At 42.0% G+C, this 71,244-nt stretch overlaps 2 protein-coding genes across 3 annotated transcripts; both read left to right on the top strand.

Moving 5' to 3' along the window:
* The first annotated feature begins 8,248 nt into the window (after nucleotides 1–8,248).
* Nucleotides 8,249–26,453, top strand: LRRC8B (leucine rich repeat containing 8 VRAC subunit B). Its single transcript, XM_054637935.2, has 5 exons — nucleotides 8,249–8,383; nucleotides 20,272–20,326; nucleotides 21,152–21,251; nucleotides 21,924–24,082; nucleotides 25,043–26,453. Exons 4-5 carry the CDS (start codon nucleotides 21,950–21,952, stop codon nucleotides 25,313–25,315), a joined length of 2,406 nt encoding a protein of 801 aa, XP_054493910.1. The 5' UTR covers nucleotides 8,249–8,383; nucleotides 20,272–20,326; nucleotides 21,152–21,251; nucleotides 21,924–21,949; the 3' UTR covers nucleotides 25,316–26,453.
* A 17,922-nt stretch (nucleotides 26,454–44,375) lies between these two features.
* On the top strand, nucleotides 44,376–68,237 carry LRRC8C (leucine rich repeat containing 8 VRAC subunit C). Of its 2 annotated transcripts, none has more exons than XM_054638652.2 (3): nucleotides 44,376–44,782; nucleotides 59,567–59,708; nucleotides 62,144–68,237. In XM_054638652.2, exons 2-3 carry the CDS (start codon nucleotides 59,571–59,573, stop codon nucleotides 64,412–64,414), a joined length of 2,409 nt encoding a protein of 802 aa, XP_054494627.1. In that variant the 5' UTR covers nucleotides 44,376–44,782; nucleotides 59,567–59,570; the 3' UTR covers nucleotides 64,415–68,237. The 2 variants fall into 2 exon arrangements, with proteins under 2 accessions (XP_054494627.1, XP_077038386.1); XM_077182271.1 differs by lacking the exon at nucleotides 44,376–44,782 and adding an exon at nucleotides 48,617–48,706.
* Nucleotides 68,238–71,244: the final 3,007 nt, after the last annotated feature.

Below are 71,244 nucleotides of genomic sequence, written 5' to 3'. Positions count from 1 at the left end.
TTTTAATGTGGATACTAGAAAGTTCTCTGATGTGTCAGTAAGTATCACAAAGATAACAATTACAGGCAGAATGCAGATATAAAATGGGATATATACACTATTTCCATATCATTACCATATGTATTGTGTTATGTATATAATCATTGTGTATATTCATAGAAAGTGAAAGAGTAAGAGCTGATTGAAGAGAACCAATTTCACAGAACAAACTAGAACACTCTACTTGGATGTAGAAATACTCTGACAAGGCCAGAACAATACAGCAAAATTAAGAAACAAGTCCTAGCAATTATTTTAGGTCCTAAATAAGACACACAAAAAATTTAACACTTTTTTTTTTGTTTGTAATGCTTCTTGAGAATTCTCGTGGTCTCTAAAGAGGACATCTGCAAGCATGCACTGGAGGGCAGCAGATCCCAACCTCTGCTATGTCATGAGGAGCTTCAAAAAGGGAAAAAAGAAACTTAGCCTACCATTGGCCTTTAGTTCCATTGATGCACGTATTTTTCAGAGATTTGTGTACAAAGCAGATGTCAAGGGGTAATCCATGAACTGTGATTCTCTCCAGGCCTGTGCATCATCCTGTCCACTCTAGGCCCATGACACAGACAGCTGAAGGGATGTTGGTAAAAGTCTCCTGATTCATGCTCAGATGATGAAACAAGCACTGCTTGAGTTCTTACCCCCCGTGCTGCCCAGTGTTTACCAGATCAGCAGAGATAGTCTGCTGGAGTACAGGAGCCTTTGAGTCTTGTCTGCTCCAACTGGCACCGACATTTCCTCTCTTACAAGACTGTGACTCTTGTAGGTGTGACAGAATCTTTTCAGCATGTGAGTTAATGGCATCCACTGCAGTTTAACTAACGTGGCAAAGACAGCAGTGTCTGTTCATTTAGTTACAATTCTGTAGCCTCTGGTGCAACAGTTTTGGTTTAAATTTCAATGGAAGTAATATGAAAACCAGATAAGAGGTCCAACTTCTGCAACAATCAATGTCTGCTGTAGCTGTGGACAGCTATGAAAATTGTTGTTGCTACCCATGTGCAGCAGCAATTTTTCAAAGGATGCCTGTCTCATCAGTGTTAGAGAAACTGAGTAAGCAGTCCAGCCTTCCTACACTTTGAGCAATGTGAGGGTCCAAAATTTCATCTTCAAAGATCACTAACTTAAGAGAATTTTACCAGTTCTGGCACAGCAGGAAAACAGGAGCACTGACCCTAATGATTAAATACATCATCTGATGAGTACAGCATTTAACAGTTTTCATAAAATTAAATCAGTCCTGAAACCCAGGGCTCAGCTAAAGTAATAAATTTAGGTGTGGTGAGGCATTTGCTTTTTTAGATTTATCTTTCATACATAAAACAGTATCTATTTCTATATTTTAAAAGTAACTTTGCCATCACCCAAATTTAACTTTCCTGACCTTTTTTAAGGACCCCAAGTATCTTGTACTGAGGTTCAGTTTGGAAGCATCTCACTCATTTTGTAACTGCTTAATAATGCCTCCTCAATTTTTGAAAGAAGTCTACCATGGCAGCTTAAGATATTCTCATTGGAAGTAAGAATTAATGCATTTTTAGTCTAATTTCTTTTTATATAATCAAGCTCCATTTTTTTTTTTTAAGAGGAAAGGAGGTCAGGAGTTTCTACACTTCAAAACTGATTAGTGAGGCAGTTCAATTGAAGAGGACAAAATTACTTGGCAGAATTTGGGTGCCCAAGCACACTATTAACAGTCCATAAAAAATCAGCTGACTTCAGCTGTGTTTTGTCAGAGTTTTCTGCCCTAGCTGCAGTAGATAGGACTCTAATAAATCTGTATCTTGTCAAATCAAAATAGAAATGAAACACATAAAATTTAAATCAGCTTTCCCTTGGCATATAGCCAACACTTTCCACAGTGGTTTTACACAAGTCATAAAAATAAAACCTTGTATGTGGCAGTTCCAAAAGGCAGGTATATGTGGTAATTTCTTTTTCATATGAATTTAAGGCCCTAAAGATTTTTTTCATCAACAAGAAAAAGCATTTAATTACTGATGGTACATACAAGGCTTTGTCACGCACTTGTTTACTAACAAGAAATGGACAAAAGCCTATTTTTCTCATTACAAAATCAACTGGACAGCAGATGAGAGAATCTCTTTTCTCACAATTCCTCTTCTTAGTGTCTTCCTCTATAGCCTGGCTCCCTCAGAATTGCACAGCTATGCTTTTCAAGCAAAAGCACAGAAAGGCAGGCTGGTGTCTGCAGCAGCTCAGTGTCCTATACCCATGCCTGTGCAGTGGGTGAGGCAGGACACCCACACTCCTCTCAGCCATGGATAATTTGGAGTCTCTTGGGTGGGAGGGACCATCCTTACCCCCAGCCCATGGTCCTGCTGCCACTTCACAGTCTGCCATGTTGTGGCTGCAAACCCTGCTCCAGAAAGAACGTGAATCTTGTCTTTTGCAAATCCTTATTTGAGGAGATGAGGAATTAGTGTGCCATCTTGGAAAGAATGCAGGATAATACAGATGAAGAAGTACAGCCCACATATCTCTCAAGCCCAGCTTTATTCCTAAAGGCTGAGTCCTGCCAGCATCTGGATTGGAGAAGAGGATGTGACTCTGCTCCCACACTGTGTGACTAACAGTGGATTGCATAAGGGAATTCTAGGAAGCTGGAAATACTTCAGTGAGAATTTCCCGTATTACTCAGAGTATGGAATATTAAACAAATGCATAGGTTTTCTCAGTCATTTGGGGTGAGCTGTATGACACATATCTGACTACATTGTTTTGTGATTAAACATTCCAAATATATGCCAAGGAACTCCCCATAACAGGTTGTGCTGTAAGCATTTATTTTGATTCTCATTAAAAAATGAGTTTTTCTTTTCTTTCCTGGTAGGCTGCACTGTTACAATTTGCTTATCAGATAGTAGTTACTATATAAGCTTGGCATTGTTTTAAAAAAGGCATAATGGCAATTAATGTGATCCTGGAATTCAGATTATACTTGCTTTATTGCCTCTAAAGATCTAATCTTAGAAGGTGCTGAGAGGAGTCCAATTTTAAATGACCTCATACATTTATAATGAAAGTATGAGAAAGAAAATGGAATGCAACTGCAGAGTGAAGCAGGTGTTGGAAAGATCTAGCATTTCTTAGCAGTATCCACAAACAATTAATTTATTATTTGGATATTTTTCATACTGCCAATACTGATCATATATTGTGTCTATGTACATTTGACTTCATTATAAAATTAAATATTTTTATATTGTAAGGGTTTGCGGACAAAATTAGCTTTTCCCCCCTGTAGAATAATGCCATTAATAAAAATGAAAGAAGGTATCACAATGGAAGTACTTCCTGACAAATTCCAGAGGTACCTTCCTTGTATTTGAATTGAGGTGAAGATACTTTGGTGTAACAGACCTTCTTGTCTTATTTTTCCCATGCTCTCTAGAAAACTTAAAGCAAGTTTCTGTTGAGATGTAGCAGAGACATTTTTTTCTTATGGGTTCCTCAAGTCAAGCTTTTTTTCTGGCATGGGCTTCAAATAGTAGAGAACTGATGTGTACACTCTCTGGAGGGATATTTGGGATAATTTTTCCAGATAAATCACTGAACAACCTCAAAATACACATTCAGAAAGAAGACTGAAGGGAACAAGGAGATGATCCAGATTAAATGTGTGCTGAAAGACAAATAATTTGTCTTTGGTTGGTCTTTTGATCTGACAGATTCCCTGAGGATCCGAGACTACAAGGTGAGGAGGAGATTCTGGGTTTTTGTAAGGGCAAGTTAAATGGGAAAGAGCCTATGCTGGTAGATCCCAAACTGAGTGTTTCAAAATGATGCAAAGTGAAACCTTGTACATAAAAGTGTTTAACTGATCCACTTAGTTTGGATAACCCCAAAGTGGGGAGCGACATCACACCGAAATCAGGCTGCAGATCTGAGGCAGCAGCAACTTCTGATGAAAAATTAGCTGGGGACTATAATCAGCAACAATAGAAAACTTGAAGGGAGTGACCTTCTTGGGCTGTCCCAGTTGAAATCAGGGCTGCATGTCTGAGGCCTAACAAGTACAGGAACAGTGATGACATTAAATAACATAGTAAATTTCACTAACAGGGAATTTTGTTTTAGAATTACATCTGTATTTTCTACTCCTTCTAACTTCAGCTTACTCATCTTCTTCCTATGTTTTGAAGTCCACTAAAAGCCTTCATTCAGCAGAGTATGTGAACAGAATCTTTGTTCAGTAAAATGCTTAATTATGTTTTTCAGTGGTGTTCTTACAAATGAGTTAAGAGCATGTGTCGTACTTCACTGGGACCAGTTCCTGTCCTTGTGAAGGGCAAGAATTAAGCACAATCTTACTCATGTATCTCTGCAGTTTTTCTCCCCTTCCTTCTAACACATCATCAGCTGAGGACAATATTCCAACCCATTAATGACTTGAAGGCAAGACAGCTGTATCTGAATATAGTAGCTTCCATCAACCCCCTGTAAAATGTCATACTCTGGGCATTGCAAGCAGTTTGGAATAGATGGCCAGGTAGGAAGTGTGGCATTTAATTAAAATTCACTGTAGCACCATCTTAGTTTTCATAGAATCACAAGAGATGCAGGCAATTCTTAACTGTCCTTTTAAAGTTTTTTTTCTTTGCATGGCCCTATAAAGAAATAAATACCTGATGATTTGGGTAAAAGGTATTTTTAAATATTGTTCTAATTTCATCTGGCATAAAGCTGTCAGGGTTTTGGAGGGAATATGAAATATCAGACCCTGAGACTCCCAGTTTTCACGTTATCTATGGCTTTGAGATACTCCTGTCTTGAGAAGAAAGTATATTGATATTTCTGTCCAGTTGATAGTCGATGAAATTTTTATGATTATCCTATTCATCTGATGAATTATTTTGAGCTTTGCTAGTTTCGCACTGTCCCGCGCAGTCCGGGAGGAGCAGGGCTCTTGTCGGAGCGAGAGGCAGAGGAAGGCGCGCAGGTCCCCCCGGGCAGGCAGAGCTGTGGCTGCCCACAGGTCCGGCAGAGGGAAGCGTTGTTCTGAAATACCCGCCCTGCAGGAGAGCCTTTGTTGGTCACTGCGAGCCACGTTAGTGCACCAGGAATCAATGATCTGGAGCGCATGGAACATGTGATTTATAAATTGTCAGTAGAGGACAAAGAAGCTTTAGCAAATGCCAGAAGGAGCAAGTGAGATAATAATCAGGATGTGCCAGGAAATTAAATTAAATTATATCTATAACTATGAAGCTTACATGTATTTTTATTCTCTTAAGGAGAATAAATGGTAGTATGGAGTTTTAGGAGTTAAAGAGTTGTGGTCCGATAATTCATGCTTCAGCTAAACATGCAGCTGTAGTCTTTCATATGGAAAGACAAGATTCTGAGAATCAGATAGGCAGAAACTCACTTGGTGATCACAAGGCAAGTTGTCACAGGGTGCCTTATTTACAGAGAAGGCTCAGCTTCAGATACTGCTGCCAGCATGATCACTGATCAAGATGCTGCTGCTGCTGCAACCCCAAGCACTGCTGGAGGGTTAAAAGACAATCTCTGTAATATTAAAAAGAATTTTCAATAGAAGATATTTAAAAGTGAAATTTTTACTGTATTGCCTTTTAAAATATACAGCACTTTCCTATATAGCTTTCCCTTTCTTATTATATGGAATTTCCCAAAATTGTACAAGTGAAGGGGTTGAGGCAGATGCTCTGGATACCCAATACTCACACTGAGCACATTTTAAAATGTTATTTTTTTAATATATATATCCAAAGTTGTGTTTGTGACATTTAAATAGCAGTTAAAAAAGATCAGGGGATGGCAGGATGTGTGAAAGGAAGCTCAACTTTCACAGTATTATCAAGCTGTTGTTTTTCAGTATCTTATATATGGCTGTCAAAAACAAATAGAATGGGTGTTGGAACTTGAAGAACATTTTCCAGATAATGTTGCTTGAAAAAGACTGGAAGAAATTCATCCTGAAATAAGTGTCTCTAAGCTAACTTCAAAGATGAGCTTGATTGGCTGGGTGTACAGTGAGTAGCTGCATGGATAAAACAGGGCTGGTTTTGAGTAAGATGTTAACAAAATATTTCCTTTGCTCAGAGATTGGTGTGGTGTGACTGACGGGCTGAGTCCTCCCCTTGTGCTTCCCTATGAACTACTCAGTATCAGAGTAAAGAACTAAATCTAGATAATTGTGCTGCAATCTTCTGCTCAAGCAATGATGAACCTTATGAACGTTAACTTCCTTGTTCTGACTTAATACTTTGATTCTTAGTGCAAATAGTCCTTGGTTTTATAATTTAATTAAACATGAATTTGTCTTCCTAGTATATTGCTGACAAAAAGAAAATATGCCAGATCCTTGAGAAAGACTTTTCATTTTTGTGTTAGTAGAAAGCAAGATTATAAAACAAGATGTACTTTTATTTATTTTGCTCGCGCATGGGGGAAATAGTCCCTGTAAAATGGATTAAATAATTCCTCAGGGAAACCCTAATAGAGCAGAAAATTTGTCTCGCTGATACAGCCAGCTAAGGAGGAGGCAGATCATAAGACAAAAGGGAATTGGTCTCCTGGGAAGAGACTGGCCTGCTCTCTGCTGTTTACCAAACCTCACCAAGGACTCTTGGAGCGGTAATTGCAGACAATGCCACGATGTTGACATCTTTGTGGTGACAGGAGCTGTTTCTCTGAGGTTAGATTACTATCAGCATACATAGCCTAAGTAGAAACTGTCAGCCTAAAACAAATACATTCCCTGCTAGGCTACCAATGGGACTGCAAACTAGAAAAATGAACGGTCTTTTTTTTCAACACACCTCTGCATTGGTATTTCTACAAGTTTGGATTAAAAAGCGAGGCTCCCTTTTGTTTTAATTAGTTTCACTTTTGGCTCCATTGCAATGCTTGTGCTTCCTCAAAAGTATGATGTCTCTTTTAAATTGAAACTAACACTACTAGCTAAATGTGTACTGAATACATATTTGAAAACTGTGAATACAATTTGGAAATTGTTGGCTTTTGTAAAATTTAGTGTCTTTGCTATTTAAGATGAAGGTGGTTTTGTACAGCTGCAGGGAAAAGGATTTTTGTGCTTCACGGAGGAAAAGCATTTTGAAAATAGTCCCTTTTCCCTCGAAATTGATGACTGGACAGAGAATAAACATTACCATAACAGAGCCAGTGTAAGGAGTGTAATTATACTGTAAATGGAGTTTAGACTAAGTCCTTGCAAAGGCGTTACTAATAATGAAAATATGTCAGGACAATTACTTGAATAGAGTGAGCTGTTTGCATGAGTAAGAGGAGGGAGACAGAGCCCATTTGTCCCAGTTTTTGTAGAAATCTAGGTAGGAATCAAAATTTTCCTTCAGACTTTCATGCCTTTGCCCAGCAGAACTGGCCTCTTCAGACATCCGGAGAAGGGAGCTTCACTGCCTATTGGAGGAGGTGCAGGAAAGTGAAATGAATTATGACTTTTAGAAAACGTTGGGTTTATTTGTGAACTTTATAATATCGGTATCAGAGTTTTAGTGGAACTAAGAGCCATAGAAGAGTCTGGCCGCACAGATTTTTGACTGTTCCTGTCAGAAAGGGCTGCCGGCGCTGGGTGTCCCTGGCCCCGGAAGGAGACCCCCGGTGCAAGCAGGACATTCGCAGCGGCGGTGCCGCGGCTGGGCCAGGAGCTCATCCCGAACGCACCCGCGCCGTACCGCTCCCCAGCATCCCCGGTACCGCTCCCCAGCATCCCCGGTACCGCTCCCCAGCATCCCCGGCATCCCCGGGCCCGCTCCTTCCGCCCGCCCCCAGCGGGGGTCGGGGCCGCTCCGGAATCCGCACCCCAGCCCAGCCGAAGCCTGCGGTGGGATTAAATTGTATTTCGCGAGTGTCACCGCGTCTATTTTTATTTGCTAACGGCCGGCGACAATGGCTTTCTCACTTCCTCCACCTCTTCCAACGGCTCGGGTTATTTAAACGCCGGCACGCAGAGGAGGGGCTGCTGCCTGCGGGCCGGCACGGCCGCAGTGCCGCACCGAGGGGCTCCAAGGCGGCCGGGAGCTCCCCGCTCCGCCGGCAGGGGCGGTCAGGCGGCTCCGCAGGTGAGCGGCGGGGCCGGGCCAGGGCCGAGCGCGATGCTTTTGTCCGCCGCAGCTCCCCCGCCCCGGCCCGTCAGCGGCGCCGCCGGCTGCGCCCCATTGGCTGCGCGGGCGGTAACGTGACAGCGGCGGGGCCCGCCCCAGACGCGCCGGTTGGAGCCGGTGCCTCGCGCTGCGCCGCCGGCTGCCGCGCGGACGGAGCGCGCGGACCCAGCGCCGCTGCGCGGGCGGGCCGGAGGCGGCGGCGGCGGCAGGTAAGGGAGGGGCGGCTGCCGCTGACAGGTGCGCCGCGGGCCCGGCCTGCGAGGAGGCACGGGCGGAAGGAGGGGGAGCGGCGCGGAGCGGGGCTTTCTGAGGGCAGCTCTCGCAGTCCCCGCTTTTCCCGGGGTTGCCCCTCCGCCAGCTGACCGGGAGGGCGCTGCCATCCCGCGGGGTGCCCGGCGCCGCTCGTCGGATCACCCGTGAGTCTGCGCGGCGGCCGCCCCGTCCCTCGGCGGCACCCGGTGCGGGGCCGCTCACCTGCCGTGGCCCCGCGGGCCGGCCGAAGCAGAGAGGGACCGGGCTCGGGGAGCCGAGCGGGTCTGTGGCCGCCCCGGGGGCCGCGGGCGGAGCCGGGCGAAAACCGCTCTGTGGTTTGCGTAACCGATATCTGCGTGTCCTCGAGTGACCCGGGCGCTACAGGTCGCCTGGGGCCGCTCTCCTCCGCCCCGGGCTCGCCCGGCCGGGCGGCAGCTGCCACCCTTCGGCCCCTGCGGCACCTGCCCTCGGGCAAGGGGCAGGCGGGAGCCAAGTCCCAGCCTCCCCGCAAGGGAGAAAAGTGTTAACTCAGTGTTGAGGCCTGACAGTTCTGCGTGTCGAACAAGAACCGTCCTATTTGTCGTTGCCTTCGTTTCTCCTGCCTGGCCAATTTTCTCCTGCCAGCGTTTCTCATCCCAGCTAGTCAGGGATCTTGTAGCAGCCCCTTGCGTGGCAGCCTCGCTTTGCGCCCTGGCTGAGCTGTGCAAGTGGCGCCAGGCTGACTTTGTGCCCGTTTTCTCAGGGAAACTGGGGCAGCTTCCTGGCTTTGGGTCAGAATTTGGCCGTAGTGAATGCTGCAGTTGACTAGTTATGTAGGAATGGTTAAAGCAGACTTCCCTAAAACTTAATTTTATATTAAGTATGTAATTAATTATGCTGATAAGGTAAACTGTGTTTGACTTGGCCCCTTGTGTGGTCATTTAAAACTATACCTGTGAGGTAGTCATTGAACAAGCTAGGTTTATTATGGTTTAAAGTATTCGTGCTGTCAGCTTCTGCTGACACTCTCAGCTTTCTTTGTCTGATGAAAGGGTAAGGTGAGACATCAATTGTTTCAGGTGTCTTGGAATTTTTTCTTAAGTACCTTCCTAGCAGGGAGGGCAGCAGATTAGGCCTTACTGATCTGTCTTGTTTAACTTAAAGAGAGTGATGAAGGAAAGCCCATGAAGCTTCAGTAGTGAAATCTTACAGTACTTGTAGAGTTTATTAAGTATTGTCCATCTGTATCGTACATGCTTTCTTCAGAATCCATGTAGCTCAGATGACAGTGTGAGGGATAGAAGAGGTAACTTTCCCTCAATATCTGTGGCCCTGAGCAGTGCAAAGGACATGAAATGAAAAGAGAGTGGAAATGAGAATGATTATGGCAGAGAACCAGTAGTTGATATATGATATAGGGGGATTTTTAAGACTTTTCTTGAGTGTTTGAAGCATTCTGTTGTAGCCAGATAACAAATGTTTATTGGAGAGTTTTACACTAACATATATTTTTGCATTCACATAATACAATTGACTTCTAATTTCAGTAGGATTCATGTAACTTTTAGAAATTGTGCAATATTAACTTGCTAGTTCCCTTACACTTTTGAGAGAAGGGAGTTACTGGTCTGGCTTGTATTTGTTTCCTCTTTCGGGAAAACATGGTTTTTATGGGGAGAAAATTGCCTTTTGTTTATTGCAAGTTACCAATACAGCTGTTGTTTGAAATTAATGAAATAATGTAGAATAATTTTTAGAAAGGGACCAATAGTGCTAAAGAAACATCCATCTGTATTCCAGCATTGCAAAATGAACCTTGTAGACAATATGAGCAGTATGTTACTGTCAAAGAAATATTTTTCTAAGGGGGATTGAGGGGGAAATCTTGTCTGTCTTTAGCTGCTGCTGTGCCTGCTCTGCCTGATGTGCTACAGGTAGCAAAAGAGGCTGTGGCACCAGTAACACTACTTCAGCTAACTGCCTACTGCTAAAGCCATAAAGCTTTACTCAGCTAGGATTAGAAATGGATGTTTCATGTGACTAAGGGGATAAGGTGTGGTCTTTATGGGTCTCTGTGCTGCCTATCTAAATGTTTCACGCTGCTCTCTGTATTCTTAGCACTAACCTGTGGGCTGTATTTATCCTTAGGCATCCTTATAACAGCTGTTCAGCTGTTGTCTTGTAAATAGTGTTATTCTGCCAGTTGCTTTTGCAGTTATTCTTTTTAAAGATAAGTTAGCAGTCTGTGCTGTGGTCGTGAAGCTATTTGGTTCAGATATCATGGGTCGCCATGTAGAAGGTTGAGAGATGTAAAGTGGAATTAATATTCTAAAGTTTACATATGATGTCTTTAATGTTTAAGTGATATAGGTTATATAATTCCAGTTAGAGTTTTACCAGACTTGGTGAGTAGGCTTCAGTTTATTGTACTTCTGCTTGGGTTTGGGGATTATTTGCCCCAAGAGTTGTTAGTCTGCTACAAATGAGTTCTGGATTTAATTTTTAGCTTGTTGAAATCAAATTGTAATTCACTATTGAGCTAAAGGGTCATAATACTTAATAGTTTCCCCAGCTATTTGATTTAAATTTACCCATATGAAAAGGCTGTGCTTTGTAGTGGTGCAGTACCTTGGAAGGAAGGCAGATGATGCAGCTCTCAGTAAAGCTGTTACAAATGCAGAGTTCAAGGGACAGTGCTGACACAGACTTCTGATGTACACCCACAAGGATTCTAGGGTCTTTCAACAATCAGAAGGGAACTGTGGAGAACTTGTAATTGACTTGTTCAATTTAATTCTCACTGGTGTTGCTGTGTTTCAAAATAACATATTTGCACACACTGAAATAAAAGACTGCATTTCCATTGTAAGGGCTCAGCCTCCAAGTACGTTTGGATGCTGTAAGCTGGAATGCAACTTCTTATTCTGAAATTGAGAATTTAGTTGACTCTGAGAAACTAAAAGGATTGAAATGCTGGTAAGGGGTCCAGTGATACCAATAAGAATATGGTAGTAACATAATCTGGTTGCTACTAATTGTGAGTAGAATTTAGATATTGTTACAAACACTTTGTTTCTTTGTGAGATAGTAGTTTGAATTGTGATTTTGGTTAGCAAAGTTTCAGTTTTGTGACGCAACAGCTACAAAACCACGGTCATGTAGTTTGCTCAGGCTTAATTAAAGTGACATTGATTTTTAGAGCTCTTATTTCAGTTGCAGAAAATTTAACCCCTTATTTCCCAGACATTATTGCCTTGGCTTTCTGGGGAAAATACCAGTATTCTGTGACTAGTTCAGGTTGTGAAATGTTTATTTAGCTACTTTCTGGTAGCTAAAAAAAATTATCTGCATCCAAATATGAGGATCTGCTGCGCTGAAATTTAATGGTAGCACATTGTGATTTTAATGCTGAATTATTAGTCCTTTGAACTAATTTCTCTTCCTGAATGAAAGCAAAATCTTAGTGTGCATTTGTTGTGTAACCCAAAATATTTGAGGAAGAGAGGGAATTTGAAAATTTTTAACTAAAAACTGTTTGTGTCTAGCCTGTGTTTAAATTATTCACAAGATAAACTTTAATTTCCAACCTATGCCAATGCAAGTGTGAAACAGATTGTTGCTTTTCCAGTGCCTTTGCCAAGTAAACACATTTTTTTAAACATTAACATTGTTTAAATGCTAACTTCGCAGTGACACTGACTACAAAGTTGGGAAAATTATTGCTTAATTGAAGTGAGATGGGATATGTCAATACTCAAGTTCTTTACCAAAGAGGAGTTAAAAGCAGTGTCTGCTTTGCTTCAAATTATTATTTCGTTTAATACAAATATGGAGCTAGAGGTTTTTTACTTTAAAGTTCTTAATTGATTCAGGTGATGATAAAACCTTGACTCTTGTTTTTGTAGTTCTTAAACTTGGCTTCCTACCAAAGTGTGTTTCTGATTAATACTGCTATCTGAAAAACCTTACCAGCTGTTGGGTCTCTTCAGACAGCCTGCTCAAAAAAGGAAATTTTGCACAGTTGGAGACTTGCACAGCATACTTGGGTTTGATGGAAGTACAACGCGTGAACACAGGTCCTGAACTAGCTTTGTGTTTGTTCAGGAAACAAAGCAGGATTACTGTGGATTTACTGTAGAATTCAAGTCTGATCACTTGTTTGTGGTTCTGAAACTTATCATTGTTCTGGGAGATGTTTCTGATAGGTACAATGGGCTTTCAGCTCTCCTGATCCCATGCACATGTGCAGCTCTGAACTGTACAGTTATGTTTAGGCATGCAATTTGTACAGACACTACCACATAGGGTGTGCTGTGGGAAATCTGTCTTTCAGTCCACTCATTTTATTAAAAGAAGAGAAGATGTAGCTGGTTGCTTTGTCCAATTAGTATATACATAATACAGAGTAATATGAATAGGAGGATACTTAAGAGGCTGAGGGGGTTGTGCAGCCACATTGCTCACTGCTGGAAGATTGGTAAAGCCTGCTTCAATTTCCATTTCAAGCAGGCTTGTATTAGACTGCAGTCCCAAGTTTTTCTTTTTCTTACTTTGGGGCGGGGATATTCTTTAAAAAGATAATAAGATGGGTTTCAGGAGAGCTGGCATACAGAAAGAATGTCTGAGTTTCCATCAGATATCAATTGGAAATTTATCTGTTCTCATTATTCTATTTTAGCTGTTTAGACCAAACATCTAGAATAGAGTGTTTCAGTGTGTCAGGCTCGCATTCATGAGTAACTGTCTTTCCAGTTAAACAAGATGAAAACCTGCTGCTTCTAAAAGGAGATATGAGCCACTACTGAAAATCCAAATCAGCTTTCTGATGTCAGAACTAATAGAGTGAAATGTGTTTCTGTATTGCTGCCCTGATAATTATATTTTCCTAGATGCAATTAAGTTCTTGTCTGTGGAAGTAATAATATTCCCTTCTAGAAAGTTCTCTTAATCTTATACAGCATCAGGAAAAATTAAAACTAAAAGACTAATTTTTGACTATTCTTAAATCTTGTGGCTATATTTGTACCTGGTAATAATTATCTTGCAGAGACAGAATACATTTGGTATCTATATTTGTGACCTCGGTTGCTGTTTCCATTCTCAACATCTGCTATCCTGAGAGAATGCTGCTTGGTCTTAGCAGTCTATAAGTGTTGAAAAAACTTTGGTATCCTTTTTTCAGCCAAATGTTGAAATTCTAAGTTATTGTACTAGATAACTGTTTATATTTTAGAAACATCAGAATTATTCTAGGTAGAATGAGGACTACAAATACAAATTAATATTTCTGAGATCAGACAAAGGTGATAACTGTTTGACCACTATTAGGAAAGGGAATAGCATGTATTTCCAGCTCTCAGAACCAAACAGAAGCTTAGTACAATCCAAAACAGCTAAATAGCTAGTAAGAAATTATTAGTGTATAATATTCCTCATTTAAATAATTTTCTGAGAATAGCAGAAATGTTACCATAATTTTGCAGTTGAGACGTTTGAGTTGGAAAGAAATGAAATTACTTGCATGAAGCAATTCAGCTGTCAGAAGTAAATTATTAACTAGGTTAGGTATGGGTATTGTATTGGAAAGCAATGTTTGAGCTAGGAAATTCATATAGAATGGAGGTTCTGAATAACAATAACCACTGGATTTCAGTGTTCTGCTCTCTGCAGAAGTGGTGTGAAAAATGTTGGCACCTTCCATCATTGTCTAAATGCAGAGTGGTTGAATTCCTTATTCCTTTATTTAGAAGAAGCAAATGAGAATATGAACCTGCTTTAGTGAATACCTGAGTACACCTGGTATTACATTGCCATGTAACAAATGATGTTGATAGCCTAGTTATAGCAACATGTTATCTTGTGGATGACAAAATTGACTCAAATGCTTTCCTGACTTGTTAAGCAGGATTTGTAGTCAGTGTACTTTATTCTGCTGTGACAGCAGCACTCTTGATGGTGCTTGAGAAATTAATTCAGAGCTGGTTCAGGTTTGTGGATATATTCCTAAGTTCTTCCTTCTGAGAATATTCTCTTATTTCAGACTGGTTTCCAGTAAGGTTACTGAAGTTGTCTTGGCTATTTCAAATGTCTTTGGCCATTAATGATTTTATTGAGAAGGACGCTGAAAATGGAAAGAGGGTGTATGTGCAATTCCTTGCCTTTTCCCAAGGAAAGAGGGTCTCTTGTTATGTAATTCTAACTGTATTATGCTGCTGGGTCCTTTGTATTGTTACTGGTCTTGAAGACTGAGGATAATAAGCTATACTATAAATAAAGAATCTGCTTGTAGAAAAATCTACTAGTATTTAAGTTGTGAATATTCTCTAGTGTTCTCTCTGCTTTGCTTTCTGATGTCCTGAGCATGGCAGCACAATGAATTGACATCATATCTCTGACTTACAGAAAGTGATGGGATAAAAATTAATTTTCTATTGTAATACTTATCTTGGTATGCAAAATAAAATAGATACCATTGATGCCCATTCAGAATGCTGGAGGGATGCTGCTGATACCATTGTCTTATGGTTATGTAGTCATATTTGCCAGCATGAGAAAGACCCAAAAACATGGTTACAAGAATAAAAAGGTACAATAAGCTAGCTTGAAAGTCTTATTTCATGCAGTTGGAAGGTGTCTGATTCTGTGTTAGCTGTGTTAGTACTGGGATGAAGGGCTTGATGTACTGTTGTGTAAGATGGCTTCTGGGAGAGCTACCAAAGGTGCAGTTAAAAGACCTAGGCTGGGACTAATGAGGTTGCTTTTGGTGTCATCATGTTTGTTTAGGAAAGAACAGGTGAAGCACCAAGGAGACTTTTAATGTTTAATGTTCCAAACTTGCTCCAGGATTTCTTTGGAACTTGGAAGTAAAGACTGTAGTATCTTTACAACTGAGTTACTGACTTTAAAACCTAACTGGGAGATGGGGGAAGGACAAAGGAGGCCTGTTCTTCTAGATATCACTTGAGAGTGTGATCTGTGCCAATTTCCTGGTATCTTCCTTGACACATTTGGGCTGGAATGCTTGACAGCATGGCATGCCTGGAGAGAGCTGTCTCCTGTGGTTTAAATTAGCATTAGCTGAGCACTTATGGACTATGTGCTTCTGGCCTAAGAAGGCAGATACATTTCCAATACAATTCTCTCCCCTTCTTTCCATCCCCACTATATTCTCATTCTTCTTTCCCTTATGCTAGAAAGCCCCTTCCTTTAGTCTGATTTCTTAAGTCACCATTCCTTTGAGCATTCTTAGTCTTGCAGTTCTGATTCTGGTTTTGTTGCCTTTTTCTGAGATGATAAAGCTCTTTAGACATCCAGATTAGATTTGTATGGGGATGGTGCCCCTTGTTGCTGCAAATATTTTCTTGGGTATTAGTGAAGGACAGCCTTTGCTGCTCTGAGAGCTACATCATTGCTACCACATTTATCCAATAATTTCCTTTTCAAAGTGGAGTATGTGCAATATACAGCTGCTTGGAGAAATGTAAATTAATGAAGCAAAAAAGAGTGCTAGAGTTTCCAATGAACACAAATTATATAAGTTATTAATTAAATATTGGGATGTAACTAGGTAAGTATCTATTGTATGATCAATATAAAGCACTCTTCTGAACAGATGCTTGCATTGATATTTATTGTAGTCAGTATTTTAGAGTCTGATATGTCTCAAGTTTTAAGTTATAACCTTAATTTGTATATTTTAAAAATGCATTTCTGAGTTTAAAAATAGTACTGAGACAGTAAAGCTGTAAAAAACATTGCTCACTAGAAATGCTCAGATTTGGAGTCCAGATTCTGCTTGGTTCATTAGGGATCTCAGAAAGCACCATGGCTACAAATGGAGTTATAGGCTCTGGACAAGCAGACAGCTTGTTCTCAAAGAGACTGGTAATGTTGATGCAATTACATGAAAGCAAAGCTGGTCCACCTTTCATTTTACTGTGTTTTTTTACCATTAGAAGTCTTATCTGTCTAACTCTGTAACACACTTTTTCTGAATCTTAGGTTTGTACCTACTTACCAATTTTTCTACGTTTTATTTTGTAGGGTTTTTGTGTAAACTGATTGTCTCACCTATCTCTGGTTCTAAACTTGGGTTTAAACTGAATCTTTTTCTCACTTTCTAGGAGCATAGGTTGTGACTTATTTCAGATAGAACACAATCTTTAATTTGAGGAGAGGGCTGGAGAAACTGCTTTTACTAGTAAAAATATTTATATCTGAATGTGAATTTGTGTTTGAAATTGCTCTATGGGCTAGACTTGAATGAAATAAAAAGCACACTTAACATAACTTTTAAATGTAAATCTTATAATGCAGCTTCATTATGGAGTTTAATCTTCAAAATAGTGGACTTGTTTTTACCCTCCCATCTTCTTGTGAGAATTAAGCTCCAGTACCTTCATGCACTTGGGCAGAGCTAACTGATGTGGTCCATGATCTGTGAAAGCCCACAGGTTTGTCATTTTAGGCAACTGGAATGTTTGAATGTGGTCCTTCTCCCTAGTGAGGGTTTGAACAGTGACAGATTTTACAACCAAAGTTTGTAAAATCTTAACAAGGAAGCTGAGATATACTTGCCATGTTCTACTCTTGGTTTTTTCAGCTTCATGAAGGTATGATAGTAGTACAGTGAGGTAGTAGTTGCTTGATCTTAAGATTTTTGTATCAACTTATGGGCTGTGCAATGAACTTTGAAGCTGTAGCAGAGAAGGGCAAATCTTGTAAAGTAAAAATGTTAGTGTGGCCTAACTCACTAAATTTTAAACCATGTTTACAATTCTTTTCCTGAGAAATTACTTGGCTATAAAGTTTCATGTAAGCCTTCCCCAGAGAGCAAAGACTGATTTTTAAGCAGTGTAAAATTTTGCTGTTAGTGTTTTTCACCTTATGTTCAGCTGTCTTGAGAGCAGGAGTGTTTAAGAAAGGCAAGGGCCTCTAGCCAGTCCAGGTACACATGGTTGAGACTGTCTGTAGCTTAATTTCTGAGTATTTGGAAGGACTTTAGGTCTTTGATTATTTAAGAGGTTGATATGACAAACTTGGAATAATGTTAATGTAGTGCTGAAGATCCAGTGCTTGAGGAACATACTGTTTATTGTAGAGTGTGGGAATGTCTTTGAATTTGTTTTAAATACAAAAGGATAATCACTTATACATGTTTAATTGTCACCTGTGATCCTCTTCAGAGGGAGCTGAAAGAAGCTTTCTCTAATCTTGTTTGTGTTGTTCAGCATTCAGTGGAATACAGATTCAAAACCACAATCCCTATCAAAAAGGTCCTGCAACTGAATCTGTGTAGGCACAGAGGTGACCAAAGTACAGATTCTGAAAGAATCACAGCTTAAAAAAGGCAGAGGCAGTCATGTAAATGCTTCTGCTAAGAGTAAATATGGCAGCATCATTCTTTATGGAGTCACTTGCACCAGAACTCTTGCAGTACCTCGCCATTTGCTGTTTACAGAATACTCGAGAAAGGGAGCAGTAACATGCCAATAAAAGGAGAAGGTTTTGCCAGGAAAGATCTGGTGTGGGTGATGAGTGTGTGTATGGGTAAAGTTCGTTTATTTTTGTTCTTTTGGGAATTTTCATGAGGGTTTATTTGCAAGGCTCAGGCTGTGCATATGAAACCATAAACAGGTGCTGGGAATCTCATAGGGGAGTCTCAAAACTGCCTGTGAAGCAAAACCGATGATGTGTTTAGTTCATTGTCGAACTTAATTTTCCATCCAAAACTTGAGAAGAAAAAGTGATCTATTTAAACTAGCTAGAAGCTAAGTTGGTTCTGTAGTTCAAGAATGATTTTTGATAGAAAATTGATTAAACAGATACATTACTTAGTATGTCAGCATCTCCCTATCTAGGCTGAGAAGCAGCTACAAGAGTCTAAAGAGACTGCCTGAAAACTTGGTGGCTGTGTTTCTTTGAGAGGGAGGGGAAAAAAAGCAAGACAGAGGGGCCATGGGAGTACCTGTCAAGTAGTTGCATAAAGCTTTAGTTGTATAAATCTATTTTGATTAAATTAGTATGTCAGAAACACCAGTTGAATACCCTTTAGGGAGGACAGGCAAGGTAATTGCCTTGCTGCAAAGACATCACTGACTAAATGTGCCTAAAATTCTGTGAGCAGTGACCAAATGACAGAGTAATGCAATACTAAGTACCCTTTTGGCAGCTGGGGGTGGTGGTGGGTGTCTGATGCTTACAGATAATATTTTTCAAAACGAGAGCCTTTTATTCACATTCTGGATATGTTTCTGTTGTTCTGATTTAATAAGTCTTGAAGTAACTAAAAATTACCTCAATATTAGTGATCTTTATTACTTTATTTTTCTGGTCTGTGTCTCTGTTTTGGTCTGGAGTAACTCTCCTGAAGTCATCATTTTGCCTGGGGCTAAGCTTCATTCTCTCTTCTTGTAAGAAAGATTGCCAATTGAGTTAGGCCATCTTTGAAAAGCTTTTATGGCTTTGATATGGGTTGAAAGCTGCTGGAGATGAGGTTTATCAAATCCATTACAGTTCAGCATTATTCCATTTGATTAGCCACTCTTGGCATACAGATAGGATTTGAAAGAAAAATGTCTTCAGCAAAATTATCATCAATAATTCACATGTTTATGTTACAATTGTATATACTGTGTAATCTCTGCAAGGCAGAGAGGTGGCAAAGCACTTTATAAAAACAAACCTTACGAAGTTACCTGGCTCAGCCTTAGATTGAGTTCTCAGTCTGTACAAAAACAAAGCACTTTTTTTTTTTAGCATTATGTCATTGGTTGAAAAAGGTGTATTGAGTGATGCATACTCTTAAGTGTAGCAATATGATTTTCACAGAATTTTTCTCTGTTTTGTAAGTTTTAGGGAAAATGCTTTATCAAAGAGTGTTAACTGTTTTACTGTACTCTGATTTTTGTCCTTTGTATTGAGCAGGTATGCCTTATTCCCCAAGAATACTCCAGTAAGCATTTAGTTATATGAATCATCTTAAAACATTAGTATCTCTGCAAGTCCCTGATGAGGTTTACATGTTTGTCAGGAAAAGAATTGCTGCCATCCTCATGCTCATTAGACCTTTCACACTGTTAAACTCTCAGCCAATTTAGTGAAAATTTTGACTTTTCAAGTGATTTTCTTTTTTAAAAGTTTGCTACTTTTACCTTTTGATCTTACTTTGTTGCATCATTCAATATATTAATCTCTTAGTGTGTTCTTTACAACTTTAACAGAGGTCCCAAGTCTTCCATTTTTATAACAAATTTCAAGAAAGAAGAATTGACTGGTTTAAGTTTTAGGCTGGAAGGGAAAAATGTTTTTGATTTTCTTCTGTTTACATTCAAATCAAGCATGTTTGGCTTGAGTCAAGATGTGATCCAGGTATTCTTTGCAGAATGAAAGCCTTAGTTTGAATGGGTTTAGTATGTCTTTATGCTTTTATACCAACAAATTTATATTCAAACCACAAGAATTATGTCAAAAGAAATAATTTTAAAGGCATTTGAGATGTGCTTTTGGAAGTTGAAGTGGAGTGATTAAAGAAATTGCTATTTTTCAGCTGTGTAGCATCTCAGCTGCAGAACTTGTAACTTTACGTAAATGGAAAAAATGTTGAGCTTAAATGGCTTTTAGTGCTTAGAAAGGGGACAATGAGAGAAGCCATCACTTTATTTCTACTTTAGGAAAAGCAACTTTCAGATAGTGAACACGTAGATAATTTGAAGGGAGTGGCATCTTGTAGATCCTTAGATCTTTTACTCATAGATGCTGGCTCTTTGAAATGCTGTTGTGGAAGCAGTAATGAGCTGCTGTTCTAATACTCACAGTTTTTGGAGTCCAAACATTTCAGTCTTATGACAGTTTATTTTCCTTATAGGAGTGTACTGTAACCATCCAGTCCTTCTTCAGCTGCTTTCCCTTGGGTGGGCCTGGTAAGTTTTTGTATTCTATTATAAATAGCTTTGTCATTGCAAGAAGGGTTAATTTATTTTCAGTCATTTTTTCCACTTGAATGTGGAGTAAGAATCAGGTTCAGCTATTGTTTGACATTTTATAACAGTTTGTCAGCTCTGTTTAAAATTGAAATGTACAGTACCAATATATTATAAACAAGAGCCAATGTGTGCTAGGTGGCCAAGAAGGCCAATGGCATCCTGGTCTGTATCAAAAACAGTGTAGCCAGGGGGACCAGGGCCCTTCCCTGTGCTCAGCACTGGAGAGGTCCCACCTCGAGTGCTGTGTCCAGTTCTGGGGCCCTGACTACAAGAAAGGGATTCAGGGGCTGGAGTGAGCCCAGAGAAGGTCAGTGGAGCTGGTGAAGGGTCTGGAGCACAGGTTCTTCTGTGAGGAGCAGCTGGGGGAGCTCATCCAGGAGAAAAGGGGAAATTTATCAGTCAGGGGAACTTCCCAGTCTCTACAGCTGCCTGAAAGGAGAGTGTAGCCAGGTGGGGGTCAGTTTCCTGAGTAACAGGTTCATAGTTATTTGGGGGAAAAAAATAAATTCCTTGTTGAAATAGGGCTTAGCTGTAGACAGTTCTCCTGGGTGTTTGGGGAGTTTTCTGGCGATGTGACTGCAAAACTTTGACTTTGCATGCTGCGTGATCACATACATACATCCTGTTCCGTTTCATGTAGCTGTAGCAATGCAGAGCTTAATGGAGGCATAATGAGGCAGCAGTTGTAATGAAAGCTGAAATGTTTGCTCTTTATTTACATTAAGCCATTAAATAAGTATATTCAATGTTTTCTTCATCCAGAATGAAGACAAATGTAAAGATGGCATGTCCAAGGAATTTTAAAAGGTGTAGACCTCCTGACTGAGCAGTGCTGTGTTTTTTATTCTCTTTAATTGGTAAAGTAAGTATGAGTCAAACCTATGCTTCTGGGAGTTAAATGTGTCATTTTTATATATAGATAACAATATTGAACAATAATACATTGTGACACCTTAATTTTAATTCTGCCAATACGCTTAATTCTCTTGATAGGAAGAGATGAGGAATTATGTATAAGAATATGTAATACACAAGGGCTTTTTGGAATTTGTGTATTTTTAATTGGGTAGAATTATTTAATCTGGTAGAAAATTCTAAATTACAAGAGCCATCATGTGAATGTACCACTCTGATTTTGGAATTCTTCATAAATAAAAAATCACTTATGTAAGTTTATAATGGTAGTGATGGACTGCTAATAGTACATCAGCCACTTCTTTGACTTATACCTGTTTGTGGCTTCTACTGCAGCAGTACCCGAATGGTTGGTTTTAATATACCTTCTCTCAGGCTAGTTTCACTCTTTAAGTTTTTGCACTCCCACGTACTTTTCCTTAAAATAAATCGATGAGATGATGGATGGGGTTGGGTCCCAGAAGTTCTTGGATCCTTTTGCTATGCTCTGGAGTCCAAGTCACACGTTACACATATTTAGAACTGTGATAACAATAATAGATTTCAAGTATTTAATGGTGAGATTTTTTTAAAACAATTCTCTAAGAATGTCTTTTTCTTCTCTTTTTTCTTCTACCAGCTGCTGTTCTCTCACAGGTGAAAGTCATGATCACGCTAACAGAACTCAAATGCTTAGCAGATGCCCAGTCATCCTACCACATACTAAAGCCATGGTGGGATGTCTTCTGGTATTACCTCACCATGATAATGCTGCTAGTTGCTGTGCTTGCTGGGGCTCTCCAGCTTACTCAAACCAGAGTATTGTGTTGTCTTCCTTGCAAGCTAGAATTTGACAATCATTGTGCTGTGCCTTGGGATTTAGTTAAAGCCAACCTTAACATGTCAGCTAGCCCGACAGCACCGATAATCATCCCGCTTAAAATCCAGAATTATCTCCATCGGCAGCAGTATTCCTACATCGATGCAGTATGTTATGAGCGACAGCTTCACTGGTTTGCCAAATTTTTTCCATACCTAGTGCTTTTGCATACCTTCATTTTTGCAGCTTGCAGTAATTTCTGGCTTTACTATCCCAGTACAAGTTCCAGGCTTGAGCACTTTGTAGCCGTTCTTCAGAAGTGTTTCGACTCTCCCTGGACAACGCGTGCCCTCTCAGAAACAGTTGCTGAGCAGTCTGCCAGGAAGTTGCCAACAGCCAAATCAAAAACAGCGATTTCATCACCTCAGTGTTCAGGAGACATAGGGGCCAGCAGACAGTCCCTGCCATATTCACAACATGGCTTGGAAACAACTGGAAGAGAAAATTCCAGTGTTCTTGACAAAAAAGAAGGGGAACAAGCTAAAGCTATATTTGAAAAAGTGAAGAAATTCAGAGTACACGCTGAAGAAAAGGATGTTGTATACACAGTGTATATGAAACAGATTATAGTGAAAGTCTTTGTAGTTGTCATAATAGTAACTTATGTCCCCTACTATTTATCATTTATTACACTTGAAATTGATTGTGTGGTTAATGTTCAAGCCTTTACAGGCTACAAAAGGTACCAGTGTGTTTATTCGCTGGCAGAAATTTTTAAAGTTTTGGCTTCATTTTATGTTGTTTTGGTGATCTTCTATGGATTAACTTGTACTTACAGTTTGTGGTGGATGTTAAGAAGTTCACTTAAGCAATACTCTTTTGAGAAGTTGAGAGAGAAAAGTAATTACACTGATATACCTGATGTGAAGAATGACTTTGCATTTATTCTTCACTTGGCAGATCAGTATGATCCTCTTTATTCCCAACGATTCTCAATATTCCTGTCTGATTTGAGTGAAAATGAGCTCAAACAGATAAATCTTAACAATGAATGGTCAGTGGAAAAACTGAAAAATAAACTAGTAAGAAACTCCCAAGACAAGACTGAACTTCACCTTTTCATGTTAAATGGTCTTCCAGACAGTGTCTTTGAACTGACAGAAATAGAAGTTCTAAGCCTGGAACTGATTCCTGAAGCCAAACTTCCTTCAGCTGTGACCCAACTTGTCAATCTCAAAGAACTCAATGTTTATCATTCGTCACTAACAATGGATTATCCAGCAGTCAACTTCTTAGAAGAAAATCTGAAAACCTTGCGTTTGAAGTCTAGTGAGGTGGGAAGAATTCCATTTTGGGTCTTTCATCTAAAAAACCTACAAGAATTGTGTTTAACAGGATATTTCATGCTAGATCATCACAACTCCATATACAATGATGGCTTTCAGGGGCTAAAAAATCTGAGATCAATTCACTTAAAAAACAACCTTTCCCGTATACCTCAAGTGATCACAGATCTTCTGCCTTCTTTACAACACTTGTCTATCAACAATGAGGGAAATAAACTGATAGTGCTAAATAACCTGAAGAAGCTGGTAAACCTGAGAACCTTGGAACTAATCTGCTGTGATTTAGAGCGCATTCCCCATTCCATTTTTACCCTAAACAATTTGCATGAAATTGACTTAAAAGAAAATAATCTCAGAACAGTGGAAGAAATAATTAGTTTCCAACATCTTAAGAATCTTTCTTGCTTAAAATTGTGGCACAACAGTATTTCCTATGTCCCAGTGCAGATTGGTGCATTATCAAACCTGGAACAGTTGTATCTAAATTATAATAATATTAAGAATGTTCCATTGCAGCTATTTCTTTGCAGAAAGTTACACTATTTGGATCTTAGCTATAATAAGCTAACCTCCATCCCTGAAGAAATCGGTTATCTGACCAACCTGCAGTACTTGGCTTTGACAAAAAACCATGTAAGTAGAACTTTGAATTACTATTCAAAAACAAAAATAGACTTAAGCTGCTATTTCTTCTAGAACAACCTCTAGCTTTTGTGGTGTTCATGATTAAAGTAAATCCAGAAAAAAGGGGTGGTGCTTGTTTAATTACTAAAGCTTTGGTATCAGCAAAGCTCACATAATACTGAATAAGTACTATCCTGGTTTGTAGCTGCTTAAGGGCTTTGATCCAGAGATGGTATAGGTTAACATGGCTGCAGAAATAGATCTTCCCTTGCCCTGCAGTTGTCAATCCTATGTAGTATTTTAGTGGAAGTGAACAGTGTTTAATGTTTACCTTAAAACATCAAGCTGAATGCTAAAGTGAATGAACAGCTGGTTGATGAACATCTCAGGTGTATGACTGGGAAGAGGGAAATAATTGTGGTTGGTAACCTCACAATGAGTGCTAAATTGTCTGACTTGTTAGTGTGGAGCTCAGGCATGTGACTTCCTCTGAGGTTTGTAATTGTTTTAATTGGTGAGGCTGGTTTTGGATGTTACGTGTCAGTAGAGTGGGCCAGGAGGACTGCACTGCACAGATAACTGCTTGCACAGGTTTCACAACACAGGCTGCTAATGTCTCTCCACAGTCTGTGCTTGTTCTTCATTAAGTGATTCTTAGAATAGTAGGTTCTTCCTCTGCCCTGCCACCTCACACGTCTGCGTGCATACATGGATGTGCTCCCCCTTCCAGGCTTGCTTGTGCCAGGAGCTAAGCAGCTTTGTAAGAAAACAGGGATAATAAAACCATTATAGTGCTCTCAAGCACTTGATCACATAATGATAGAGGAATTACAGTCTTCCTTTTCCTTTCATAAACTAAGAGGGTTTTTTACCCTAAAATAAAAAGGGGAAATGTCAAAACACACAGCTGCACATAGGCTAACACCTTCTAATGTACTTTACTTTTGTTCTTTTCTTTCCTTTTTCTAGATTGAAATGCTGCCTGATGGATTATTTCAGTGCAAAAAGCTGCAGTTTCTTCTTCTGGGAAATAATAGTCTGATGAATTTGTCCCCTTTTGTGGGTCAGCTACTGAATCTTGTTCAGTTAGAGCTCACTGGAAACTATCTTGAATCACTTCCCGCTGAACTGGAAGAATGTCAGCTCTTAAAGCGAAATAATCTAATTGTAGAAGAAAGGTTGTTAAAAACACTTCCACCTCGTGTAAGAGAGCGTTTGCAGGCATGCTCAGATAAGTCCTAAGTTTAAAATGAAACTCTGCATTGTTGCATTCTACAAGTCTTGCTTACTATCTCTCTAAAGATCTGTATATGTAGAGAGGAGTGAAGGAGAGAGAGCAATTCACAAACCAGTCTTAAACTTTGATGCATTGAACTAAGTTGATTGTATTGGAAAAGAAAAATTTATTCAGATTTAAACAAAAGATGCAGCCTTTTACAGGTAAATATGTTTGAATTTTGGAACATGAATTGTTGGTTAGGTTCTACTGATTGAAATAATTCAGCTAGATGTTTATGGTAGTATTGAAAAAGAAGAGATGATTGCCTGGCTATAGTGAGAGTGTATATACTTTTTTCCTATGAGAATTTTTTCTGTTGATAGCAATGATTTAAAATAGTTCTATTCCTGCCATATGAGGTCTAAGAACTGTCTTGAATTAGTTTCTAAATATGAACTCTTCTCTAACTTAGGATGTATTAAATTAAGAGTTTAAACTATTTGAGCAATTTAATTGCATGGGGTATACGGAAAGTAATTTTTCAACATAACTTAATTTTTAAAAGCTTTTGACAAGTACTAAGCATTAATTCTATAATTGTGGAAGATGCCATTTGAATCTTGCTATTAAATACCTAGAACTGGTTTCAGCATTTTGTCTTAAAAATAGTAAATACAAAATTAAATGTTGCCTAGAAATTGGGAGGAATCGGAAGAATCTGAAGTAACTGTTGTGCGCATGTCCTAGAGAACCCATCTTACGTTACTGATCTGCAGAAACAATGATGGCAAACAGAATAGTTGCAAAGTTGTCTTCTGTATGTTGTGAGCATCCCAGGTGTTAGTGTAGTGTATGTTGCTGATTAATATTTTTATAACTTCTCATTACTGACTGCCTCAGTGCAGCTTCTCCACACCCAGTTATTGGGGAGAGGATGAAGGAGGTTTGAGGTTTGTATTAGATAGGGACAGAAAGACAAAGATAAAACAAACTAAATAATCACACAACTTAGAAGCATTTGGGAGGAAAAGACAGGAAGCATTATAAGCTTTGCCTCTTCTAGGGATGTAATAATTTCATAAATCAGAGTGGTGGGAAAAACTCTTATGCCATCCGTAATACTTGCAAAAATGGATGGAAATAAAATGTTTCCTGACTTCATTCTTCTGCTGTGCGCTGTTTTATTATATTTGAAGTCTTAATTCACATTATGTTTATCATGTTCACCAGAAACATAAGTTATTGCCCTGGGGAAAGAAGAGGTTAGCATTCTTTCCAAAAACACATTTTAAAACTTTAACATAATACAGTTTTCAAAAACTAATCTCAATTATGGGTTAAGCAGATGAATTAAACTGCCTGTAATGACTTTGTGTTCAAGAAGTGTGCTAACAAGCTGCATTCCAATTTGTAATAACAAATCATCACAGATAAAACTAGTTTTAGTACTAGACTACTTTTAGTCATCTCTTGCTCCCATTCCACTGCCAGATTTTTGGAGTGTAATGCTATTTTGAATGAAAATGCCCAAACAACTCTGACCAGCATGAAAGCAGATGTCTTTGAAGGAGCAGTGCAAGAGTTGCATGTTTATCCACTGTGCTGATGGCATTCCAAAGACCTTTGTAGTTGGAGCACTTTTCTTCTCAGGGAACCAAAGTGTGGTAAAACGAATTGCTTTCTATGTAGCTCTAGAAATGTTTAGTTTAAACTGGTTAGCTGTGTTTATGTGCAGACCAGTGCTGCTTGAACAGTGTTTCATAATGTCCATATGTAACTCCTCCAAACTCTGTTAACTCATTTTGAGTTGTATAACAGTCCCATAGGAATTGGCATGGTTCATCAGCAGAGCTAGTTGTGGTACATGTGATTAAGCCACAATGCATTGACTTACACCCCTGTGGCAAGACTTGTGTTAATAATTGCAATAGGCCTGTCTGGACTTCATAGCTTAACATTAAAGAACACACTATGCCAGAATTTGACACTTAAGACTTGCAGTCTAATAATTTTTATCAGATTAAATGTGAATTTTCTTTAAAGCTTTTTTTCTAAATTAGAAAGCTGTGTTGAAAAAGTTAAATCAGCAAGTAATTGACTTGCCAATAGCTTCAACTTTTTAGGAATGCATCAGTCCTTTTCCATAATTAACCAAACTGATGAAGGTGAAAAATTATCTTAAATGTGCATTCTACACTAATTTTGTCAGGAGTGAATTAACAGAAATAACTTGGAGAAAGGTACTTAATTTCTAAAAAGGTAGAGGATTTGAGACCCACATGTATAATTAATAATAATATTGTTTTATAGGCTAAATGGGTTACATTTTTTGCAGACTTTAATTTGTTCACTCTGCACCCCCTCAGGAGGGTTGGATTATTTTAGCTGCATGTTTGGGTGTTTAAAAAACACCCAGACAAAAGCTGGAACATGTAAAGGCTATGATATCTAGCCTTGTTTTCAAACCACAGTGCCTTTACTATCCCTTTTGTACCATGAAACCTAATCCAAGTGCTTAGAATTGAGGATGGAAACAAATGTAACTCTGAATTCCTTGAATTCACTTCAGCCATTACCTTAATATTCACTATTTCTTCAAAACAAGGGAATTTTCAGGGAATCAATTTATGAATCCACTGTCAGACTTTGTACAATAATATTGTTGGCATGTAGTCTTTGTATAAATAATCATTTCCAATCAAAAAAGGCTTTTCAACTTGTTTGTGTTATATTGTGTTAAAGAACTTTGTATTGTGACCTTCCGTATCATGAACGTTTTGTTTCAAGATTAAATTTTTGTTTGCATTACAATTCTATGAACTCTTCTTTCTTTTTCGTCAGATGTTGCATTTAATGCAAAGCTCAGAAGTTTGCTTCCAGCTCTCTGTATCTATGTGGCACCAGGCCTATCTTCTACAGGATAGTGTGAAGGTAATGAACAGCAGCGTGAAATGTTCTTAAAATATGGGAAAAAGCTCAGACTTGCAAGTAGTGTTACATATTCAAGTGAAAGTAAAGTATTTTTATTTTTCAAAATGAGAACCCTCCTAGTAAATTTTATGGAACTGTGGCCCTTTTTTCTTGGGCATGAAATGAAATAACTAATAAAAAATGATGCAACTTACCTGTTTCAAGGAGGTAGTGTTAGTAAAATAAAGCAGATTTTAAAAACAGATTGTGCTTTTATGAAAAGTTTTTTCATACTCCTACAGATTTGTGTATTGTGGTCATTTATGCTAACAGGATACAGCAATGTTTCAGGAATTCCTGTGTCTGAAGAAGTCTCCATCCTGGCATTACATGAAGAGTTTCTCCCAGTGCTCCATTGCTAGGACATGTAGGTGATGCAGGGGGCAGTAGAAACCCACTCTGGGGTTGGCTGGCGTCTGAAGGGTTCAGGCATTATCTCAGTCCAGTGTGCTTATTAAAGGACCATTTAAAGGACCAAAGGACATCTTTGTCTTTTGCTTCTTTATGTTGCTCCATTTATGTGAATATCCATTCCCTCTTAGTTCAGCTTCTAATAACCTATAATCCGTTGTTGTTGTTGTTATTTTGTACAAATGTGCACTCTGCTTCATAGGAGCCAGCTAAAAGACTTTGAAGTGGTATGGATGTGCAAGTCATATGCATTTAACACTTGGAGAACATGTGGAGAAGAGAGGATGGAAATGAGTCCACCTTCAGAGAGAGGGGAGAGGAATAATTCCTCCAAGTAACAGGAGAGATTGGAGAGATGGTTATTGCTGCTTAGCCCAGGAGGCTCTGGGGAAGTGTTTCCTGGGAAGCAGAACTTGCTGGTAAGCAGTTCTGGCAGCATGGTGCTTAACACAGGGAGGTATCAGTCTGTAGAGCTCATGGGCCTGCTGTTAAACAGGTACATTTATTACTTGCTATTGCTTTCTTCCTCTTATAAAAATGCTATTTCTAATATTTACTGCTACTGTTCATAAGTGTTACTTATAACACCCAGAATAAAAGTTATTTCTTGTCTTTTCCCCTACCTCATACTTGCATATCTGTCTATTGCAGAACCAATACTCTTGTCAAAAGATGTTGTAAAGCAAGTATTTGAAAAGTGTGGAGGGGAAAAAAGCCAGTCAATGCAATCTCCCCGGCATTGCAACCTGAAAACCTCTCAAGTCAGGGTTCAGGCTTGCAGTATATGGATGGCAAGGGGAAGAAGGAGTGTAGCTCATTATGTTCATTGAAAACATAGCTAATCTGCAAGTTAATAGTGAATTGATTTATCATTTGAAATTGGCCTTGCTCAGTAGCAAAAATGCATAAAATTGTGATGAGACAGTTGGGTGGGATTTTTTAGTGAAGCTGTTCATTATAGCTAAAGGTGTTCATCACTCTGACCTCTGTGCTTTGGCTCTCTAGTCTAACCATTGTTTTTGCTTTTGCTGGACCTTATGCTGAGCTGATTCTATGCAAAAGCCTGGCAAAACACTTTAGTGTACTTGTTTTCTGCTGGTTTAACCAGCTAAATTAGTCTGGTACAGTCTGGCAAGTACCAAAAGCAGCAGAACAGGACAAAGATCAGTACCTCCCCTTATGATAACTGCTTAGGGTGCAACTTTGTATTTGCTTGCAGAGTAATTATCCTTGGCTGCCTCTTTGATTTTGTTTGATTTTTTTAATATAGTACAACTTTACAACTGAATGGGTATGACTTCTCATGGATTGTATTACATATATAGCTACATATATCCACATACATAGATATTGAATGACAATTAAACAGGCCTAGGACACACAAATATATTAAATATGTTTATCTAAAGTAGAATATCAAGAAGGAGAAAGTATGAGGATAGATTTTAAAAAAGTCTTCAAGAGTTTCTAAAGAGCATGTCTTGAACTGTTATCAGATAACAGATATGCTTAGTTGCTGTGGATGCACTGGCTGCCTGAAAATTTAGGAACAGAAGGGAAAATAATCACACTTCCATGCTGTGCAACCCATGATTACTGCTGAATATGTGTGCTCATTAATCCCTAACACTCTGTTTTCCTCAGGGTGCTTGTGTTTTATCTTGATTAGTGCTCTATTATGGAGCAGTAGCAGTTTCTGTGCTCTGTAGAAAATTTTCTGCTACTTAGGGATGATTCTGGTTCTCCAGCAGCAGTAGCTGAATTGTATTTCAGCGTGTGTTAAGGCAATCTGAAGTTGGCATTGCTTTTTATGAGGTGGACAAAGTGGCTGTGTCAAAGCAACAGAGTGTAGTATAGTGGGGGTAGAAAACTGAAGAGGGGAGACAAGCTAGAGCAGGAGCTAGTCCAGGTGTTGTAGAGCAAGTCCCTTTCACTGCTGAATCTGGTTGATGAGAGCTACTGCTAGTTTTTCCTTCAAAGAGTCTGTCTCATTAAACTGCTGAAGTAACTTGAGGGCTGTGCAGGGGATTGATTCTGTAAGGTGCTGAGTTTTTGAGTAACTGCTTAGTGAGCGTACTTGACTCCCACCCAAAGCTAGCAGAAGTTCAGACTATTCATACCATTCCAAATAACTCTTTCAAGTTATTCAACTCGCTCTTCAAGATGTCTTGGTAAAAGAATCTTGTAAAACAAAGATTTGTTTTCTTTCTGTTCTGTGGTTATAAATTATAACATATGCATGAAAAGGAAAGAGGTACGTTTTCTGGTATGAAATGAGCAACAATGTCAAAGGCAAGTACATATAAATCTTACTTTATTTTAATCTGGTTTTATGCCAAGTGGCTGTGGTTTTGCTGGCTTGAGAAATAAATCCACTAAACAGTCTGAACTGATAACGTGTTGTTTCCTGCATTGCTTCAGAGAAAGCTGATAAACTTAGGTACAAAATTTTCAAATTACTGAGTCTTGCTTTCAGCTATAGCTGCCTGTTTTTCTGTATTTAGTAATGCTAGCATGTTTTAAAGACAGGTTGATTTTCATTGCCATAGATTTACACAGATCCACTATGATATAAACAGAGTCTCATATTCTGTAGCAGAGGAGACTGAAATTCTACATAACGTTTCTGGTTGCAGTAGGCTATCATACATAGTTACATTATTTATTATGTTACAATGGAGGCATTTAATAAGTTAAGCTCACAAATAAAGATTAATAGTCGATAGAGTAGTGCTTCTGATACCTTGATGAAAAGCGGTGCACATTTTACGCTGCCCTGCACTTAGTTCTTAATATATCAAAGATGTTTGTTCTGGAAATGCACAACTGTCAGAGAGAAGCTGAAGCAGCGAGCAGATGGGGAAGTGGAATATGCACACGAGCTAAATGCTCTTGAGTCAGCAGTGAAGTAGCAAATAGTGCATGACAACTTTTCTTTTAAGACTTCAGGGCTAATCAGTTCAGATCTCAGTCATTTGCTTCCTTGGAGTATTGCTCCAGGACATTGCAGACTCAAAAGTGGAGCAGAGTACAAGTTGAGGTTTGGAAATTATTTCTTTCCCCTGAAAAAAGCTGCTGTTTTGTTCTGGTTTGGGTTGATTTGGGGTTTTTAACAGAAAATAACAAAGCTGTGCTGCAGAAGTCTGCTATGGTTAATAAGGCTTTGAGATCCATTAAGTTGCAAAATCCCTCTTGCATTTTTCAGAGGTTTCTGTCTTTAACTGTGTGCCATTTGATTTTAACTGCCTTTTCTCACTAACAGCCCACCCCTACGTGAGTTTTAATCATAATAATAATTCCATAGGGGCAAAGGAGTCCCCTAAAGCTTCTAGATGACAGAGAAAATTATCTCTTGTGTGTCTAGGTAAACATTCCTTTGGCTTCTGTATTGAGGTCAGGGAGATACTAAATCACTGTGGTTGCTGTCTCTCCCTTAGGGTCCAGCTGATGACAAAATTACAACCTGGTATGTAAGAGAATTCAGGCTTGTGCTGGCATGAGAGAAGGAGCTGGGAAGGGCACAGTAGGGCTGATTATTTCAGTGGCTGTGCCACTTGTGATCATCCAGAGATAGAAATCTAGTGACCTACATAGTGGCCATACATAGTGACCTACATAGTGGCTGTATCCAACTATAAAGCATGGAGTAAGAAACACACAGACTGGGAGGCAAACTCAGTCATTCTAGAGGCTGTCCCTGCTATACATTGAAAAAATTGAGCTGGCAAAGGGTACTGGAAAAATACTATTTGGAAGGGAAGGCTTTGGTTGTAGGTCTGAGTCTCCCCTTAACAGCATTTCTTCTTGCATCCTTTGCAGTGCTTAGCCAACAGCTGTACTTTTTGCCATCTTCATAGAGTTAAGTCAATGGTTCCTTGGCAGTTATTTAAGTCCAGAGGTCAGTGGGGAGGGAGTAGCATTTACCTGAACTTTTTCTCAGCCAAAGTAATATGCTAGAAAATCAGAGAGCTTTTTAGTGTAAGCTGAATAAACTGATACTGAATCAGATTGCTGGTGAAGCATGGAAAATTCATCCTGTGCAATTGGGGACCTGACATACTTGTCAAATCATGTATTTGCCTTTCCCTTCCAAATCCTGAGAACATCTCCAGTTGAAAGAGACTATGTGCTGAGGAACGCTAACAAAAGGACTGCAATCATTTATGAACAGTTACACAAATGTAGAAGATATGTGTATATGGTACTTAAAGATTTAAAAATTAGGCTAGTAGTTAAGTGTTCAAAAATTATCAGGCATTGCCCAGGAAGCTAAAACAAGCATTTGCAAAGCTCTGCAGTGTTTTGTTTTTCTTTTTTTAATTTTTTTTTTTAATCTCCTATTGAGATGCCAATTTATTTCAGCTTTGAAGTGCTCCAAGAACTTGCATAAGGCGTTTCTACTGCGTTCTCGTACTTTCCACTGCCTCAGGCAATTGTACCGTGCGTGTCCCCCTGACGGCGCTATTGCCTGCCTGGCAGCCCTGGCAGGGCTTCAGGTACCGGCATCTGCTTGCAAAGCCCGTTTGAAAAAAGCATTTAAATGAATTAAATACAAATTATAAGGTAAGCTCCTTGAGGTTTGACTGTAAACACACCCTTGGGTTCCAGTCTCTGCGGTATGGAGCAATACACTAGAAAGCAGAATGGAAAGCTTATGTGGGGGCAGCAATACCAGTTTGTCCTCACTGTGCAAAGCAAATGCACGACCCAAATAGCAAAACACTAAGGAATTCCTTATTTTAATGTATGGATTTGAATGAAGAATGTGCATTTTCAGTTTACTTTTTGCTGTAAGGGTGTCTGCCCAGTTCTGATGCTCATCAATCCAAGCTGAGAAATAAGCTGGGTTATTAAGATGGATGTTACTATTACAAAAGTTGTATTAAGTGGAAAACATCTTGGGAATTGAGAAATCCTTTTCCATTGATAAACAACTTAATTCTGTGGGGAATATAAATTCTGTTAATCTTCTTCCCACTTCTAATCCATGTCAGAATAGTTACCTGGAGGCATGCTCTGCTCACCTAATTTCCCTTTTGCTGATATCTCTTTCTGCATGGGGCACTAAAGTTGCTACATTGCTTAGGCTGTGTCACTAGGTTGAAATCTACTCTCCTTCTCAGTCCTCAAATTGTTTTTGTTGTTTAACCTTTCTTAAATATCTTATTTTCTTTAGGTATCTTGAGTGGCTCTGCTGGAAAGTGGTTTTTTCTTCATTTCTTTTGAATAAGTGGGAAAATAAAACACTTGTTATTTTGAATCTGTAGATGAGTTCTGAGTAACTTCCTAAGGCATCATGTATTGTATTCTGGTTTTATTCTATGAATGTCCAACATAGCATAAGCTACATGAGGTTCAAATGTAATTGAAAAAAATGTTTCATTATGTAGAATGAATGAGATTTAAAAATCAAATGCATAGCTTGCTGGTGACGAATTCTTAGTGTCTAATAATATTTTTCATTACAATCTGGCAAAGTGTTTTGTCTATTGGGTTATGTCAGCAAACAAATAGACAGCAGGTTAGTTGGGGTGTTCCTCTGCTGTTTTGCTTATTTGCAGTGAATCCCAATTGTCACTTTTTGCTTCATTTCTGTGATTTGAGAAATCTAAATATTTAATACATTGCTGCCAGCTAAGGTGCTTTCTTAACTGACTCCTCACCCTCTGATTTTCTCCTGGATTATACCATGATTTCTGTCTCCATGGACTGCTCTGCTCAGTCCTTTCACTCTGTGTGCATTTTCTCTTTTGACTTTGCAGCCACTGTGCAGTTGTTCTCTAGTCAAATCTCTCTGTGTGCATATTTGAGGCTATAAGACAGCCTTTTGGGGATCTTTGTTTCAGCTGGGTGTTCCTGTTCCATGGAAGGGATGTGTAACTGCTTCCATGAAGAGGAAGGGTGACTGTTTTCCTGTGTCAGCTTCAGTGAAATTGTTGCCTAGCTGTTCTCAGAAATGTTTCACTGTGATCACGCCACCAGGCATCCCCAGAATAGTCACCAGAGGTCAACATCACCTTCTCCAGCTGGAGCACCAACTACTACATCATTATAGGATGGTTGCTTGTTTGTAGGAGAACATACTCCAAAATGCTTTGAATGTTTATGAAGGCATATTCCTGATCCTGCTGCTCTCCAAGGTTAGAAGGACAGAAGATGGAAAGACGAGAGTTAGTAAGTTCTCAGTGGGAGCTTTTTAAAGGTACCGGGAACCAAAAAGGAAAAAAAATATATGAAGGCCTTTGCCTTTCTGTGCCTGGGGCAGCTTTTGGTGAATGCCTTGCGGATCAGTGGCAAAGCCAAGAGGACAGAGCAATAGAACTGGTCTGGAGCCATAGCTGCTGTCAGAGCTGTAGTGTTCCAGCTAATGGTGTAGCCAGGGACTCCTGTCAGTACAACACACACTTCAACAGTGTCAGGACTCTTGGGGATCCCTGGGATTTTCAAGACACACAGGTATTATCTTTACATTCCTACCTGAAGATGATTTTTACTGTTTCTAGCTTGGAGATGCATGCAATCAGCCTGAAGCTGACAAACTATTTCATAACTGAATGGAAGCTGAGAAGACTGAAACCCAGGAGGAAAAGTCTAATACTGCGTCATTTCAGAAACAGCTGCACGAATGAAGCCTGGTCTGCAGCTCAGTGTCCCTGAAGATTTTCTCATACTTGAGTTATTTAAAAGTGACCTCCCTTTTACAGGTTTTCTGGTGTTTTAGCTTAATCTTTGAGGCTTTTTCTTGGCTGGAACACTTTGGAAATACTATCTGCCTCCCCTAGGTAGCCACTTATCTCTCTTCATGCAACTTGAAGGAACTCCTGTATAACTGAGACTTCTTTTGGTATATTTGTTTGAAGTCAACCAGCACATTCAATATTTACTAGAGGAATGACAGAGATTGCATTATTAATGTTTATGCTTTACCTAATTACCTCTGGGAATATGATGTAAATAGTCTTCCTTCTAAGGAATCTGCAGAAACTGTATTTGTTACTACAAATGCAGTAACCTCTGGCTCAATTAATCCATTCCATATTTAATGAACTTTGAAAAAGGTGAAGAAAGCAATACTTTAAGTGAGGAGATGGATCAGAGTTTCAAGTGTGCATCTATACATATCAAATCTCCTTTCAGCTTTTAACTTTATCAGCAAAGTCTAACATAAACAGATGGGAGAAAAGGAAGATGGACCTATCCAAAGGCACAAAACAAGATTGCCTGAGTGATCCTGGGTGTAATTATCAAAGCTTTAACTAATCAGTTTTGTTGTTGCTGTTGCTTCTGCTGGAAAGTTGCTCATCATTTGTCTTTCTGTTTTTTCATAATAACTTAATGTTCTTGTCAAATTCATGGAATTTGAGCCAGTAGTGTGGTTTTATTTGTTAGACTGGAAGGAAAAGGAACTTAAACAGTAACTGACAACTTTTTTTTTTTTTCTTTTTCTTTTTTTTTTCTTTTTAAATCCTGTAGGAGTTCTCAGTTAACAAACATGCCAGAAGAGGGAATGCAGACTGCTCTCTATTCTGGCTGGGCTGCCTGCATTGCTGTCTTCCTTTTCAGCTAATGCAGCTTGACTGTTTCTGGGCTATAAGCAAAGGCCTGTGGGCTGTGCCAGGCAGCTCTCCCAGCCAGCTCCTCAGGACTGGCTCAGTACCTCTGCACAGTGGTGCCTTGTGTGGGGGCATTGCACTGTGATGCATGGACTAAAGGCCACACCACTCAGATGCTGTGAAGGTAATGGCAAAATACAGGTGCAGAGCAAGAAAAAAAATCCCTTCCTGTTCTCTGTTCCAACCTGGCGTATCACTTTTGGTAGGCTGGCACTGCTGCATGTGTCCTCAGTGTCAGCCTGGAGGAGTTGTATCTCTCTGGCACACAGTGCTGTTGTCAGGGCTCAGCTGAAGTTCCATGAATAGCATGAGCTGGCACAAGCTGGTGGCTCTGCTGGCCTCTCCTCCCTCCTCCCCTCCCTGCAGATATTCCTGCAGCTGTGCAGAGAGGCACGGGGAGGCTGAAGCAGCTCTGGGCGGGGGCCCAGGCGCTCGCACGCTCCCCATTCATCCTGCGCGTCCTGGTGCATCCATGGCTCAGCTCTGGGCTGGGCTGCACCCCTCCCTGTCACACTCTGGGGCACAGAGGCCACTGATCGTGTCCTGCTGGCAGTTTGGGTGGAGCTCTGTTGATGGCAATGAGGGAGTTTAGCTGCATGGATACAGGCTGTTCTTTGCAATATGTGAATATGAAAAGTAACTCCAGTATCGTATCCTTGTTTTTTAAATTTTGATAAGCTGCCTGTAGCTAGTTGCTCATCCTTGGATGCACATAAGTGGAGTTTTTTTAATTCCTGCATCTTCTCTTTGCTGCACCAAAAAGTAAAGTAACAAAATATGAGAGCATTTGAAAACCTGTTTCATGAAGTGCTATACCTTGCTTTTGTGTTCCATCCAAGCATCTTTGTACATTCAAGTACCACCTGAAACAGGAGGAACACAAACACTGAACAGTAACCCCAATGTCACCTGAGTTTGACACCTGATGTCTAAGTAGAAGCTGCAGACTTTACTCACTAATAACCAGTGTCAGGACCTGAGATCTCTTTGATAAAGCTGAGAAACAAGCACTTCCAGGGTTGAAACCATACCAGATTTTCTACTTGTAAGAGCCCACTTATTTTTAAATCAGGCTTTCTCCAGTATGTTGGAGCAGAGTCTCTCTGAAGAAAAAGAGCAAAAAGCTCTCCTGGAAGGATCGCTTTTGTTATATACAGAGGCCAAATTTTTGCACGTGCTATGTGATACTTTATTCTGAAAGTTCTCTGCATAACCTCTGCTTCAGAGTAGGTTCTAGTCAGCAGAACTGATTTCTTAATGAAAATGAATGGTCAGATTTCCTGTTGCTTGTGTGCCCCAAATCATTTGTGCCCCTTTCTCCTCAGAACTGCAGGCTTCATCTCTTTCTATATAATTATTGCCTTTTACCTAGTCATTCTTTTATTATTGCTGGATGGAAGCATGAACATAAAGCTCCTAACCTCTCTATTCGGACTCCACTCAAGCTAAAAATGGATCTGGTTTATAAGATAAAATCACAGAGAAGTTCTATTTTATGCTGAGATAATTTTGTACTGCTTTGTTTCAGAGTCTGCTCTTGACATCTAGGCTTCCTGTTAGCCTAGCAAAGGTCTTACAGCATGTCTTTTTTCTTCATTCTTCTTTTCACAAACTAAAATAGCCTGGTGGTGTAGACACTGTCAGCATTACCTTTGTTCCTTCTTTATACTTGTATTTTACACAGTAATCTCCAGGAAACAATCCTATTCCTGGAAATTCATCACATTCCATGCAGTTGTGTGGCCTCTCTGATGGTGTTTTTCAGCTGCTTTAAGTGATTCAGTGGAACATCAGTTTGTGTTTGAGAATCCTGGAAGGTTTGTCATATACACTGCTCTAAAACCACAGTACAGCAGATGAAGGCAGGCAAAAAAAAATGCACAATTCTGTCTCTTAAATTATTATTGACCAGTCTATAGGGGAAGTTGTTTGAAGCATTGCGTTTTAAATGTTTTAAGTGTAGGTACATAATAAGCCTCTTGCTGAAAACAGAGTCAACATACCACATCCATTTCAACCAACAGCTAGACCAAAACAGCCTGCATGGATATTTCATCGCCTTGTATTTGTGCTATAGTAAACAGCCCTATCTCTTATCTCAGCTGCATGAGGGCTTGTTTTATATATGTATATGGAAATACAGGCAGCCTTAATTCTGAATAGTGTGGTAGTTGTTCATACTGATAGAAAGTTTTGGCAATGCAGCCTGGACTGCTTGTACAAGTCTGCAAATCACATCCACCAGAAACATCTGCAGCTGTGACAAGGGAAGACTGGAGCCCTCAGACTATCATATTTTCCTTGTGTGAAGGGCTTACAGCCAGAACATGGAGGATACAAAAGCGCTTAAAGAGAAGAAAATAAATAATGATAGAGAAGTAATGATTAAAGAAATGATAGAGACTTTTAAATGTGAAGTCACTGACTTGGCTGAATTTGATGTTGTCCCAGGAGAGACCAAATCACTGACAATCAAGGAAGGGTGAGAAAAAAAAGGGAAATATCAGGTGCATGCTCTGTGTATGAGGCGTGAATAAGCATGACATTGGACTGACAATTAGTGCAGGCCACAGATTGCTATTATTTATGCCCCCTCATCAAAAAAGCTTATTCCAATCAGTGTTCCCAAACACTGCAATGAAATACATGGTCTTTTTGGCTGTTCCCCCACTGCAGTAGAGGGAAGTAGCCAGAGCTGAAATTGTAAACTATCCCAAAGCTTTTTTTGGTGGGATGTTTTTCCAATAGTTGGATTCAAATTGATTCCTAGTGAACTGCAAGGAGCAAATACACGACTGAAAAACACCAGTGGAAGAAACCCTTTTACCCATGAGCACTGAAATGGAGGCAAGTCTGAACAGAGCAGACAGAATTGCAGTGGGTCAGAGGCGTTCCACGGTGAGCGGCTGACAGAAATGCAGGAAGCACAGTGCAGGATCCTCACGGAAATGCAGGAAGCACGGTGCAGGATCCTCACGGAAATGCAGGAAGCACAGTGCAGGATCCTCACGGAAATGCAGGAAGCACGGTGCAGGATCCTCAGTGAAATGCAGGAAGCACGGTGCAGGATCCTCAGTGAAATGCAGGAAGCACGGTGCAGGATCCTCACTGATTTCCGCTGGCAGGAGCAGAGCTGATCTGGATCTGACCACGGACAAGCAGCAGCACACAAAGCCGTTCATCCCTGCGTGGGCCTTGTCCTGTGACGCAGGAAATGCTGGGAGCTGCTGCTGCCATCGCTTGCCCTCCTGAGTGAGAGAATGACTCCAGGCCCCAAGGAGGCTGGCGTGCCTCGTTCCCCACACCTGCCCTGCAGACTGTGCCTTCACTGACACCAGGACACGCTCTCACTGCTGACTGGCTCAGTGATGCTTAGCACTGTAAATCCAAAAATACTATTAGTTTGATCTAAACAGCCTCTACTGTCTTAGGAATCTCACAACTCTTAAAACTACTGAGCTTGTACAGAAGCCACCAACACATTTTGTTCCTTATCAGCTATGTCTCTATCAGATAACCCCCTGTGCAGGTAAGTTATGGACTAGCTCATCCCCAGTCCCCTGAGACTTCCTCTCCTGCTTATCAAGAGGAATTTCAGGGAATCATTTAGATGTGTGGTGTTTTTTCAGTGTTGTTCTGTTCTAGCAATTAGCACAAAACATTGTTTAAGTTTAGGCAGCCAAGACTGCTGCTGTATTTTAGTGCTTTCTAATTTTGAGAATCTATTCTAATCCTGACCCTTTCCCAGCTAACAAGCATACCATATGTCTGATTACTCAGGTTCCCATGCAAAGTAGGAAATTAAAAATTCCAGATGATTAACAAACATTTCTTCTTGTTTATTTTGAGATGACTGTTTTAAAATACCATGAAAAAAATTTAGAGACTTCTTTCTCAAACATTTACTTTATCGTTTAGATGTGTAAAAGATATTTTCGTTAAGAATGTGCTGTTTGTGCTTTTTAGAATATGATTTATTGACACTGGTTTGCTACCAGTAAAAGATATACAATTAACTGTTTAAAGACAGTGGGCAAAGGGTGGGTGATTCTATGGTAGAATTTTAGAGGAGGGGAACTAGGCATAGATATTCTAACCTGGTTTAATGACAGTGAAAGACTTGAATCCTCTTCAAAACATTCAAGCCTAAAGCCTGATGCAAGTTGGAGCACCACCAACAGCCTGTTATCTCTGCAGGATGTCAGCCAGGGGAGCAGGTCATGTAACCAGTGACTCCATCCAGTACAGCACAGAGCCAGGGTAGCTCAGGAGAGGTCACTGCTCTGGCAAGTAGAAACTTCCCTAAAAGTAGAGCTTCTTTGTACTAATGTAGAGATTCTCTGCATGGTTTTGGTTATGAGCAGACTAATTCAGTGAGAGGCAAAAAGCTGTTGAGAAAACCAAACACTTGAATGAGGGGAAGAGATGGTTCCCATGCAGAAGAAAGCCTGTGTGTATGTCTGATCTAGCTACAGCATTTCAGTAAGAGAACGTCAGAGGCGGAAGGCTGGGAGGCAGCAGCCTCAGCTGCTACCTGAGGACAGCAAGCCTACTGCTTGAGTCTTGTCCTAATATCCTCCACCAGAAGTGTTTGTCCTTCCTCCAACTTGTTTATTCAATCACACCCATAAATGTGCATTGGAAGTAATAAACACCTCTGTTATTTTGAAAGTAGCAGTTGATAATTATAAAGTGCTTGCTCTGAGCTCGAGCTGCTCAGAGCATCCTCCTGCCTCATGTGAGCTACCCCCACTCGTTGCATCACATCTAAAATTAGGTAAGATGCTGTATCCTTTGAAGTGCAGGGCTCAGTAGCTCAGAGCTGCAAGAGCTGGACCAGGCAGAGCTGCACAGCTCCTCAGTTAGGAAGATGTTTTCAGACAGATCACTGATCAGAGAGATCACTTAATGATGATCAGAAATGTTACAGAAGTAAAGCAGCCTTCACATCCAGGAGCTCCAGTTCAGCCAAAGAAAAATGTGAGCTAGTTCTGTTTCTTTTGGTATGTCTTTAGCTCTGTATTTTCTCAACAATATGTGGGGACAGCACAGCTGTCAATAGCTCTAGAGGTCTAGAAACATCTACTTGGGCCAAGTTCTTCCCTGAGGTGGTTGCACTGCTTTCATTGTAATCATACCAGTGATGAATGTGGCTCTTCTTTACTTAGGAACAACAAAAGAGCTCATGAGATTAAACATTCTTTCAGTGCTTTCCTTCTGATTAAAGCAAGTTTTAGTACTTAGAAAATGCTGTGGGCTTAAGAAATGGCTGTATTCTTCATCCTGCTCTTAAGCTTTGATTCAGCTTCCCAGACTCAGCCCATAGCATCCATGCAATTTATTTAGAAGCACTGTATTCCCAGTGCAGTGCTATTCTTTAAACATCTGGTGCCCTTAAAAATAGTATTTCAAAAACAGTAATCTGGGGGGAGAAGGGTTAAAATACGAAACTAGAGAAAAACAAACTAGGGAAAAGAAATTCTGACAGAAACTTCAAGCAGCTAAGAAGTACTGGAGCTGTCAAATCATGCATTTTGGATCTGAGCTGAATCAAATCACAGAAGCGCTTTTTCAGTGCTTCGTCTGAAAGCAATTTAGCTTTTCTATGTTAGCAGATTATGCTGTTTTCAACAGTTGTTGGAGAGATGACTGATGAAAAGCATTTTCATTGTGGGTGTGCTTCCAAGTGCAGACAGGGCTGTGGCACTCAAACCCCGGTTTCTTACTCTGATCTCTCCTGAGGCTGCGGGTAAAGGGTCTGTCAAGCTCTGTGCAGCACTATTCCCTCAGACCCAGCTTCAGTGTATGGGATGGCTTTGTGGTTTTTCAGGGTGCATCCTCAAATCATGAAGGGATTGGAGAGCGAAAAACAACCCCAGAACACCGAGCAGGAATCAGTAGAAGATGGGAGCTGTATCCTGGCAGTTGGTGCTGAGAAAGGACTCCAGGATTAGGCATCCTGAACCTGGATCACACGTGAGAATCAGCCCATGGCTCCATGAACAGAGGATAACTGCAATGTAAGCACTGGCAGTGCAATCTGTCCCTGTGTTCAGCTGAGTTTGGAGGCTGGTCTGTGACAGTTTTAACTCGGGTGCAAATCAAATTCTGCCCTGGTTCTGCCGCAGTGTACGTGCTGCAAGGTAGCACTCAGTAGCAACAATGACACTTGGAGAATCTCGAAGTTTTGAATGACAGAATAAGCCAATTGACAGTAGAAGGCAAATGTACTAAGTTAGGAGTAATGACATTTCTTATGTGATCTATCCCGCATTCCTCTGGAGTCAATGAAAAAGAGGCAACAGTGAAATCAAAGCATGTCAAAAACTTGCAGTCATACAGATGGTTGAATCCGGTTACTGTTGCCTACCATTTTAATAAAAGAAATACTGCAAAGTTACTTCAGATTTCATTGGCCTAGATGGTCTTAAAATAATGCAGGAATTCGCAAATAAATTAGAGTTTTCTGCAGGCAGCAGAATTTTTCCACTAGAGCAAAGGTATTTGGAGCCCTAGTTGTGTGTTTACTATCAAATGTGTATTTTTGGGCCTTCTTCCACCAGAACTGCAGTAAGCCTCCATCCCCAAACTCAGCTGCTATATTTATCCATGGACCATGTTTTCTACTGCAGTATCAGTGACCTTGCCTGTAATTATTCTTCACAGGGGAAGCTTAGCTCAGTCCTCCAAGTACTGCAGTAACTCTGAACAAAAATAACCCCGAAGTCCACAACAGGAAACGTTAACAATGGCAGGATTACTGGCCACCATGTCACCGTAAAATAAACGAGCAACTGAGAGGGAGTTCAGGGAAAAGCAGCACCACACTTAAGTAACAGGAGGGACTGACTTATGAGGAAAGATTAAATGAGCTAAGCAATGATGAAAGGGTGAATGGAACAACTGCCTCCAAATGTTTGAAAGAAGAAACCATCCAGGACAGGGAGGGATTCTCTAAGCTGCTGCCAGGAGTTAAGAGTAATGGAAAGAAACCAATAAAATGAACACAGCAGTCACCATAACTATTTCTTCAGCTCAGAAAAAGAAGCCCAGTGCTTTTGTCAGTATGGAAACCTTGCTCGTTTGTCCTGTTTTATTTCTTAGCCATATCCCAAAAAGCGTTGGGGGGAACATTTAAAATTATGTAATGGTGCAATATTGCTGAAATGTTTTAGGCTGGCAGCTCTGAAGGACTGTGAGGGAGCTGTGCTGACATCCTCTTCCAGCTCCTGTCACACTCGGACCTTGTTTCTTGATGTGCCTCAGAAAGCCTTGAGGTTTTAGCTGAGAAAAGCAGCTCTGCACAACAAAGCGCTTAAGCAAACACTTCAGGCAAATGATGAACCAAACTCCCACAGCTATAAATCACATTGATGATTCCCAAATGAGGAACCTGAGTCTGCCCTCAGCAGTCCCTGTAGCAGACGGTCACAAAGTACACTAAGTCAGAATTCCCTACAGATATCCCTGGCAGACCTTTGGATCACATCCTCATGTAGTTAATATTTTTGCAGCAAAACAGCTGTGAGGCATCATGTTGTGTTTGTTTTCATTAACTCCTCCCCAGTGGGCTTATATATTTGTATTTCCTTGTTTACATATTTGTAGTGTCCCTAGGGGGATACACACACATTACCCTAAGGTTAGGGGCAAGTTATTGGAGGGCAAGTACCTCCCTCTGATGCAGAATTTGTCCTGTCTCTTTGCTCTGCCAGAGATATAAATCTTTCTGGAAATATTAGACCAAAGTCCCTTTAAACATGTGGTTTCTTTCAGCAGCAGTTTTCAGACTGCGCTTTTTGAATTGCTGGGCCAGAAGTTTGTGTTTCCAATTGTCACTCTCTGAGACACTTTTCCATTGTTAATGCAGTCCCAGGCGCTTTACAGCCTGGTCTCTTTATAGTCGTTCCACGGCCCTGCGTGTTGAGGTCCAGATCTTTCCATCACAATTTGTGCTGTCATTCTCCCTACGCGGCACGAAGCCGCCCGCCCGCGCGGGGACGGCGCCTCACGGCTCCCCCCGCCCGCCGCTGCTTCCCACGGCACCGACCGCGCTCCGTGCGGGCCATGGATCAGCCCCGGCCCGGCCCGTCCGTGCCGCTCCGCCAGCCCCCGCCTCGCCGCTCCTCCGGCCGGGGATGCGGCGGGCGCGCCCGGAGGTACCCGCGGCTCCCGGGTCCCGTTACCGGCGGCTCGGGGGCAGCGGGCGGAGCGCGGCCGTCCCGCCCACCGCCGCCGTCGGCCCCGCGGGGGCTGCCGGGCACGGCCCGACCGGCGCCCCCCGGCACCCGCCGCGTGCGTCAGACCGGAGACGTGGCCCCGCGGCGGCGGGGGCGGAGCGGCGGCGGGCGGAGCGCGGCTGCGGGCGGCCTCCCGGCCCGGCCCGGCCCTGCCCTGCCCGCCGCACTGAGCCCCGCACCGCGCCGCGGGATGTTCGCGGTGCCGCCCGGCCGCTGCCGCCCGTGACCCCGAGCCGGACGCCCGGCCGAGCACCAGGTAAGCGCTGCCGCGCCCGGCTGCCTCTCCCGGGGCGCTCCGCTGCCCGCGCCGGGGACAGGGCATCGCCACGGGGAGGGGGCCCCGGGGGTCGGCGCGGGAACGGAGCCGCCCCGCAGGGCTCGGCGCTGCGCCCCCGCGGGGAGAAGAGACGGGGCCCGGCCCGGCCCGGCCGCGGCAGCCGGGGCCCGCCTTTGCCCGCCGGCGGCACCAGCGGTGCCGCTTCCGAACCGGGGCAGTGCCGGAGGAGCCAAACTTTGTCTGGGCTCGCCGCCGGCTCCTCTCCCGCGGAGGAGCGGCCGCGGCAGCCCCCACGCCCCATCCATCCCACCGCATCCCCTGCCGGGCGGGGCAGCCCGGGGGGTTCCCGGCACGGCGGCGGCCCGGAGCCAAGCGGGGCTTCCCGGGAGCGGGGCCGCCGAGGGGGCACTGGTGGGAAACGGTCGCCGTGGAGACGGGCGGCTTGGGAAAGCCTTTGGTCAGAAGGGCTTGGGGAAAGCCCGTGGCCTCATTTTCCCCGATAATAAGCCCTAGACCGGACCGCATTACGGGGAGGATGCGAGCAGGACGGGGAGGCGGCGGTTCAGCCGCGCTGCCACCGCGCCCGCCGGTCCCTTCCCCGGGGGCTGCTCCGGCGTCGATATCTCGGTTTTTATATCGGCTTAAAACCAGCTCTGCCTTGTCGCAGAGTGATGGGCAGTTTTGCCGATTATTCACCAAGTGCAGTTTGTCCAGTTCATTAGAAAGAGTTGACCAAGCAAAATGAGACGCTAATGAAAGACCACTGAATGTATCCTATCAGAATTTCATGAGGGTTAAAGTGTTTAAAAGTAAGGACTTCTATTGCTCAGGTAAGTATGTCAGTTATGGTTTGGCTTTTTAATTATTTCTTTTTTTTTTTCTTTTGGAGTTTCTACTTCCTGTGACGAGAGATTCAGTATTAGCACCACTGTTTGAAGACAACCACGTAATGTTTGCTTCCACAAAGCACTGTAGGTTTAAATGATGCTGGAAAAGATTGTACGGACAGAAAAGTGCTTTGCAAGATAGTGGAGAAAAACATGACAACATTGGAAATAAATAATAATTTAAAAATCTCCCTTCACAATTCAACCAATGCATCTTCTCCACCCATCATCCCCCTCCTGCCTCCGGGTGTATTAGAACTGCTTTTACTTTTCTTTTTGGTATGATGAAAGCAGTCAAGAGGGTAGCATTCCCCTGGGCTCACTTTTCTTCTGGAAAAACCTGTTTGCTCCTGTGGTGCAGATCAGCGTGGAGAGCAGGGCCGAGCACAGTTCTGAGATGATCCCTAATTTTAACCTGGCCTTGTATTCCTGCTGTCTCACAAGTGCCTGTGTCCCAGGGCTGCCAGCAGGGCACAGCAGCCTGGTGCTGAGCACCTGTGGTTTGTGAATCATTTCCTTTTCCAGCTACTTTCTGAGTTTGCTAAATTTGTGGCATCCGTGCTGCTGTTTTCTTCCAGTCTGAACACTGACAGGCCCTGCTAGAGGTTTTGCCATAGTATAACATTCAGTTTTATTTGTTATTATTTACTCTTGTAAGCAGTTTTAGAGATAAGCTTTCTGATGGAAAGGCTAAAAATCTATTTGCTTTGTATGCCCAGTATTGGAAAAGGCTAGTGGTGGATTTCAGTGAAAAATGAAATCAGAGACTGCTAAATTCTCCTTACAAGCGCTCGCTCAGTGCTTTGTGCTATCTTGCAATCAGTTCCTGTAGCAGTTGAAGTTGATTTCCTGAGGCAGCCTCATCCCACCTCGGTATCTGGCTTTTGGGGCCCACAACAAGGAGCTGTGACCGGGGAGGGGGGGCAGCATCCGGGCAGGGCAGGCTGGAGCCTTAAACAATACTCAGGTGGCCTCAGGGCCCGAGGGACAGCACAGGGACACCCAGAATAATGGACTGGGTCACGGTGCTGGGAGGAGCAGTTCCCCTGATTGTCCACTGACCTCAGCTGCAACTGGTTGAAGTGGGCCATATTCATGGCCAGAAAGGCACTTCCCAACCCAAGGCCTTTTGAGAGCTGTGGGAAGTAAAAAAAAAAACAACAACTCTGTTGCCGTCCAAACAATTCACAATAACAGGAGCCAGAGTTTAATTTTATAGTTTTTTCCTCTTTAAGGAAACCTGGTAGAAAGATGCTGTCCTCATTGTCAGGGCTGTGAAGGGCAGGGGAAGGCTGGCTGTACAGTAAAGAAAACACTGAAAATGAAACAATTGACCTCAGGTAAAAGAAGCCTTCTAAATACTTTAAAGCCTTTCTTACTAAGTCAAAGAAGCCATTCTTCCAAATAATTTGTCAAAGAACTGTTAACGAGTGTTGGATTTCACATGCTCAACATAATGGAAACTTTACTGTCTTCTTCATCCTTGAGCTGTTCACCCATGGATTTTGTGCAACAAAACTCTGTTGCAGATTCAAGCTATAGTGCAGTGACTTTTGTTGGGTTTGTGTTTCTAGGACCTCTTTCTGGTTAGGAAGATACTAGGTTTGATTCAGCCTCTTGGCCAGGTGTGATTATGTCATTTGTTCCGCTGCTTTCATTCAAAACACAGGGCAGGCCCTTCTGCCTTCCCATCCCCAGGCAGGCAAAGTGTGTTAGAGCTGTCTTTCGACCTGTCAGACCCTAGATGAGTTTTCTGTCACTGTATCATTTTGCATTTTAGTGCCTGGCACATGCAGCTAATCAGACACAGCATAAACTTTAAAATTGTATCATTCAGAGAGTCATAGGTTTGAACCAGGATGAGGGTTTATTCGGAATTTTTCCAGTACAGAGTTTCTGTACAGTCTCTTTCTCTCTTGAAGGACTGATTTACAATCTGGTAAGATTTGATCTGGTAAGATTCTTAAAAGGTAGGATAATGCCATGCATGTGCTTTGCACATTTCCCACTTGTTTGGGAGAATCCTGCCATAAGATACAGTGCATGTTTTTTCTCGGTTTTAAAGTGAAACAAAGGCCTCCCCTGCAGGGCAGGATGGCACCGTTCTCCAGGGCAAGTTGCTAATGCCCTGTTATGATGAGCGTATAAAGTTCCACTGAATTTGAACCAGAACATGTAAAAATATTTGGTTCTGTACCACATTATTAAAAATCCATTTCTCTCTGTCAAAGTAAACTTTAACTTTTCCATTGGCTTCCAGGTGAGCAGAATACAGCCTTTTATACCAACTTCTAATCCTGGGTTGACCTACCAGCTGCTGAAAATGGAGATGCTAGTTTACATCTCCCTTTGGTGGCAATAGTACATAGTGACTTTCTATTGATGAAATAAGCTAAATTCAACAACCCAGCAATAAGACTGCCAACATTCTGAGAACATTTCCAATTTTATTTACTTATCACTGAAAGGAAGGTGGGAGTTTGGACTAATTGCTTGCTCTGGAGCATATGGTGAAGCAGAGCACAGGTCAAGCCCTGCCCTGAGCGTGCAGCAGTGTAAGATCCTGACACTCGTGCCATTTACAGCAGAATGCAACAGCTCAGAAGTGCAGGTTGCTGTCAAAGGGTTTGGTGCTCTGAGCAAGGACCATTACAGATCACATTTTGCAGTTGATGTGAATGTTTGATGAGCTGTCCCAGGGGTAGGTAGCTTTCACCAGTGTTCACAGACAGTATTCTCGGAAAAGCCCCTTTTTAAGTGTATTGTGACTAAAAAGAGTATTTGCTCTTTGCAGTCATTTAACCATGATGACATAATTTCAAAGACTTGCACACCTGCTGTAGTGTTGTCAGAATCCCCTCTAGCAACTGCTTTTATCTCACAGTTTAGGCTTGATTGAAACTGCATTTTTTTCTGTTTTATGCAGCAACAGACTTTTTGGTGGAATGAGGTTGCAGCTAATCCCCCTTTGCTGGTCTATGGATGGACACTGTCCTGAAAAGGTCCAGTAGAGAAGGTAGTCCTGGTTTTCCAGTTCATGATCTTTAAAAGTCATCCTATGTGAATACCAATTCTGATTCTGTAGTTACTAGTGTATCTCTTTGAGTGGGTGTAGATCATGTGCAATTTATGTGCTTTAATTTATCTATTTTAGTCTTTCTTATTCTTTCAAGGCTATGGACGAGACCATAAGTTTATTTTTATTGTCAGGGATTTTTGTAACAAAGGATGGTTTGGGAGGAAGAAAATCCACCAACTGCTTCAGGCTGAGAATACCTTTATGTTTATCAAGGTGTTTTGGGATCCATGTTTTATGAGACTGTCATGAAGTTTTATAAAGTTCTTTTGTGTTGCAGGCAAGTAGGAGCAAAAAAGATTCTTTATATGAAAAAGCCTCCCAAATCATGAAAACAGGAATTCTTTAGTGTTTTTGGCTCACTCACTGCATAAAATGTTTTTAACTAAGTTCTCAGATGATTGAGCTGCTTAAGACTCAGAATGGACCTTTTGTGCTTCCTGTCCCAATTAGGAATTAATTTTTAATTATATCAGCTGAACATTTTTAAATATGAGCACTTGTATTAGCCTCAGGCACCTTTTTTTTGATGAGGAATAACACTGATTTGTGTAATATTGTCTGTTCTGAGACATTTTAACAGCATTGTTTCTGTCTTCATTATCTGAGTATGTTAGATAGTGTTTGTGGAAAACCTGGTATAACTTTGGTTAAAACTTGATGTGATTTTATTGTTTAGATTTGTGTCAATTGTTTAGATTTATTTCAGGAATACGAAAATATCACTTACTGGATTGTTACTTGCTTGCTGCTTTGGTTTGCTGTTAAAAGCTTTTACTCACATTAAAACCATTTTGCAGCTCTGGAAAGAGAGCAGGCATCTTGAGTGATAGCCCTGATAAACTAAGAATGTTACTCCCAGAGCTGAAAAATGGTAAGCATTGCCTTTGAAGTAGTCTTTGACATGGAAATGCGTGGAGTGTACTTCTCTTTAGATTTGGAGAAATAGCTCAGCAAAGCCAAGTCTCCACACAGACTATGTGCTTGGTATGGAAAGAACTTCTATTGATTTCACTACGACTTTATCTGGCAGAATCTTGCCCTGAACATTTTTTTGTCTTTAGTCCAACCAAGCTGAAGTCAAAGAGCTGCTGACAATAGGAAGTCTTTTTGGTGTGTAATACATGAAAAAGTGCTATGACTCAGTTGGAACTAACAACAAAGTTATTGTCTGGGATTCATTGCCAAAGCAGCACTTACTGTATATGTAGGTGGAAATTGCAACATATATTTTGAAATGCAGTTTATTAAAGTCACTTCCTCTTTATGTCCTTTTTAGCTAGCTTCTCTTTACAACCTTATGTCTCCTCTGAGTTCTGGGTTCAGGTCTTTGAGCTTCCACTGCCACAGCAGATGGTACCAAGAGCAGAGCAGGGGCATTTGCTGCTGCCTCTGAATGCCCCCCACGCTCTCTCCTGGCTGTTAGGCAGGTGGGCAGCTGAAACCTAACTGGATGCTTGCAGTGTGGGCCTCAGGAACTTGGAGGGAAAGGAGTGGACTAGGTATTCAGCATGTTTCTGGAAGTTACACCCTTTCCAGTTCTCTCCAGCACTAAATCCCCCGTTGGCATCTTGCCCACGGTTGTGGTCCTGCAGAATTGCAGCTCTGGGGGAGCTCGGTTCTGGCAGCTGACATAATGGAACACAGCTTTCCAGATGTTGTTGGGACCTTGCTGGAGTTCAGGTGGCACAGTCTAGCTGTCCCCAGTCAGTGCACCTGAAAATGAAACCCCTTCCCTACTCTGAACAGCTGTCACACAGGGGACACGTGTTTTGTAGAACCACCAAATTATGGGTATTTGAATACTGTCTTCTGTGAGCTAATTGTATTTTGTCTGTTCTCCAGATTGGTAAACTAAAACCAACTGTGACCTTTAATTTTGGTAATATGTAGTATGAAAATCAAATTCACTTCAGTGGCTTTTTAGGGGAGTTCTGGCATTGCTATCAGTTTGGATTCAGGCATTGCAGAAAACTGGAAAAAAGCTATGTTATGATTTTGTAGTACTATTCATTCATATTTCCCACCAAGGGTACTAAAGAAAGTGGATACCTTTCTGTTCTGCAGCTAGAGAAGTGGTGGCATGGTGGGTTGATGTGGTGTGCACAGGCTGTCTATGTCCATGTCCCACTGGGGACTCCTGACTCACCCTCTGTTGTTCCTCCAGGTCACATTTCCTTGCCAGCTTCAGCCACAAGGACATGGATTTGTTTGAAAATACTGTAAACTCATGGGCTGTTAAAAATAACTGTTTGGATGCAAATGGTTTGTTTTTAATGTCTTTCCAGTTCTTTTACATGGGATTTATGTTTAAGAAACGGCATCATTTGTTTGTACTTCTTACTTCAGAGTGATGCTATTTCTTCCTATGAAAATCTCCGTTGCAGTCAACAGAACAAGAAGGGAGCCATCATGTTTCAAACAGTGGCAACACAACCAGTGTTCAAAGTAGTTTTTCCAGCCAAAAAGTTTATTTTAAAATTATTTTTTTAATTGAATTTTATATTACAGGAAACACCGATGGCAATAAAACCTAGCAGGGAAACTGGTCTCCTGAAATGCTGCAAATACAAGAAGTCATTAGCAGAGGTTTTATTGTATGTTACATGGGAACTGACCAAGCACCTACACTTACCAAAATGCTGGATATTTTCGTCAGTGCAAGCATGTAGCAAAATAGTTACCAAAACTGAATGTCAGGGTAGTTCAGACATTATTTCACTGCATGTACAATGTGTGTGAGAATACACAGATAAGAATGGAACATAAACCTCTTGGGAATTAAGAGTTACTCATTCCAGTCCTTATCATCATATTTGCCCATTAATCTAATCTTAGTTTCCCTAGCTTGGTGTCTTGTCCCTGCATCTACTTTTAGTCCTCTCCTGGTTAGGTGATGAAATGAAGCAGGTCCATAATCTGTCATCTGTGGTGCCAGCACAGGCAGTGCCAGGAGCTGTGAGGGGCACATGCTGAAAATGAAGTGTTCATGTGCTAACATCAAAGGACACAAACCCACGGTTTCCAAAGGTTTATAAATTAGCCAGCTGTAGGCAGCTCTTCACACTGCAGTAAAACTGTGTTCCCAGGAGACAGGTCAAATTTTGGGGCATGGGTGATCTGAAAAGTTTTAAATACAAAGACCACAATTTTTGTAGGGTTCACATCCAATTTGTTTTCCTAAGCTTGTTTCTAGAATGGTTTCTAGAATGGAACAATTGCTGGCTGGATCTTTGTTCAAATTTTGTGTTAAATTACACACGTTTTTCCTTATGGTTGTTTTGGGCACCCAGTCCCACTGAAAAATACAAATTTAGCAAAGTTATATTCAACAGAATATATGACTGATGATGGCACCAAGCCATTTTCATGCCAGGCTGTCTATCAGCTGTCTAGAGGAGATTGTTGCCCTAAGCCGTGGGGCTCTGCACAGACCAGTGACTTTGTTTAAATATCCTCTTTAAGAATACATCACCCTCAACCTGACTGCAAAACTCCCTTACTCATGCTTAGTTAACTGTCTCGGTGTGCAGTTCCAAAGCAGGTAAAACAGGAATGCAAAATTCTGCTTCTCAGTGCAGTCTCAGGCCTTGTTCTGAGAAAAAAAAGCACTCCAGCTTAACTTCATCTCCTGGCCCATGGTAGCTGAGGCCAAACAGCACAAAACACTTGAAAAGTGACTTTATGGTATTTGTGCAGAGTAACAAATGTTTACAATGAAGGATGAGGGGTTTGGAGTGTGCAGTGTCCTGTGTAAAAACCCTCTGGCCCCTGCACACGTGGCCCACAGCCCTTGGGCTCTGCTGAGTCCCTGCTGCCAGGTCACAAGTTTGTTTTGTGTTAAATGTGAGCTGTGCTCTGTTCCTTTAATGAAGATGGATGGGCAGTAAATCATGTATGGGAACCAACACAGAGACCTTGCAGCACTATTCCCAAAAGGCATTTCATAATTTACCCTAACATGAAGTATGTTTAAAACAGCCAGGAGAGCAGCGCTGGCCTAGCGTTTTCTCCTTTCAGTAGATCTCTGATGTGAAAGACCAAGCAGTGCCAGTCTGAATTGGCTCTTGAGGATATCTGAGCTTTGACCCTTGAGTTATATTCAGCTGGGCTGCAGTTGTGGTCCTGCAGCCTCCAGCCCAAAGCTCCTCATGCCAGAAAGAAAGCTCCTTCCCTAGTGGGGATCAGGGCTGTTCCCCTGCTGCCTGGGGTTTGATTGAACTTTGTGCCACTCTTGGAAGGTGATGATGCTCATCTTGCATCTGAGGAGGATTGATGGGATGTCAGGGAAATGAGGTCAAATGTCAGCAGGCTAATCATTTAAACATCTTTTCTAGTCAGCTTCCCACCAACTTTTTGTGCTTCCCAGCTGCCAATATCACTATTTCTTTCTCCTCCAGCTATGTTCCTTTTCCTTTTTCCCTCTGGTGTGTAATTCATACCCTGCCCTTGCCATACCAGCACTTTCTGGATGATAGCTGCCTGTCTTACATCCAGGAGTCCCAATTCTGGTGCACAGCTTTGGTTGTTACCCCAAAACAAGCAATGGGTGACACTGATCGCTTCAACTCATGTGATGTGATTGAGTAACCACTAGTGGAAGGACAAAATAGCCAAGGGCTTGACTTCTGGTGAGTAACACCTGTGGCATGGCAAACACAGCTCTGGCAATCCTGGTCTCCTGCCTGAGCACATGAAGCAGAAGTGACTCCACTTCTCTGTCACATGAGGGTCAGCAGGGCACAGAGACAGGCTCTTGGGCTTTGCTGGGCAGGGAGGCCATGGCCAGGGCATGGGCTGGCTGCTGTCTGTCACCCACAGGGTGATACTGAGCAGTGCCTAGGCAGGGATGCGGAGCAGCTCTGGCAGCATGGTGCAGACACGCCAAGGCCAGCTCGTCATGGGGGGAGCTGCTGGGGCTGTGCCTCAGTGAGGAACTCTGCTGTCAGACCTGCCTGGCTGGGACTAAGGCAGAGCCTCCCAGTTACTCGCTTTGTTTTGCTCACTGTGCTGCTCCTAATTGCCGTGTCTCTACAGGCTGTGCCTTGAGAGCCTGGGTGGGGCAGTGGGAGTGCCACGTACTGGTGTCACTGGTGGTGCGGCTCTCCCAGCAGCCTGACCCTTGAATTCTCCTGAGAGCTGCTCCAAACCAAGCTGCTCCGTGAAATGAATGAAGTGACTCTGTGAGAATCTGCTTAAAAATAGCCACAGTCACCTAGCGAGAGCTGGGGCCTGGAAGGTGCTGCAAGCCAAAGGCAGCTTTGTTCAGGGTTGTCCCAGAGGGGCTGTTTCCTGAGCACTAATGTTTTTGCCTTTGAACAGTCTCTGAAGACACAAGCTGAATGCAGCTTAATGAGGGGGCGTGTCAGTTTCCGTGTCCCCTGTGTTTGTCCATCCCGCACGGTGTGTCCTGGCTCTGACCGGGTCCCTTGTGTGCCGCTGCAGGGCAGGGCGCAGCACTCGGGCACGAAGCCGTGCCGAGCTGTGCCGAGCAGCTCACAGTGCCCACCTGAAGCCCTAAGGCAGGGCCAGGGCTTGTCCCCAGGGCTTGTCCCCCGTGCTGTGACAGGGAGCCGTGCCAGCCGGGGCGCCGCGGTCCCTTGGGCTGCTGGGGCTGGTGGCAGTCGGTCCGGCTGGTGGCAGTAGGGCTGGTTGATGGCAGCCGGGCTGATTGGTGGCAGTGAGGCTGGTTGGTGGCAGTCAGGCTGGCTGGTGGCAGTGAGGCTGGTTGGTGGCAGTCGGGCTGGTTGGTGGCAGTCAGTCTGGTTGGTGGCAGTGAGGCTGGCTGGTGGCAGTCGGGCTGGTTGGTGGCAGTCGGGCTGATTGGTGGCAGTCGGGCTGGCTGGTGGCAGTGAGGCTGGTTGGTGGCAGCCGGGCTGGTTGGTGGCAGTGAGGCTGGTTGGTGGCAGTCGGGCTGGTTGGTGGCAGCCGGGCTGATTGGTGGCAGTCGGGCTGGCTGGTGGCAGTGAGGCTGGTTGGTGGCAGCCAGGCTGGTTGGTGACAGTCAGGCTGGTTGGTGGCAGCCGGGCTGATTGGTGGCAGTCGGGCTGGCTGGTGGCAGTGAGGCTGGTTGGTGGCAGTCAGGCTGGCTGGTGGCAGCTGGGCTGGTTGGTGGCAGTCGGGCCCCCAGAGCCCCTGTGGCAGGAGGTTCGTGCATTGATTTCCTTTTATTCTGCAGCGGACACCACGTGGATTGCCCGGTGCTCCGGTTTTCTCTTTGGCCGCACTGGCAAGAGCCATCCTTACTCCCAAACTGTCCTCACTGCTTTCCTTTATTCCCTCTGATATAAACCAGCTGCTGAGAGGCTGGTTTGCTCCACGCTGCAGCGCTTCACAATCAGCATTTGATTCAATCTGTTGATTTATTAAGTCTAATTTGGTTCCAATACTTTTGTCTGTGGCTTGGGTCTATTTATTCTCCTAGGCTCTTTTGGGTGACATTAATTTGTTGTGTCTCGCCCCCAATCTCCTATGCATTAGCTGATTCCTGTAGTTGGGTTTTCTGATAGAGTAGGTATCACACTTGTACCTGGATTCAAGTATTTAATCTTATTTTGACATATTCATTTTCACTCACCAAGTTTTCTACATTGCTTAAAAATTTTAAAATAAGAATCACTACTGATTTATCTCCCTTCCAGTGTTCTTGTGGGTTTTTTTTTTCCTTTGGTTTTTTTGAGATTTTTGTTACTTTTTTCTTCCTGTTTGGGTGGGGTTTTTTTTGTTTTGGTTTGGTTTTTTTTTTTTTTTTTTTTTTTTTTTTTTTTTAATTTAATCTGGCGAACCCACAGCTCTGTGCTACAGCACTGCTCAACAGCCAGTACAACTGGCTGTTAATCCAAGTTCCTTTTTTATTTCCTTCTGCTAGCTGAATAGCAGATGATTTATCTCATGTACCATTTTATTTTCTCTAGGGTCTGAGGATTATTTAAAATGCAAGAGAAAAAAAAGAACATATTCTGGTTTTAATTGAAAAGAATTTCCAATATCTAGAGCTCTAGTATTTACTAAAGTAGGTTAGAATAATACTTTATGATAAGTCAGATGCCACATTTCAGCTACAATGTACTGTGTAATTAAATAACATGTTGAATGTGAGTGAACACAAATTAGTAATGCAGTCTTAGTCTGAAATGTTCAACCAGCTGAAATGTTGAACTCCTTGTCTTTTGTCTCCTTGTTACAAGGAGAGATAAGAAACTGCAGTTCATGATGTGCTGTCCCAGAGTAAATGGTGTGCTGTGACTTGGGCTGCAGTGTGACTTTTTAGCATCCCTTGATTTGTTTAAATTGATGATTGACTAAATCCTTTTATTTTGTGCAGACCTGGTTTGTGTGTGATTATAAAGGAGTCTGGTGCACCTTTGGGTGTAGCAGTGGGAAAGAGCTGGGCTTTGGACATGGCCAGGAGGGATTTTCAGGATTGCTCTGTGCCAGGGGGATCTGCTGTGTCTTTTCTGCTGATAGTTGTGCTTTCCATCCCTGGAGAAGCCAGAATGAAAAAAAAAGCTAAAGGGAAATGGGAGACAAATGAAAAGTGACTTGGTGTCATTTTGTTCTGCGTGCAGATGTCAGCAGTGCTGGGTAGCCTGGGCTGCTCTGCAATTCTTTCCAGCATTTTCCTTGATTCTTAATACAGCAAGGGGAGAAGCAATAGGGTTCCTCCAGTGAGTGTTGGAAAATGGTTTTCCTACTTTGTCACGTTCAATTGCCATTTAAAGTTTCTGCAAATATCTTTTTTCCCCAAAGCTAAAAAATATCGTCTGTCAGTAGATGTTGTTGGTTTTTTTACTGTTATTTTATGTGCAGTACTACTATCATCATTCAGTGATGTTTGTTTTCTTTTTTTAGCAGTAAAGGAAAACATTAGTGGCAGACAGGGTTTGATGTCTGGTGCTGGACAGCAGACCTTCCACCCCCAGAGATGGGTTTTCTAGAGGGCCTTTCTGTGTGCAGCTCTGCCTCTGCTTGGCCCATTAACGGGGGGAACAGGATGTGCACTCTGCTAATGAGGAGTCATGCTATGCAAACAACAGCCTCTGAAGGGAACAAGGGATCAGGGCAGCATGTGCTTGTGGTATCAGAACCTATCTGCCTTCATCAAAATTCCCCACACATCACTTAGGAGAAATAAGGCAAATATATGATACAACAAAGACCCCTAAAAAGACATAGTGAAACCTATAAAAAAACAACAGCCAAAGGATTTTTTGGTCTGAAAGCTGTCCCTGCACAGTAATTTGCAAGATAGTTTCCAGTCCCATCTGCTGTTAGGCACTGCCCTGATTCAGTGCTGATTCAGTTCACCTTTCATAACACCAGGGCTCAGACCCACAGTTGCTTGGGTGTCTAACCAGTGACTCCTGGGTCTCCCCACATTTCTGTGCATGTGAGCACTTGTGTTTTGTCAAGAATCTCCACTGCAGAAAACATAATTCTGTCTTTACCTGACATTCAAATTGTTTATCTTTTTGAAAAAAACACCTTACAAATAGGATTTCTAGGGGCTGTGCCATCAGAATATGAAAAAGCACTCCTAAGGCATTATTGCAGGGCTGGGAAGAAAATGTGGTGGTTTTAAAGCAATCTGTTGATAGGTATTCTTGGGTGTACTGATGGCATTCCACTCAGTCAGCCAGCTGGCCTCAAAACCTGAGCCAACAGTAGTATATGTGTTACAAAACTTTGAGCAGGACTGTTGCATGGCAACTGCTTAGCTAACATTTGTATTAGTGGATTCCTTTGAGAATTTTCTACGTTTTTCAGTGCTTGATTGAAAAAAAAAAAAAGTAAGCTTACCAGCAGCTACTCAGTCACCTGCATTTTATGTAGAAATGAAAAAGAGAGGGGTAATTCCTTACCAATGGCAGTGAAATGCATATGGACTGGAAGACAGATTGTGTATGATGTTCTTCAGGTCAGGTGCCACTGGGAGCTGCCAGCAGAGGTTTAGCTGAAGGAGTGCTGGGCATGTACTTAAAGCTACATGGGGCACTTCTAATTGATGAGATCCACTTTTGCCAGCAGTATTTATAAAAGAAGAGTGAAAGGCAACAAAGGTTTGTCCCAGCAGCCATACCAGCTTTTCTCTGCTGTAGAAGTATATCCAGCTTTTCTCTGCTGTAGAAGTATATCATCCCTTAAATGTCTGCTAACATTTGCAAGACAAGCACACAAAAAGCAGAATTGTGGTCCCTGGCTGCCTGCCATTTGATAACAAATGCTGCATTCCTCTTCCAGCACTGCAGCAATTCAGGCCTGTTGGCAAGGGTGCTGCCAAGCCTCTGACCTGGCTGTGTGGCATCAGGCTTGCATTGCCCTCATTTTCACTGATGGTCTATTAATTTGAAAGTGGTATGGAGGATAGCCTGCCTTCATCTTGGGGATTGCCAGTTGTGCAAGAGGTGTGTGTGGGTGTCATCTGGCATTGTAGCCTGCATCCTGGGGACAGACTTTAGAAGGATGGGAAGCTGAGAGGGGATTCTCCTATCTGGCCAAGTAGTGCTTAAAGCAACATGGAAGGGTTGCAAGAGGAGAGGGGTGCAAGAAACAGAAGTTTTTATGCTACTCAGCTGCAAAACCCCAGCCTAGCTACGACCACAAGTTCCTTTACAGACTTCACCTTATGCCTTTGAGGGCTGCAGTACCTCCTGAGGATCAGATGGGCAGGCAGAGACAGAGCAGTCCCTGAGAAGGTGCCAAAGGGAACATCCTTCCACACGTGTATGGCCAGTTAGTGGGGGTCAGTTCTAAATCCTTAGGATGGCTGTACACTTGCAATGAATTGCAGCCATTAGGGCTTGAATCATTCCCTTCCTGCTCCCTGGCTCTGAATGAACTGAATCCCCTAAGTTCCTGAGCAGCCTCTCAGCAAGTGTGTGCTTATCACTAAGCCTGCACAGAAATGGACGTCACCAAACCCACATTAATGGGTCCCAGTGTGCAGCTGAATCAGGATTATAGACTTCCAGTGTTACTGTGATATGAACTGATTGTGATGAGCATTTATGATGTCAGTTAATGGACAAATTTTGTTAATTGCTCTTGGGAGTATTTTTGTTACATTCCCATCTGAATTTATCTTTCCACTGTAACTTACTAAGGAGTTTCAGTACTGGTTTGATCTCAGGGATTCAGTTACACAGTATGCTGTAGGCTTTAATATCAGTTGCTTTGCCTGTACATGCTCATGTGTTAGCTGATTTTCAGAGGACATGATGATGTAAGCCTACACATCTGAGGTGAAGATAAAGCCCTTGATCTGGCTGTAGTTTTGGTTACCTAAACCACTTTATGAACTTGCATTCAAAACATAGTAGATTTAAAATTGCAGTGAGTATGCACAAAAATATTTCAAAGCATTCCTGAAACCACTATTAATAAAATGGAAGTGAATGAAACTTGATAGCTAAAAAGGTGTGTGAAGTTTGAATGCAGGACAAGCATTTCAGCCAGACCTTTGAGATCAAGGCTAATGTATGTGATGCTGAACATCTCTATCTACAGAATGGGCTGATTTTCAAGGATGCAGAAGGCCTCACTGACCCGTCAGAGATGGCTGGAGTCAACAGGGAGAGGGATTTTCCTGCCTGCATGGATGGCATTGCAGGCTCTCCCTTCCTCCCTTCCAGGAGCTATGTAGTGGCAGCATGAGCATCTCTCTTCTGAGGTGGGGTGTCAGTAGCTGGAAGCTTCTCTGCCACGTCTGGGGGTTCCATGTTCAGAGGAGGTTTTTTCACTTGCTCTCACAGGGTGAGGGGTGTGAGCTGCAGAGGCTGAGCTGGCCGTGCTGTTTTGCAGGAGGATGATTCCCGTGACCGAGTTCCGGCAGTTCTCGGAGCAGCAGCCGGCGTTCCGCGTGCTGAAGCCCTGGTGGGATGTGTTCACCGACTACCTCTCGGTGGCCATGCTGATGATCGGCGTGTTCGGCTGCACCTTGCAGGTAAAGCCCAGGCACAGACTCCTGAGTGCTCCTGGGGCTGCTGAAAGAACACCACTAATGAGGAAGGGCCTTGGAAGGATGCTGTCCCATCTTGTTTTATCTCTTGGGCTCACCATGAACAAAGCAAAAATGTGCTGGTCCCAGGATTAAAGCTGTTTAAGTAGCAACATCAAATAACACAGACCAGACTTTTAGCAGCAGTGAATCAGCAGGCTTGCATAGAGGCAATGGAACTATGCCAACTAAGATAAGAGCTGTTGGCTTGGCTGGTGTCTGCATCACTGTTTTCACCTCAGTTTGGCATAACAAAACAGATTATCAACTTCAGTTCTTTTCTGTTACCATTTTTGCTGTTTGAAAGTTTAAAAAATGGAATTTTGTAATTCCTGTTTTTCTTTATTTGGCAGACGTTAATATTATTTCTGTCATTATGCTTTTAAGAGTTTTGAAATTAATGTGTTGATTTTATTAACGACACCCACGGCTAATATTATGTCTCTTCCATTCCAAAATGTCTCTAAGGATGCTTACACATAAACAATTGACATTACTATCAGTCACTGCTAGCTACATTTTGCTGAGGAGCCAAAAGCAGAAAAGAAATGAAAAATACTGTTTGGGATGACTACAAAAATATAAAGTTACAGTATGGGTTCAAACATGGATCTCACATTTCTTGGCACAACTTTGAAATTGAGCTAAAGGGACACATTGACAGAGCTTTTATTTCAGAGGAATTTGCTCACTTACATGGCCTAGGATTTAGATATACTGTGCTTCAAATTTCACATGAAATCCACTGCAGTTTTGCCTGTATTCTCCATTCTCAAGTATTTTCAGTTGATACAACATTCATGTTTAAAAATCTCTTTGTATAGCTAAATTTTGCATTAGTAGATGTTTGCTTAACCACACAAAGTAAATCATCTGTTATATCTGTTTTAAGTTTACCTGCTTGATTGGAGAAAGCACGCTGGAAAATAATGTTTGGAAAGAAATAATAGACTGAAATAATAGACAAATGTTTTTTTCTTCCAACTTATTGTGAGATACATAAATCCAGGATGTAACTGCGGGTGTACATCACAGCAGCAGACACTTTACAGACATAGATTAACTACAGAAGTTTTTGATGTGTTTGAAGTTTTTGTTGTGGCACTGATACTGTGGTCTTATCTCAGCATCTCCCTAGACCAGGGTGGATCATCAAGGATCATCTGATTTTGGTAGCTCTCGTTGGATACCTGATATTTAGTGCTTTCAACAGCCATGATGTCAAAGAGTACATCTACACTGCACATATGTTCTTAGTTTGGGCTAATCACAGGTAGTCATTTAGGGCAAGTAAGAGAGCTCCTTGGTTTATCACATGGATTAGCATTTTAGTTCAGACTTGTAGAGAGTCTTGCATTGAACTCGGAACTGTTATCCCAAATTAAACCAAAGGTGATTGGTCCCTAGAGGCACTTTGACCTCAGTTTGTCAACATGGATGACCATCCCAGATTCAGAAAACTTCTTGTTTGGTTTTTTTTATAAACAGACTCAAGAACAGAGCTAGATCATTTCCCCCAGGTGCGTAGTCCATCCTACAGAAGCCCCCCATAGACAGGGACTTTGGACAAGGGCATGTAGTGATAGGACAGGGAGTAAGGGCTTTTAGCTGAAAGAGGGTAGGTTTAGATTAGCTATTAGGAAGAAATTCTTCACTGTGAGGATGTTGAAGCAGTGAAACAGGTTGAAGTTCCCAGAGAAATTGTGGATGCCCTATGTCTGGAATAGTAGATTATCTTTAAGGTCCCTTCCAACCCAGATAATTTTATGATTCTATGAGGACTCTATGTGTATGTGTGAGAAACTAAATAAAATTTATGTCCATGCACACACAAATGCCATCAAAGAACTGTCCTTATCTGTCTTTATTAAGACTGAAAGTTAATAATATCCCTGCATAGATAAGGTCACATTAGCCCTTTGTCAGCAGTTTTTGGTGTGATAAGACATCACAGTGTGAGAGTATAGCCACATGAATGCAGTTGTGCTGCTGTCAAGCCTAAGCCATCTCTGAACATCATGTAGCCAGGATGAATACACCTGGCAGTAAGAGTCTGTCTTTGGGGAGAGCAGAGCTGGAGATCCCTGGTCTTTTCTGGAAGCATTCCCCACATTTCTCCTTTTTCACAATCTCCTGGATTGTGTCAGTGCCCTCTTATGCAAATTATGGAAAGCTAGCTGTAGATGGAAAGGGGTGGCCTAGTTCTTGGCATACAGAACAAGAGTCTTGTTGAGAATCATAATAGTGCAGCCTGTGGGGACAAGTAGCAGGCTGTGTGGAGGAATGCCTGGCAGCTGGAGGTACTCCAAGGACAGCTACCCATTGGTGCTGCCACCATTGTTTGTACATCAGTTCAAAAGACGTCTTTTTGTGTGTTCCAGGTCATGCAAGACAAGATAATATGCCTTCCAAAGCGCGTCCAGCCTTGCCAGAACCAATCTAATAGTTCAAATGTGCTTAGCACAATGCCAGATACTACCCCCCTTCCCCCACCGAAGCCATCCACCCCTCCAGCTACAGTTGAAATGAAAGGACTCAAGACTGACTTGGACCTTCAGCAATACAGCTTTATAAATCAGGTGTGCTATGAACGGGCTCTGCACTGGTATGCCAAGTACTTCCCTTACCTTGTCCTTATTCACACACTGGTCTTCATGCTGTGTAGTAACTTTTGGTTCAAATTCCCTGGATCAAGCTCCAAAATTGAACACTTCATTTCAATACTTGGGAAATGTTTTGATTCTCCCTGGACAACGAGAGCTTTATCTGAAGTGTCAGGGGAAGACTCTGAAGAGAAGGATAACAGAAAGAACAACATTAACAAGTCAAATACTACTCAGCCAAGCACTGAAGGCACTTTGGTCAAGACACAGTCTTTAAAATCAATCCCTGAGAAGTTAGTTGTGGATAAGGGAACACCTGGGGCATTAGATAAAAAAGAAGGTGAACAGGCCAAAGCACTGTTTGAAAAGGTGAAGAAATTTCGACTGCATGTTGAGGAGGGTGATATACTCTATGTCATGTACGTTCGCCAGACTGTACTTAAGGTAATTAAATTCCTCATTATTATTGCTTACAACACAGCACTTGTCTCAGAAGTTAATTTTACGGTAGTCTGTAATGTTGATATTGAAGACATGACAGGATACAAGAACTTTTGCTGTAATCACACGATGGCACATCTGTTCTCTAAACTTTCTTACTGCTACCTGTGCTTTGTGAGCATCTATGGCCTGACATGCCTTTATACACTGTACTGGCTGTTCTACCGTTCACTGAAGGAATATTCTTTTGAGTACGTCCGGCAGGAGACGGGAATCGATGACATCCCAGATGTCAAGAACGACTTTGCCTTTATGCTTCATATGATCGATCAGTACGATCCTCTCTACTCCAAGCGCTTTGCTGTCTTCCTGTCTGAAGTCAGTGAAAATAAGCTGAAACAGCTGAACCTAAACAATGAGTGGACTGCAGATAAACTGCGACAGAGGCTGCAGACAAACTCCCACAGCCATTTGGAGCTACAGCTTTTCATGCTTTCCGGACTACCAGACACAGTGTTTGAAATTACTGAGCTGCAGTCTTTAAAACTTGAAATAATTAATAATGTAATGATACCAGCAACCATTGCACAGTTGGACAATCTCCAGGAGCTCTCATTGCACCAGTGCTCTGTGAAGATCCACAGTGCTGCCTTGGCTTTTCTGAAGGAGAACCTCAAGATCTTGAGCGTCAAGTTTGATGACATCAGAGAACTTCCACATTGGATGTATGGCCTCAGAAATTTGGAAGAACTCTATTTAATTGGATCCCTAAGTCATGATATTTCTAAAAACATTACACTGGAGTCTTTTCGGGAACTTAAAAGCCTGAAAGTTCTACACATAAAAAGTAATTTGTCCAAAATCCCACAATCTGCAGTTGATGTTTCAAGTCACCTGCAGAAATTGTGTATCCATAATGATGGCACTAAGTTAGTGATGCTCAACAACCTGAAGAAAATGGTCAACCTGACACAGCTGGAATTGGTTCATTGTGATTTAGAGCGCATACCTCATGCAGTCTTCAGCCTTCTCAGTCTTCAGGAATTGGATCTAAAGGAAAACAACCTCAAATCCATTGAAGAAATAGTAAGTTTTCAACATCTGCGAAAGCTGACCATTCTAAAGCTGTGGTACAACAGTATAACCTACATCCCAGAGCATATAAAGAAACTCACCAGTTTAGAGCGGCTTTCCTTCAGCCATAACAAAATAGAGGTTCTTCCGTCCCACCTGTTCCTATGCAACAAAATCAGATACTTGGATTTGTCTTACAATGACATTCGCTTTATCCCACCTGAAATAGGAGTTCTTCAGAGTTTACAGTACTTTTCCATTACTTGCAACAAAGTGGAGAGTGTGCCAGATGAACTGTACTTTTGCAAAAAACTTAAGACTCTGAAAATTGGGAAAAATAACTTGTCAGTCCTTTCACCTAAAATTGGTAATTTGACATTGCTCTCCTACTTGGATATTAAAGGCAATCACTTTGAAATCCTCCCACCTGAGCTCGGTGAGTGTAGAGCTCTGAAGAGGACTGGTTTCACTGTAGAGGACAACTTGTTTGAAACTTTGCCTTCTGATGTCAGGGAGCAAATGAAAGCTGAATAACTTCTTGCTCAGTTTTACAGAAATAACACTTCTACCAAAAACGCTCTAGAGAATGCATACTCTGATTATGCATTTAATTTGTCATTATTTTTTTCTTTTTCAAATCCTTTCTGTACAAACAAATTTGGAGTAAGGAGTACATCTATTTTTAAATAAAATTTTCTCATATTTTTTCACTGTTTTAAGATATTTTTAGTTTGTTTTGCCCTGAGAACAAGGGCATCTGTAACTTAATTTTTACTGGTAAAAGTAAATGATTTTGTCTGTTTTTCTTTCCATTTCCTAATCCCACCAGGGAAACTGTGTTTAAGATGTATGCTTTGGGTTGCATAGTTTGTAACAGATTATTATATTGTCTTCCTAGTTATTGTTAACCCCTTAGGACATGGTCTTCAACAGGTGGTGCTGCAGGTGTTGAATGCCTTTGTTTCCTCTTTTCTTCAGTGGCAGTAGAAGGTGTTCAACATCTAACAAGATCAAATCTAGGCTGACAATCCCTTTTTACTTACAACAGGGTTTTCTCAGATGGTCAAAGCAAGTGGAAAAGGTTCTTTATGTATTTTAACAGGTGAGAGGGAGCATGCAGAACTCCTTCAGGGCCTGTTGGCCATTCACACAGTGCACTGAGCAGGAGGCACTCACTGTGATTTCCTCTTTGGTGCAGGAAGAGTAAGGTCACAGTTCACAGTGGAATCGGGACCAAAGTGACTCATGCAAAGGTTTTCCTAACAGTGCAAAGGGATGTGGCTGCCCATTTCCTACTAACTTGAGTGGAAGGGGTGCAATGAACTCACCATATTTGAAATGTCAACTCAGCAAGATGAAATGCTGTCTTGAAAAACCCCATCCTCCCTTAAACACCAGTGCTGCAAGAGAGAAAGTGCCCTCTGCCCCCTCAGCCCACTTCCCACCAAATTGCTTCGCACCTTCTAGGGATGGGATCCAGAAAAAGTGCAATCATACTTCGTTTGTAAAGCTTCTGACAGGGAAATAGCCTCTAATATGCTCCTTGATTTAGCCTGGGTAGCATAAAACCAAGCTCAGCACAGGAACATTTGCAGATTTGCAAAAATGAGATTAAATGAATACATTAATTTCTCACAAGTCTCAGCCTACCCAGCATACCCAAGGACACTGATGCAGGCTATGTTTTCATCTCCCTGAGAGTAATTAAATAGGAAATCCTACAGTTGGAAGTTTGCTTTGTAAAATAATGTAATCTCCAATGATTGTGCATCAGGTTGGGAACTTTATCCTCTGAAGCCATGTTCAGCTGTTTATTTAATCCAGCCATTTGAGTTCTTTTAGTCAGGTTTTAAAGAGATGTGCTGCTCACAGGCTAATTTAAGCTAATCAAAAGTAGTAAAATATTTTGCTGGGAGGAGATCTCTGCATCGTAACCAACAACACATATTTGAGTCAGATGCAGGCACTTGATAAATGTTTTGCAAGAATATCTAGGAATAAATCCTTATTTCTCTAGGAGGCAATGCTGTTCATAAATTGCAGAGGTTAAATTGCTGTTTGTTCAAATTAATGTAAAATATTTGACAGTTGTCAGATTGGTTGCTCTTAAATGTTTTCTAACTGCCATTGTGTGTCTTGAGCTACAGTTAATCTGAGTCCTTGAGCTTGGTACAAAAGCATACAGTTGGTTTAAGAGTATGACTTACAAAGGTGGGGAGACAAACTACAATGAGAACTTCCTCATTAATCCAGGGTGTGCTGTGCAATTTGGTGTGTGAGCTTGCCACAGTACCAGGTCAGACTTATTTTTTGCGCTTGGCTGTGTTCTGGAGAAGATCCAGATTAATCAAAAATGGGTCAGGCATGAAGGAATCAAATCAAGCTTTTTTAAAGGGGTTTGATTTAGTTCTATTTAGGACCTGTAATTGATGTAGCTATTGCAAGAGCTACCCTTACTTGTGTGTGGAATGCACTTACTGGAACAGCTTGGCAGTATATATATTCTAAATGTATTTCACCATGATGTTATGTGAGGAAGAGAAACATTTCATTGGTCATATTAACCTAATTATGTAAACCAAAGTGCTGTTGTCCCTGATGAATGTAAACTGTTTGAAATGTCCAGGTAATTGGTGGAGCTGTATAGTTCTCTTAGTTAGATTTTAAATACGGGATTACATTTAAAGTTTTTTTCAAAGTCTTTATATTCCTTGATGTAGCATTTTAAACCCCTAATTTATTTTGTGTGTAATATTGTTTCATGTGTAGTTTATGGTCTTGTTTCTGAATGGAAGTTATGCACATCTCATAACTGAAGGTTGAAGACATGTTCTATGCCATTTTTGTAAATACAGCACTTAGGGGATGTGGGGTTTTGTTTGTAACTGATTATATTTATACCAGTGCAACCCCTCATGTGGACACAGTTACACAAGTATAAAGTGCCTTGTGCTGGCATATCTTTATTCACCGTGCAAGGAATAAACTATACCAGTCTAAGCACTTTGACTAATAACTGTATCTTCTCCAAGGGTTTGGTCAGCTGAGACAACATCCTCAGTCTGACAGCTCACTGTCACCACAAAGGGGCAGCTTCCTCCTCCTCCCATGCTCCCTATTCCTGCCAACACGTTCCAGCTGCTTCTCATGTACCTTTACAGGTCTGGTGCTGGTCTGATCCCTCCACAGGATAAATGAGCTTTTTAAGCCAGCAGAAAACTGTTACAGTCTAAAAAAGGGACTAATTTTCTGCTGGATCAGCTGTCTAAAGGATTGGATGGACACTCGGATGGGAGAAACAAGGGGACAGGACTCTCAGCTGGGGTCTGTACAAGAAGAAGTCAGGGCAAGTCCCTTTGGAGATGCTAGGTCAGTTCATCATGTTGCCAAGCCATGTGCTTGAAGAATTGTGCTGTTTTATGTATAGCAGGGTGAGGCAGCTTGGCTTTTGTGAGTAGACAACTCTCAGGCTCACAGTGGATGATAAAATATCCCACTACTGTTAATTTCACAATGAAACAAACTCAGGTAGCTGCACTGTTGACTTTTCTAAACCTCTTACTGTCTCTTCTGGGGTGTATTTTCCAAACCCATATTACAGTGACTTAGGAATGAGTCAGCTGAGGGAAGATTGTTTCCTAATTGTCTATAACATCCAGGAAAATATGTAAAAGTGCCATATTTACTCAGTGAATCATGTACTGCTCATATGTATATTCACATGCAATTCATACTAGACTTTCTGTGACCAATAGTATTTGACTTAGAGTGGATGGACATTTTGTGGACAATACTTTAGCATGGTTTATATATATACAAAGAGTTTCTATAACTACTTATATTAATCAGGTGCCTAACAAGTACGACAGTTCCAGAATTTAAGCAAGGCATTTTTCCATTATTGTTCAAAAATAATAAAAATCTTCCTTGGTAACAGAATTAGAGATGACAAAGATTGCGTCAAAAGTAAGAAGACAACCTTCATAACACATTGAGCCTGACAAGCAAATCTACTTTGTGATCAAAATCTGGAGATGTTCATCTCCCCCTTTGTCAAAATTAGAATGGATATTTGTGCTGACCTCGTGCATCCAGCCAGCCCAACAACTTTTGCAAATTCTGATTGGAAAACGCCTGCTCCAAGTCTTATATCACTTTTCTGGCACGTCAGTAATTCATGTGCTTAAGTGGTGACAAGTCCTGCAGGAATGCCAAGAAAAAACTTTGAAATTTGACCAAATGGACAAACTTAATTCTGTAGCAAGAATCTTAATATCATAATAGACCTGCTTAGTGTTACATTGCAATATAGTACACCCAGAAAAAACAGAAATAAAATGCTCTTTTGTAATAATGACCATTGTCAGACTGCAATGTGATTATTTGTTTGGGAAGCACTTTGTTTCTGGGTTACCTACAGATCAAACCATCTTTTGGGTTTGGTCCCTTGGAAGGGAAATGAAGAAAATATGCCTAAAAAAACATCGTTATACTTGACAGGATTTACAGCTGCATGGTCTCCATTCCTGTGCACCTCCTTCCACTGCCTGACTCCAGCAGCCAGCAAAATGGCCAGGAAAAAAGCCATTCCTGCTGGAGCAACTCCCCCACTCTGGTTTCTCTGCTCTGCCAGGGCTTGGGGGATATTTTGGGAGCCCTGCCAGCCCACAGGCAGGGGTGTGAGGGTTCCTTCCTCCCCCCTGTCATGTGCCTGTGCTGCAGGGAGATGGTGCCATCAGTCCTTGCATCTGACACACTCCCCTATAAATCTGAAGAGATTTGGACATTGCTCCAAAGGCAGTTGGGCTGCCTGCATTTGGTATAGGACATTTTCCTCATTTCTGTTTTTTTAAGTTAGAAGGAATAATGTGTTTCAGTTTTGGTGTTTCATACCAAGACAGCACTGTCCTGCCAAGATGAAGCAGGAATTACTTCTCTCTGGTGCTTGCAGTCGCAGTGGAGGTAGGAGAGTGGTAAACACAGCAGCCTGAGTTGGCTTTGCCCTTGGGTAAGCCCTGGCAGGGAGCTGGCATGGGGACATGCTGCCCCTGGGGCATGGTGGGCCTCACAGAGGAGTCCCAGGAGACTTCTTGACAGTGCTTTTACCTCCATGCTGTTCCTTTTGAAAATGTGGAGGGCTGGAAAAGCTGGCCCACTCCTCACAGCATTGCTCCTTCCCACCAACCCAGAGATACCATCTCAGGGCCACATGCAGCAGGATGGGAACCATGGCACAGGTGGAACTGCCAAGGGGATCCTGTGGCAATGGCAGCTGCTGGTGAAGATGTCACCCTGTTTATGGAGTGTGCTGATAGTAGGAGATGTTCATGGCCTGAGATAGCTGAGCCCTGAAAACCTCTTCTTGCAGTTCCCTGAATATGTGTGCTTGGGAGTGGGCTTCAACTGGAGCAGGTACTGTGCCCAGGGCACTGCCAGGCCACAACCCTACCAGCAGCTATGTCCTCTCCTTGCCAAGAGAGGTCTAGCAAGCAGCAGTGCTAGGCCAGTGTGTCTTTGACTTCATGCCAAATAGCTACTAGAAATTCCCTATAGCCATGAGTCGGTTTGTACATCTTCATATATTACATTTGAGAAATGCACTATGTGCTTTGGTAAAAAATTGCATGTCTGTCCTTTTTTTTCTCCTTTGGGTTGTACAGGAAGCCCTGAAGATTCAGATGAAAAACAGTTTCTGGTCTTCTTATTTTTCCTCTGTGATTGCCTCAGAAATACCCCTCCTACCAAGGTGCAGGTCTCCCCCACTGCTGCCTCCATCCCCATGAGGAGCAGGTGCCTGGGAGCAGTGGCACACAGGCAGAGGCTGGGAACGCTGCAGGAGCATGGATACAGGAGGGGGTCTGACAAGAGGGTGAGGATGGGCCCCTCAGTGCCTTCCCAGCTGGGGCAGTGGCAGGGCAGGGCCCTGGGTGTCCCACCAGCAGGGCAGCTCAGCACAGCAGCTCTCTGCAGGTCCACCTCCACCCATGGATGCCTGGCACACCAGGCTCAGCTCCTGATTTCCCATCACACGGGCTGCCCATCATCATGCCCTTCTCTGTTACACTGGATGCAGAGCACCTGAGGGACTAATCTGGGCTGGACCTGCCCTGTTCCCACTGGGATTGAGAACTTTGGTGTGTCATGGGGGAACATGAGATTGGCAGACATGCAGTGAATGGCAATGGCCCCAGAGCTTCCACATAAGGAAGCCCAAACCAGCATGAGGACCTCTGGTCCTCTGGCCCCAGGCACACATTTAAAGGAGCTTGTGCTGGCAGGGAAGTTGTTTTTAAAAATGCAATACTGTCAAAGAGTGAAATAATCATGAGCAGTGGGGTTTGATGGCTTTTGGTGAGGGCCAGGTTCCCAGGTACCACCATGGGGAGCACTGGCAAGGTGTGTGATCCCAGGGGTGTGGAGTAAAACACCTGCATTACAGGCACTCTTGAACCATTCTACTGACAAGAATGATTTTATCAGTCCATCCTCTCCCCTTCTGCCAAGCTCATGGAGATGCACCTAAAGTAGTGGGTATGGGGACCACATCCTGTGACAGGTGGCAGTGGCATGGACACTGAGAATGGTCATGGCAAGATTGGGTTTCCTTCCAAACCTCTCCCAAAGGGCCAAATGAGACATGAGTGACCATGTCTCTTTACAGTGCTGCAATTACACAAAAGGCAGACCTGAGCTACTTCAGACAACTGTAAGGTCCCTCAGGAACCTGACAGAGGTGGCAAGGGAATTCAGGACTTCCAGATGCACCAAGAGCCACAGAGCACCCAGAGATTTCAGCAAGCAGTCCCTTTGTAGTGCACGTGTTGCTGCTGGCCTGGTATGATATGCTGGAGCACAGGCTAACTTGATTTGTGGTGCTTTTACATTGCTGGAGTAAGAGAGCTACTAAACTGTCTGTTAGAGGAATTTTGTCACATGAATTTTATGAACTGTGGTAAATAAGTGTTGATGTTTTTCTGAATTAAAATTGAATTTAAATGTAACCCTTGTCTCTTGCCAGCTGGGGTCATGTGGCACTGTTGGACTGGCTTGTGGAGACGGCCTGCAGTTCTATTGATTTAGTAAAATATTTTGGCAAAGCTCTGGCATCCTGTTTCCTTGCTGTAAGCAGAGAGAAGAAAGTAGTTAAAGTAGCACAGAACTCCAGTACAGTCACAAGGTTATCCTTAGGATCAAGTTTTTGGCTATATCTAGGAGATAGATGAGTTCAGAACAAGTTGCAAACAAAACCACAGAGCAAAATAATACCCTAAGGGAAGAGTAGCTTTGGGAAACTGAAGTGGAGGAGCAAGTGCAGGATTGGTGCTTGGGAGACTTGTGACCTCATTCACCCATTTGTCCCTCTC

This window comes from Agelaius phoeniceus, chromosome 8, assembly GCF_051311805.1.
Source record: "Agelaius phoeniceus isolate bAgePho1 chromosome 8, bAgePho1.hap1, whole genome shotgun sequence".
Classification (NCBI taxonomy): domain Eukaryota; kingdom Metazoa; phylum Chordata; class Aves; order Passeriformes; family Icteridae; genus Agelaius; species Agelaius phoeniceus.
Note: the sequence above shows the minus strand (reverse complement) of the source record. Positions and strands in the feature narration are given on the sequence as shown.

Bases quoted from the DNA above. Each gene is read 5' to 3' on its own strand.
- LRRC8B (XM_054637935.2), top strand. From the start codon at position 21,950: ATGATCACGCTAACAGAACTCAAATGCTTAGCAGATGCCCAGTCATCC. The intron at 24,083-25,042 runs GTAAGTAGAACT...TCCTTTTTCTAG, and splicing joins TGGCTTTGACAAAAAACCAT to ATTGAAATGCTGCCTGATGG.
- LRRC8C (XM_054638652.2), top strand. From the start codon at position 59,571: ATGATTCCCGTGACCGAGTTCCGGCAGTTCTCGGAGCAGCAGCCGGCG. The intron at 59,709-62,143 runs GTAAAGCCCAGG...TGTGTGTTCCAG, and splicing joins TGTTCGGCTGCACCTTGCAG to GTCATGCAAGACAAGATAAT.